General features: G+C 36.1%; 2 protein-coding genes and 1 long non-coding RNA gene across 5 annotated transcripts; 1 reads left to right on the top strand and 2 right to left on the bottom strand.

Moving 5' to 3' along the window:
- Positions 1-13,786: 13,786 nt before the first annotated feature.
- Positions 13,787-20,139, top strand: LOC122304240. Its single transcript, XR_006240970.1, has 2 exons — positions 13,787-14,268; positions 19,402-20,139. It is a non-coding gene; the product is annotated as an uncharacterized LOC122304240 (long non-coding RNA).
- Positions 15,050-22,328, bottom strand: LOC122304239 (respiratory burst oxidase homolog protein E). 2 transcript variants are annotated; one of them, XM_043116390.1, is made up of 14 exons: positions 21,466-22,328; positions 21,134-21,296; positions 20,304-20,352; positions 19,974-20,087; positions 19,434-19,856; positions 18,404-18,787; positions 18,214-18,309; positions 17,923-18,038; positions 17,649-17,819; positions 17,409-17,565; positions 17,132-17,320; positions 16,829-16,957; positions 16,602-16,676; positions 15,050-15,619 (listed from the first exon to the last, which is right to left on the bottom strand). In XM_043116390.1, the coding sequence occupies exons 1-14, from the start codon at positions 22,058-22,060 to the stop codon at positions 15,578-15,580; spliced, it is 2,703 nt and encodes a 900-aa protein (XP_042972324.1). In that variant the 5' UTR covers positions 22,061-22,328; the 3' UTR covers positions 15,050-15,577. The 2 variants fall into 2 exon arrangements, with proteins under 2 accessions (XP_042972324.1, XP_042972323.1); XM_043116389.1 differs by having other exon boundaries at positions 16,598-16,676; positions 21,466-22,327.
- A 7,109-nt stretch (positions 22,329-29,437) lies between these two features.
- LOC122304238 (adrenodoxin-like protein 2, mitochondrial) lies at positions 29,438-39,644 on the bottom strand. 2 transcript variants are annotated; one of them, XM_043116386.1, is made up of 9 exons: positions 39,351-39,644; positions 39,088-39,165; positions 38,836-38,925; positions 38,627-38,691; positions 37,341-37,444; positions 30,428-30,534; positions 30,116-30,165; positions 29,918-30,000; positions 29,438-29,782 (listed from the first exon to the last, which is right to left on the bottom strand). In XM_043116386.1, exons 3-9 carry the CDS (start codon positions 38,894-38,896, stop codon positions 29,668-29,670), a joined length of 585 nt encoding a protein of 194 aa, XP_042972320.1. In that variant the 5' UTR covers positions 38,897-38,925; positions 39,088-39,165; positions 39,351-39,644; the 3' UTR covers positions 29,438-29,667. The 2 variants fall into 2 exon arrangements, with proteins under 2 accessions (XP_042972320.1, XP_042972321.1); XM_043116387.1 differs by lacking the exons at positions 39,088-39,165; positions 39,351-39,644 and having other exon boundaries at positions 38,774-38,917.
- Positions 39,645-63,274: the final 23,630 nt, after the last annotated feature.

Genomic DNA, 63,274 nt, shown 5'->3' with positions numbered 1-63,274 from the left:
CCACAGAGGAGATGCGAGCTGATCGTTTTCAGGAGGGACTACGCCCTGATATACGTTGTATAGTGGTTAGCCATCGGATATCCACTTTTCAGGAATTAGTGAATGTGGCCACCCTTGTGGAGCGAGAAAATAATCTGAGTATGGGCTCCCCTCCAGGGCATAAGAGGCGAAGTTTTTCTGGTGAAGGAAGCAGCTCGGGTTCGCCTTAGAAATTTGTTCAGCGGACTGGAACTCGACCTCAAACGTCCTCAGGTATTCGTATGGGAGGACGGGTGCCAATTTGTGGAGCATGTAATAGAGCCCATGAGGGCGAGTGTCGGCTGAGTAGTGGACCCCAGTGTTACCGGTGCGGCCAAGTGGGACATATTGCTCGGGAATGCCCCGTCAGAGTTCAAGGAAGCCGTGGAGGTAGACGCGGTGGAAGAACCAATCTGAGACAAGCAGTGCAAGCCCGGGTTTATGCTGTCACACCCGGAGAGGTGGATGATGAGGCGCCAGTGACCCATGATGCTGGAGTAATTACAGGTATGGATTAATTTAATTTTAAGTTGGATTTAATTTTTGGTGTATTTGGTTTCTCCTTTGTTTTTCTTTGGATTTCATGGGTTAATGTGTTTGGTTCAGGAAGAGTCCGTTCATATGGGTTTTATGCTTGCACTTTGTTTGATTTCGGTGCGTCACAGTCGTTTGTATCTTCCACGTTTGCGCGGGTGTGTAATTTGGTCACGGAACCGTTGCCGAAGTCTATGGTAGTGGCTCTACCCGATGGTGAAATGGTGTGGTGTTCCAAGGTTGCTTTGGGATGCCCGTTAAATTTTGAGGGAAGGTTCTTGGATACTGATTTGGTGGTGTTTAAGCTGTTGGGTTTTGATATCATCCTCGGGATGGATTGGCTATACCGATATTCTGTGAGTATTAATTACAGAAGTCAGATAATTAGCTTTCAGCTTCCAGATGGTGATTGTCTGGAATTTGCGAGGAGTAAATTGAAAGAAAAGCCGATAATTATATCGGCAATTCAAGCAAGAAGAGAGATTGCATGGGGAGCGGATGCATTCTTGGTTCAGATGGTGTCCACGCTGTCTGAGAAGAAGTCTTTGGTAGACATTCCAGTTGTAGAAGAATTTCCCGATGTGTTTGTGGATGACTTGCCCGGACTACCCCCTGTGCGGGAAATGGAATTTGTTATAGACTTAGAACCTGGAGCGGCTCCTGTGCATAAAGCTCCTTATCGCATGGCACCGGCTAAATTAAAAGAGTTGAAGACTCAATTGCAAGAGCTGGTAGAGAAGGGATTTATTCAGCCTAGTACTTCACCGTGGGGTGCACCAGTTTTGTTTGTTAAAAAGAAAGATGGAACCCTCCGTATGTGCATTGATTATCGGGAATTGAATAAGGTGACCATCAAAAATAAATATCCTCTCCCGTGGATAGATGATTTATTTGATCAGCTTCAAGGAGCAGCTGTGTTCGCTAAAATTGATCTGAGGTCGGGATACTACCAGCTGAGGATCAGAGACAAGGATGTGTCTAAAACTGCTTTCAGGTCAAGGTATGGGCATTATGAATTTAAGGTGATGTTGTTTGGGTTAGCTAATGCCCATGCTGCTTTCATGGATTTAATGAATCGAGTATTTCGACCTTATCTGGATTCCTTTGTGGTAGTATTCATCGATGATATTCTGATTTATTCCCGAGATGTTGAAGAGCATGTGTATCATCTTCATCTGGTACTTGGGAAATTGAGAGAACACCAGTTGTATGCCAAGCTCAGCAAGTGTGAATTCTGGTTGGAAGAAGTTAGATTTCTTGGGCACGTGATTTCCCGAGACGGGGTGGCTGTTGATTCTAGTAAGGTAGAAGCCATTTTGTTGTGACAACGTCCGACTATAGTGCGCGAGATCCGGAGTTTCTTGGGGCTTGCCGGATATTACCGAAGATTTGTGGAGGGATTTGCTCGCCTATTTGGACCTCTCACAGCTTTGACTCGGAAGAATACAGAATTTGTTTGGTCAGATAAGTGTGAGAGAAGCTTCCAAGAATTAAAGAACAGGTTGACGACGGCACCAGTGTTAGCGCTCCCAGAACCGCATAAGCCATTCGTAGTCTTCAGTGATGCGTCTAAGTTTGGTTTGGGTTGTGTCCTTATGCAGGAAGGACGGGTTGTTGCCTATGCATCTCGTCAGCTAAAGGACCATGAGAAGAATTATCCGACGCATGATTTAGAATTGGCTGCGATTGTTTTTGCTCTCAAAATCTAGCGGCACTTCTTGTATGGGGAAGCTTGCAAGGTATTTACTGATCACAAGAGCTTGAAGCATTTTTTTTCCCAGAAAAATCTGAACATGAGGCAGAGGCGATGGCTAGAGCTAATCAGTGACTATCAGTGTGAGATCAAGTATCATCCGGGGAAGGCTAATATAGTTGCTGATGCTTTGAGCCGAAAGTCGCACTTGGAAGATGAAGCTAAGCCGTCAGAATTGGATTCTTTGCTTTGTGGGATGAGAAGGCTCCTTATTGAGAGTTCGCAGCAAGAAGAGATTTTATCTTCAATTCTTGATATTCGGGTAACTGATTTTGAAGAACTGAAGACTCTTCAAAGGAAGGATCCGAAGCTGCTGAATATCAGAAAAAGAGTTAGAAAATCTCGAGGGCCGTTGCATTATAGCATGGATAAAGATGGGATACTTCGGTTCCGAGATCGCAGAGTGATCCCTAAAGATTCAGCATTCAAGGAGCGGATCATGGCAGAAGCTCATGTGGCCCCTTATTCAGTTCATCCCGGCAGTACAAAGATGTACCGGGACTTAAAGAAAAATTACTGGTGAGATGGAATGAAGAAGGATATTGCCTTATATGTTGAGAAATGCCACATATGCCGTCAAGTGAAGGCCGAGCATCAAAGACCTGCAGGTATGCTCCAACCCCTCCCTATTCCTGAGTGGAAATGGGATGACATCACGATGGACTTTGTAGTGGGTTTGCCGAGAACGCCTAGTGGGAAAAATTCTGTTTGGGTGATTGTTGACCGGTTAACAAAAAGTGCTCATTTCCTGCCTGTTAATAACACCGACTCCTTGGGTAAGTTGACACGCTTGTACGTGAAAGAAATAGTGCGGCTGCACGGCATACCAAAGAGTATAGTGTCGGATCGAGACCCAAGGTTCACGTTGCGGTTTTGGAAAAGTTTGCAGGCAGCTTTGGGTACTAAGTTGAAGTTCAGTACTGCTTACCACCCTCAGACAGACGGCCAATCGGAGCGCACCATTCAGACCCTTGAAGACATGTTGCGAGCGTGTGTCATGGAATTTCAGGGGAGTTGGGAAAACCATTTGCCACTCATAGAGTTTTCATATAATAACAGCTTCCATACGACCATTCAGATGGCTCCCTATGAAGCTCTTTATGGGTGAAAGTGCAGGTCGCCCTTGTGTTGGGATGAAGTCGGGGAGAGTAGGATAATTGGACCCGAAATAATTCAAGAGATGCAAAGCCAAGTCCGGATCATCAGAGATAAAATGGCGGCAGTTCAGAGTCGCCAGAAAAGTTACGCTGATACCAGGAGGAGAGAGTTATCTTTTGAAGTTGGTGATTGGGTTTATCTCAAAGTCTCTCCCATGAGAGGTGTTAAGCTTTTTGGTAAGAAGAGGAAACTGGATCCGAGGTATGTCAGACCTTTTCAGATTCTGGAGAAGGTAGGGTCTGTCGCCTATAGAGTTGCTTTGCCAAAGTATTTTGGGGATATTCACGATGTCTTCCACGTATCATCCCTGAAGAAGAGCTTTGGACAGCAAGAGCCACGCTTCGTCGACCCAGAGGGTATTCAGTTGCAACCGGATCTCACTTATGAGGTTGTTCCGTCGCAGATCATGGATTGGAAGGAGCAACAGTTGAGGTCCAAGACGATACCTCTGTTTAAGGTGGCTTGGGGAGATCCGTTAGCTCAAGACTTCTCTTGGGAGCGAGTAGCGGACATGAGGGAGCAGTACCCGTACTTGTTTGAATAATGAAGGTATGTATCTTAATCTTGGTCACAGCTGGTTTATGTGTTTTTATGTGGCTTGTTTTAAGTTGGTGGTTGATCTTACAAATTTCGAGGACGAAATTTGTTTTTAAGGGGGGGAGGATGTGATGACCCGCTTCTGCGTGTATTTTCACTGAAGGGTTGTTTTTATTTTAATTAATATATTAGTTTATTTATTTTAAATGATTGCGTTTTAAATTTAGTTTTTTTTATTTGATGGATGTTGTGTTTTATTTATTTATTTGTTTTACGGTTTTTTTAATCTCTTTCTCGGCGGTTTTGTTTTGTTTTCCCGGAGTGAGGATTGGACCTCATTTCTTTCCTACATCTCTTTTTCCCTTTTTTTCCTTTTTCCCTTTTTCTCTTTTCTTTTTCTTCTTTCTTTTTCTTTTTCTTTTTTTCTTTCTTTTTCTTTTTCTTTTTCTTTTCTTCTTCCTTGTCTTTTTTCTTCTTCCCGCGTTCCGTCCGTCTCTCTCTCTCTCCTATCCCACGCCGTAACCCAGCTCAGCCCCTCGACCCACCGATGTCCGGCCGCCGTGCGGCACACCACCCCCACCGGTCGAAGCCTCTCCCTCCGGCGCACCACCCCTCCGAATCTCAGCCCCATCCGGCCAGCCGTTTGGCCGGAAAACGCCCTTGAAGCCCCACAGATTTTGCCCCGATCCGCCGCCGTCGCTCCACCTTCGGCCACCACCTCTTTACCACTTCATCACCGGTCCCTTGCCGTCCTAACCCACCCATTTTCGGTCCCTAATAGCCATCGGAACAGCTCCCACGAGCTAGCTTTTCATTTTGGGAAATCCGGCCTCCCTCCACTGTTTTCGCCGCCACCCACGGCCAACCACCACTTTCAATAGCTTCATAATCATCCTTTGACCATTCCCTATCAATCCCAAGCCCTGGTTTGTCCCCGTTCAAAAGTGGGTATTTTACAACCCACGGCCACAATGAATTTTCACTGTTACGTTGCTTTTTCTCCACCGTTTGCAACGTCGCAAGCTTTCTAAAAATACCATATAGCGCTGTATGTATTTTTCAAACCCTATTTTTAGATTTAAATATATATTGCTCTTTCAATAATTTATCTGCTGGTTGGTTGATTCCGGACTGAGTCCGAGGAGTTCGGGGGTCGGATGGATGGAGGACGGAGTTGCTTGTTTTATTGATTTATGTTGGTTGGTTATTTTTGTGCATTGATATGGCATTTACATGGTGCATGCACGTACGTTTTTATTTAATTGAGAAAAACCTGTTTTATTGGCGTAAGTGGACTTACGGGTGCGTGTGTATCACGACCCCAAGCCTGGATGGGGTATTATCTCAGTGGAGCTCCTCTAGTCACTCGGGAGCGGAATAAACTGAATGATGTCCCCTGGGTTGTCGCTGGGCGACGACGGGAGAGGGGGCTAGGGGATGCTTGGCTACGAACGCGCCGGGCGCGGAACCGGGCATCGCTCTATGCACTGACTCCGTGGCCCTTCGCTGGCGAGGGCTAGAGGATGCTTGGCTATGAACGCGCGGGGCGCGGAACTGGGCATCGCTCGTTAGGTGTCACATGCGTGGTGGTACTCTGCGGTGTGGCACTAGAGCCAGGGTGTGCGAATGACCCCTAGGGGAGGTCATGGTGCATACTGATAAACTGGATAATGGTTTGAGATGGATATGGGCCAAATGTGACTTTTGGCGTGATATTTGGAAAAGATATGTTTTTGGGCCAAATGGGATTTTGGGTGTGCGTGAAAAATATGTTTTTATGGGTTTGCGCTTTGGCATCACTTCATGCATATTGTTTGAGTTCTATATGCTTTTATCTGGTGGTGTTTGGATTTTACTTACCTGCGGTACCATTTTTGGTTCCGTAGATTTTGGTGCAGGATTCGAGGAGGAGGAGGAGGCTGAGCCCGAGGATGCGGCTCCGCCGGAGTTTTGAGTCGAAGTTATGCTTTATAGTTTGGTTTAAAACTATATTTGTGTTTTTTGTAATACTTAATTATGTATGTTTTAAACAGTTTGTATTATATTAAGAAAATTCTGGTACTTAGTTGTGACTTTCGTTATTCGCTGCGTGTTTCTTCGTGCACATATGTTGCTTTTGCACACACTTGGCACTCGACGATAGGGTGGTGACCCGGATTGTCACCATCTGGACGTCTCGATTTCCCCGTGTCCGTGCGTGGGGATTTGGGGGCGTCACACCTTTATTCTAGATTTGTGGGGCCTATCTATGGCATCAAAGGCCTACTAGGTTGGGTCCTAAACTTTGGGTCTTTCTTCAATTAGGCTGAAGTCTTGAATCTTACAAAATTAGGCTTAATGGCCTTATGCTTACTAAGTTGGGCCTAATATTTTGGGTCTAATAAGTTAGGCCCATAGCTTTGTGTCCAATAAGTGAAGCCTAAAATCTTATGTCTTTCAAGTTGGGCCTAAGGCCTTCACTCCTTACTAAGTTAGGCCCAATGGCTTTATGTTTTTTACAATGAGTCTATTTTCTAGTGTCCTCCAAGAAAGGCTTAAAACTGTATATCTAACAAGTTGGGCTTAAGGCTTTTTAATATCTTATTTTTAGCCCTTCACATCCTTAGTGCATTAGGGTTGTAAAGTCTTATATCCATTAAGTTGGGCCTAAGGCCTTAGTGTCTCTTCTAAGCCTTTATATCAAAAAAAAAAAAAAAACTTGTGCCCTTAATAAACCAATCTCTTGGGCCTTCCTAAATCCATAAAAAATTTTATCGAAATTATTTAGCCCAACAAGGTGGAAAAATCTCCAATATGCTACTTTTCATTCTAACATTGGCCTTTTGGCACATTTTCACAAAATTCATTATGTACTAAAAATTCTCAAAAATAATACTACTAAACCAATCAAGATCCAAAAATCTCATTTTCATCAAAATCAATATTGCACTAGAATCTTAATAATTTTAACTAAACCCAAAGTATATGGTGCATATCCTTTAGAGTGGAAAAAAATTTGATGCCGACCACGATTCCAACCTCCAACTCCTACTCCGATTTGTTGAAGCAAATTTAAAGCGAAGTCGAATTTGGGGTTTTTTTCAGCCCATTTGAAATCTCAATTTGATAATTTTGGACTTTCACTAATCGGATTGGGTTTCTAGATTTTAATTTTTTTTAAAAAATAATTTTTCAAATTTCAATTGTATTAAAACTTAACCAAAATTTAAAACATAAATCATTGTATAAATTAATATTATTATACATTAGAATTATTTGTTATTATATATTAATGTTTAGACATTAGGATTACATGCTATTATAAATCTATACATTTGTGTTTATACATAATACATTAGTATTAAATGTTATTATACATTAGTTATTATATAATTAGTATTACATGTTATTATATATTAGTATTTATATATTAGTTGTTCTTATACATTAGTGTTACATGGTAGTAATAGTTGATAGTATAGTGTTCATATATACTAAACTATTATAAGTCAATTTATATTATAGTATAAGTATATTATTTTATAATAATTTGCTCATACTAATATATTATTGAATTTAACTAACTACATAAATTATAGTTATATAATATATATGATTAATATATAAAAATTACATATATTTTTATAAATTATGTACAATATCAAAGTCATAGTTGGAGTTGGAGTTGGAGTTTGTACATCGCTACCTCCAACTCTGATTTTTTTGTAAAAAAACTCCAACTCTGACTCTGACTTATCGGAGTCGGAGTGGAGTAGGTGTGGAGTCGGAGTTGAATTTTCTGATTTTTGCGCAACCCTATATGTGACATCATAAGATGGTACTATATTAAGAGGGTCATCTGGGCGGTAAGTTTCAGATGACCAAGTAATATTATTCTAATTAAATAAGTTATATGAGTTGTCTCAACCATTATTTGTATAGATGTTGCTAGGGTTTTAAGGTTTGATTTGTTTAATTAAACATATGGTGTTTGTATTAACTTATATAACCTAATATTTATAACTTGACACTTTATAAACACAACTTACAAATATGAATTGTCACCTTTAGCATAGGAGCATTGGGCTGAAAAAGTGAAAGGTGAGGGGGCATATGTCCCACTAGACCCGTCCTTCTACCTTTGTGTGCATCTCACTTATTTTTCCTTTTTTTTTTTTTTTGGTTTATTTTAACAATATTATTTTAATTAGAGGTAAATGAAAATTAGGAAAATTTTATTTATAATCCAAGGTAGATAACACATCTAACAAAAATGCTTATGATCTGAAAGAAAAATATTAAAACTAATGTTATTGAGCTGAAGGACTAACTAACAATTTTTACTGTTTAGTAGACTTGTATGACCACCTTTAGCCATCAAACTGACTTAAACTATATATAAACCGCATTTGTTCTTCTATATATATGGGTATCGTTCACTTATATAGTATTATGTTTTCAATATTGAATAACAACGCTTTCTCTAACAATATCATTTTTCTTTTAGTTTTATAACACGTTATCAGGACAAAAGTTCTGTCGATTTTGAAGCTAGTAGTTTTCTACTTCAACTAAGTTTTTCAATATATTATTTGTAGTTCCCAAAATAAATATAGAAGGTTATATTACTTATTATTACTTGATAAAATTCTATGTTTATTCTCATGATTTTGTGACTATATTTCTTATTTACAATATAAACATATGTATTTTCTTGATTTATATATGTAGAAAATGTCAAATCTTACAAACTTGAAATTTTTAGAAAAAAATATTTATCTTGGATTTTTGATACTGAGATCCATTTGGATGCGATGAACCTGAGAGATACAATTAAAGAAGAAAATCACACGTCGTAGCAGGACCGCTCTAAGGCAATGATTTTCCTTCGCCACCATCTTTATGAAGAATTAAAAACTGAGTATCTCATGGTGAAATAGCTCCTTATTTTGTGAAATGATTTAAGGGAGAGATATATGAGCACCAGAAAACTGTAATCCTCTCAAAAGCTCATCATGATTGGTTGCACCTATGGTTGCAAGATTTTAAGAGTGTTAGTGAGTATAATTCTGCACTCTTTAAAATCAACTCAGTAATAAAATTATGCAGTAAAAAAGTTATTGATGATGACATGCTAGAGAAAACATATACTACTTTTCATAACTCGAATGTGCTCCTGCAATAGTAGTATCGAGAGTGAAAGTTCAAAAAATATTCTGAATTTATATCTTGTCTTCTAGTGCCTGAGCAAAATAATGAGTTTTTGTTAAGAAATCATCAATCACATCCTACTGGTTCTGTATCATTCCTTGAAATGAACGGTACTAGATTTACACAATTCGAAAAAGTGAATGGTACATCTTTTCAAAAAAACCGAGGGCGTGGACGTGGTAGGAAAAATTATAGAAGTGGGGGTACCAAAAGTGACCACGCTAAAAGGAATAATAATAGATATACACTGTATCACTAGAAATGGTTCAACTCAGAGAAGGGTAAAGACCCTCAAAACAAATTTTAAAAAAAGACGAAAATAGATGCCATATATGTGATATGACTGGACATTGGTCTCGTACTTGTCGTACATCTAAGCACTTAGTTGATTTATATCAAGGTTTTATAAAGAGAAAGCAAGTAAGTTTGAAATAAATTTTGCTGAACCAACAGATGCTTTAGTTTCTATAGATGGAGGAGATATTACCCACCTTGATGTTTCTGATTTCTTTAAGGATCCTAGTTGTAGAGTTGATCATTTGATTGGTGATAAAAATGTATCTTTTAATTAATGTATTTTCTTTATCTTATAGTAAAACTTTTTAATATTTTGCAATGTTTTGTAGTAATGAAGTTTTATATATTTTGTAAAATCATGAGTCTTACTGATGAACTTTTTATCTCTGAGATGAATGATGTAGATGTATGTAGTGCTACAACTCATACAATTCTTAAAGATAAAAAATATTTTCAAAATCTAACATTGAATAAAGTTTACGTTCATACCATATCTGATTCATTGAATCTAATTGAAGGCTCTAAAATAGCTTATATTGTGTTGCCTAATGGCACCAAATTGTGTATTGATGGTTTTATATTTTTTTCACTATCTAGAAGAAATCTATTGAGTTTTAAAAATATACGTCGTAATAGTTGTTATATTGAAACCACCAATGAAGGCAGTAAAGAGTATCTTCTCATTACTAAAATGATTTAGAGCCAGAAGTTCGTATTAGAAAAATTGACTACTCTCTCATCTGGATTGTATTATATAGAAATGAGAACAATTGAATCATATGTGATAATGTAGCAGAAGTGCATTGACCTCAAAGTATTTATAACTTGGCATGATCGCCTTGGACATCTAAGATCAATAATGATAAGACGAATAATTTTTTTTTTTTTTTGGCATCCCTAAATAATCATAAGATTATCTTATCCAATGAATATCCATGCTCTGTATGTTCTCAAGGTAAATTGATTATCAAACCATCTCTTTCAAAGGTTATTTTTTAATCTCCTTCATTTTTACAAAGGATTCGTGGGGATATATGTGAGCCTATTCAACCATCAAGTGAACTGTTTAGATATTTTATGGTTTTAATTGATGCATTAAGTCGATAGTCACATGTTTGTCTACTTTCCATTAGAAATGTTACATTTGCTGAACTTCTTGCCCAAATAATTAAATTACGAGCACAATTCTTTGACTATCCAATTAAAACTATTCGATTGGATAATGTAAGTGAATTTAAATCTCAAGTTTTTTATAGCTAGTACATGTCAATAGGAATAGATGTTGAATATCTAGTTGCCCACATAGACATACTCAAAATAGTTTAGCTGAATCATTAATCAAAAGGCTTCAGCTAATCGCTAAACCTTTATTTATGAAATCAAAACTTCCTATTTCTACCTGGGGACATGCTATACTTGATGCAGAATCGTTGATTCGGGTTAGACTATCAGCATATCACAACTATTCTCTATTATAGCTTAAATTTGGTCAACAACCAAATATTTCTCATCTTTGTATTTTTGGATGTATTGTATATGTTCTAATTGCACCTCCACAACGTGAAAAGATGGGTCCTCAACGTAAACTTGGGATATATGTTGGGTTTAATTTTCCATCTATTATTAGATACCTTGAGCCTCTTACAGGGGATATGTTTAAGGCACGTTTTGAAGATTGTTATTTTGACGAATTTATTTTTTCAACATTGGGTAATGAGAAGTCAGTGCCTGAAACATGACATGAAATTACTTGAAAAAATAAAGCCATTTTCCAATTTGATTCTCGCACAAATGAATGTAAACTAGAAGTTCAAAAGATTATTTATTTGTAAAGTGTTACAAATCAATTATCAGATGTATTTATTAACGCTAAAAATGTTGTAAAATTATATATTCTTGTTGTTAATGTTCCAGCAAGGATTGCAATCCCTGAAAGATAAGTTGTCAAAACAGCAATAGGTGAGTCTAAGACACGCCTGAAGCGTGGACGGCCTATTGGTGCAAAAGACAATTTTTCGAAAGAGAAAAATACAAAATGAATTTGGTACTCCTGAAGAGCCCATACCCACAACATAGGCCACAAGAGCAATTGATGCTCTTGAAGAGACTAAATCTCCTGAAAAAGAACCTCCTAAAGAGTTATTTCATGAAATGTCCTCCCTTGAAGAGGGATATGTACTTGAAAATAACGAGATCTCGATACATTTCATGGGTACTAGAGAAATTTTGGATAGAAATAAAACTGTTGTCGATAACATATTTTCATATAAGAAGACCTTTGACATTAATAGAAGTAATGAAGAAAGTGAGTCAAGAACTATTGAAAAATGTCGATATAAAAATGATTAACCAAAATGGAAATCAATTATTGAAGCTGAATTAAACTTGCTAGCAAAATGAGAGGTCTTTGAATCTATTGTACAAATACCAAAGAGTGTAATGCCTATTGGATATAATTGTGTATTTATATGTAAGCGTAATGAGAGCAATGAAATTGTGCGATACAAAGCACGACATGTTGCATAAGGTTTCCTGTAAAAACCAGGAATTGATTACGAGGAAACATATTCTCCTATTATGGATGCAATTACATTCAGTTTTTTTTATTAGCTTGGCAGTTACAAAAAGATTAAATATGCAGTTAATGAATGTGATCACTGCATATTTATAGGTATCATTAGATCATGACATATATATGAAAATCCCTTAAGTATATAAAATGCTTGAATTTTTTAATCTGAGAACATCCAGAAATATGTAGAACTTGAAAGATCTTTATATAAGTTAAAGCAATCTGGACGCATGTGGTATAAACACCTTAACAAATATCTATTGAAAGAAAGATTTGAGAATAATCAAATATACCCATGCGTTTTTATTAAGAAATCAGAATTCAGATTTATTATTATTGCGATTTGTGTTGATGATCTAAATCTTATTAGAACTCCTAAAGAGATCACAAGAATCGTTACATGTTTAAAGAATGAATTTGAAATGAAAAACCTTGGCAAAACGAAATTTTGTCTCAGTCTGCAGTTCGAGCATTTGTAAAATAGAATTATCATTCATCAATCAACTTATACAGAGAAAGTCTTGAAACACTTTTATATGGACAAAACTCATCCCCTGAGTATTCCAATGATTGTTCGATTACTTGATATGCAGAAAAATTCATTTCATTCTTGTGAAGACGATGAAGAAACTCTTGGTCTTGAAATACCTTATCTCAGTGCAATTGGAAATCCTGATGTATCTTACAAATTACACTCGGCTTGATATTGCATTTTCAATTAATTTACTTGCAAGATATAGTTTCGCACCAACTCGAAGACATTATAATGGTATTAAACATGTCATTCGTTACCTTCGAGGTACAGTTGATATGTGATTATTTTATCAATATCGATCAAGTCTACAAATAGTTGGATATGCGGATGCAGATTATCTTTCAGATCCACACAGAAGTAGATCTCAAACTAGATATGTATTTACTTATGAAAATTCTGCTATATCATGGAGATTTATCAAGCAAACACTATTTGCTATCTCTTAAAATCACTTAGAGATTATTGAAATTCATGAGGCAAGTCGAGAATATATTTGGTTAAGATCAGTGATTCAACATATTCAAGAAAAGTGTGGTCTTTCTGTGATTAATGATAGCTCAACAATTTTATACGAAAATAATACTGCTTGTATTACTCAAATTAGAGGAGCATAAATCAAATATGACAGAACTAAACATATTTCACATAAATTCTTTTATACCCATGAACTTAAAGAAAAATATGAAATTGATGTCAAACAAATACGGTCAAGTGATAATTTGACAGATTTATTCATTAAGGCATTACCAATTGCAACATTTAAGAAGATTGTGCAGAACATTATAATGCGAAGACTTCAAAACCTATCATAATGCACTTTTCAGGGAGAGTGAATGTTTTGAAAACTAATACTGATTGTACTCTTTTTCATTCGCTAAAGTTTTTTCCCGTTGGGTTTTCTTTTGCAGGATTTTAATGAGGCAATCCTAAAAATACTTGACAGTACACATAAATACTGTACTCTTTTTCCTTCACCATTGGCTTTTTTCCTACTGGATTTTTTTGCGGCAAAGTTTTAATGAGACATATTCTTTATATATAGTCCTCCAAAAGAGGAGTGTTATAAACCGATTTGTATGACTGCCTTATCCATCAAACCGACTTAAGCTATATATAAACCACTTTTGTATTTCTATATATATGAGTATCGTTCAATTATATAGTATTATATTTTCAATATTGAATAATAATATTTTCTCTTGCAATATCATTTTTTTTTTTAGTTTTATAACAATTTTCCATTTTATTATTATTGTCTAATTTGTTTTCCAGGTCGATATGCGTGTGAGGAAAAATTTGGAGAAAGTAGAAACGTTCTATTTGGACAACTAATTGAAGGCTTCCATTAATTATACTAGTCGATACCCATCATGTAAACCATCCTAAAAGCCTTCAATAGTTTGGCAGCGAGAATCGATTATTGGGTTTGCCAAATTGTTGGTGGGAATCGGTCTTCTTGAGTCGTTTGTGTTGGTTTTGTTGTGATTGAAAGCTTGAACGATCCAACGTTTACAGAAATTGATTCCTAAAATCTTAAAAGAGACAAACAAGGTAAGGGTCTTCAGGTTCTTCTCCTTTATCTGAGACTCCCTGTTTGAGTGGTGATGGTGGTGGAGGAGGAGGAGGAACTGCTGCTTTATCTTCTCCTGCTATATTGGCCACCAAAACTCCCAGGTATTCTTTCTTCAATGTACTTTGTCAATTTGTTATCTCTAATTATTTATTCCTCTTTTCACGAGGAAACTTTGTTATAACTGAAATTAGTCGTATATACTTCTTATTAATTTGCTAAGCTCGATCACTCTGTCAATATGTTGAAAAACTATTGATTTTTTTGGGTAATATATGCAAGTAATATGTTGGAAAACTATAGTTTGGAGGAACTGTTAATGCTCAAAAATAAAAAGCATTAATACTATTTGTTACCAGTTAATAATTTGTGGGAAGGTTGAAGGTTGTTAATATATCGTTAACTAAGCAGTTATCCTAGTAAATTTTATGCAGAGTGATGTAATAACCATTAAGGCATCTTTCATTTTACAATTGTTTTGTTTTATCGTAATCCATGAAGGTCTACTGTGAGGTTGTTTTGATGTCTGTTATAGCCATTTAATGCAATTTATTTAGCCAGAAACAAATATGGCTTGGATTCGGCCATCAAGTTTTAGCTATTATGTCTTCCCAACTATGGAAATTGGAAAAGTTTAGGTCAGTTGAACCAATTGTCTAAACTATATACTAGAAATTTGTTTAGTGGCTTTGTTCTTCTCGTTTGGACCTAGAATGTAACTGTCAAATGTTTCTTTTTTTTTTTTATTTTTCTGTTCTCTCTTCAAAAATGGCATTATTGTATGTCTCGTTGTAGAGTCGTATCACTATGGAGTGCCATAGCGTTGTGCTATTTCCTTTACCGTTGGGATTGTATTCATTTTCACACTGATATTCAACATTGGGCTTCCAAAACCTTCAAGAGATTGAAAGATAATTGATTCCTTTTCATCTTAAGCCATGTTCGGTGTTATGATTTACATGTAAACTATTCTACTGAATTTAGTTGTTTACCTCAGAAGGATAAGAATTTTCAGCTCCTAGACAGACCATCAATCTCTCTTCAAAAATACATTAGTGATAGTACGGAGTCTTTTTTTTTTTTCTCTTCTCTGGGATGGTGGTAAGAAGAGAAGGTGGAGAGCAATTTTCCATTGATGCTGCTAGAAATCTACTATTTTCCTTTTCCTCTCTTGTTTATGGAGTCCTCTGTTGTGTTGGACAGAACTAGTAATTTGGTAATACATAGAGAGATTCCATTTACATCTTGTAAGCAACTATAACATATACCCTATATCTTTTCCTATATTGTCATTTTGATAATTCGAAAACAATAATCTGGTATGGTGGTAGTGATTCCTTAAATCTCAAAAATACTCCTTGTGAAACTCAAAACGTGTCGAGGTCTTGTGACTCAGCTCACGAGATAGTTTCTTCAGCTCCTTGGCCAAAACTGGCATCCCACAGTAGAAAACCCCTGCAAATTAAAAATTCTCTACCTTAAGATCCTGAAGAGAATTCATGTTTATGTACCCTAGAGTCTAAACCATTCTGGTCTATGTGAGTCATTTGATCATAATTCGAGGGTTGCCAATCTGGGGAAACACTGGCCAACTCAGTTGATAGTTTTGTTTTTTATAGGTAACATTAATTGATGACTAGATGAATAACATAATCTAAGAAGACATACGACTTTATAGAGCGCATAAATTTTGTCACTTTTCAAATTATTTAACATAACCCTTTTATTGCCCAATTTAAATCTTTGATTTACTTAAGACCCTTGAATGGTGGTGTATGGTGCAAAACATGTTGAATAAGGATACAAACACAACCAAAACCATTTCACAAGCCATTTTATAAAAATGTCCTCTATTTTCTTTTATTAGCACTAGGTGTCCGAGAACAAAGTCCTAACTAATTCCGAGAGCACATAGGCACTCGGCAAAGAGTTTCCCTCCAATGCACCTTGGGTAATTCAAGGGAAAATTCCTCCAGTCTAATGGACCCTGGAAATTGTTTATACCAAAGATGACTCAGACCTTAGACCTGGGGGGAGCATACCGCCAAGACCAAGTCTCTTACCACTTGAGGCAACCCCTTGGGTTTTGTCCTCCATTTTCAAACAAGCTTGTAAAAAGGGTTATGTCTATATCATTTTCCAAACATATCACGCAATCCTAACCCAAAAGTCAACTTAGTGGTTTTCTTAATGGCGCATTTGGATGGATGGATATGGGGAGGAGTATTCGGATGTAGGTCTTTAAAATCCAAACCCCTTATTTGGATCATATATTAAGATTTGGATTTGAATTTGCGTAAATGGCAATAAGGTAAGTTATTTTGTTAATCTGTGGCCCTGGTTCCACAATCAAGTGTAAACTGCTTGGTTCTCACAAACAATACCATATCAGTATGTAATTAACAATTCTTTGTTTTGGTAGAGTATCTTTACCTACTGTTGCATATGGATGCTTTGAAGCTATTTTAGTGAACACTTCTTTCCAATTAGGCCTTGCAAAGTGCGTCCTTACCTGCAACAAATCAATATGAACTTTTAGACGCATGATTTATAGTAGCTTCAGTTTTGGCAGTCCATTATCTGTTGGTTTGCAAGTGACAGGATGGTAGAGTTGTTAGCTTAATGGAAAAACTATGTTCAATGCAAGGGTAATAAAAATCTTACTCGGGTTCCGGATAGGATGTCGACCCCATGTTTGGCATGGTTGAGAGCCTGAACCATTGTGATCAGTGTTGACCTCGCGTCGTACTCTTCATAAACACTGGTAAGATAGTTGTGCAGCTCAATTTGGCCCTGTCTCAGTAAATGTAAGAAGGGAGACAGCAATTAGTTCCCTCCTCATTTGAAATAATTCAAAACACAACTAATTCTGGTGCTAAGTGATTAAAACTTCCATGCTGAATATTACTGGAAGTTGTGGGAAGTGATTTTATTTCTAATTATTTACATGTATGTAATATGCATTACTTTGTAATCTATTTCGGCTACTTCGTCCATTACTCCTTTAAACCATTCAAAGGACCCTGGCTCCCTAGTAACCCAGTAGAAATGAGCATTTTTACACCTCTGCCACTTCCTCTTTCCACCTGGTGTCAAATTTGAAGAAGTAAAGCTATTCAGGCTGTCATCCGATCTGCTGGTTTCCGTGTTTGAATCCTTGGCCAACAGCACGTGAAAAGTCAAATTCTTGAAGAAAAAACAAAATAAAGAAAAGAGAAGTGATGTGCTTGAAGTAGAATTCTACTGGTTGTTCTTCTAATCTTGTATTGTGAAGAAGGTCTCTAAGGATGCTTATGAAAGGAGTAGCTCCAATCCCAAGTCCAACTAGGAGCAAGACGTCATAATTTTTGTAGTCCTGTGCTGGAGCCCCATATGGGCCATCAACAAGCAACCTGGGTTGGCTGCATCAATATACTCGGTGGAGTTGACATTTTTCTAAGTATTTTGTATTCCAATCTAGGAAAGTATAGTTTGAATACAGTACCCTCTTTGATCCATTTGCCCAAGCAGACTAAATCTGGCTCGACTACTGATAGATGTTAAATAATCGCTCTCAGTGAAAACTCGCTTCAATTCTTGTGTCCAGTCTCCAACCGTTCGGATGTGAACACTTAGGTGGTCATCTCCTGGTGCTGAAGTGATGGAAAATGGATGCCTGGAATGACAAAGGATTATTCAATGCTTAAAAGTGCAATAATGTTTTGCTGGAATGTAAGGTCTGAGGAGGAAGGTTAAAGTGAGTCAGAGCCAATCCTAACCATTCAAATGGGGAGATTAATGGGCATTGTAGAAATATGTACTGCCCACTTTTGTACTTAAATCCCTGAGGCTTCGACATGATTAAACTAAAAACATTTCCTGGCAGCACCGAAACCTGCAATGATCAAGAAAGTCTCAAAATTTCAGGGTTTCTGCAAAAGTTGTTGACAGACTTTCTACAGTATCATATTCTGCAGAAGCCTAATATCAGTTGTTAGTGAGGAAGAAAAGAAAATTCTTTCCCCTCAGCCCATGTAATAAGGTGAGTTTTAAAGTAACTGATCAATTACCTTCAATACTTTAACTGAGTAATGCTCTGATCTACAAGTTCGCACGGTCCTCTCTGCTATGTAGAGCAGCAATGGAACAGAGATGTACATCCAAGTCTGAAATGTTAGCAAAACACTCAGTTCCAACACTACTGGTTAGAAATCTTCTTCCATCTCGTACATTAAAAGATCCTCATTCCAAGGTTCGTACCGTTTTTTGGTTCCACTGGTGTGCCAAGTACAGGCAGGTTCCATGAACAAGTAGCAAAACATAAACAAGGCCGAGAAGGTGATGAGAGTACCAAAATGCATTGAAGCCTGTCAATCTGTTGAATGGTGCAGGCAGCCTCACAACATTTCTTCGAAAGTGACTTGTTGCTAGAATGTAGGAGATGGCCATTAAAACCACCATAGAAACCCCAGTCACGCCTTCAACACCACTCAATAGGTCTTTGTACGTGGGCTTTTTGTTTTTGAAATCTGTAGATATCAATGCAAAATCTTCTGGAGATGAGTTTACAAGGCGAGGAAAATCACATGCCAGATGGTTTCCTGCATGAAGGAACACTCCAATGGCTATAGCACATGCAATCATCTGTCAAGTTAAAAATGAAGAGGGAAGTCAAAAATTACGTGCAACTGTTATGTGATTCAGTGTTTGCCCGCTAGTTATGAGGAACACTACTCCTTATCTTGGATCTTATTATCTTTAGTCACACCAACTGATTTGACACATTTTAAGTGGCTTCGTAAATTAACCACTCAAATGAAAATTCATTTCACTAACTTTGTGTAACTTGGGGTGACAAAATTCGAGATCTTTTGGTTTGTCTAGCTGCTAAGGTTGCAGGCTACTGCTGCTGGTTGAATTGCCCTAAATACAGGAACAGACTGGATCAAATTTCATTAACTTGCAATCTCTTGGTAGAGTAATGCTAGATATAGACATGGGTTGTGCAAGCGTCGTGTGCTCCTTTTAAAAGAGAGTGAGATCTACACATTAAAAAATTATTATTTTTCATGTGGGTTTCATATTTATTCACTTTTTTTTTTTAAAAAAAAAAAAAAGAGTGCATGGTGCTTGCGAATTCTATGACGGTAAATGTCATTTCTCCTCACTAAAATGTGATACATTAACTTTGTATGCTGATGCTATAATATTTTCAAATTCCATTTAAAAACTTTAACCCATTTTTATCCATTTTGCAGCACGCTACTCAGTGGTGATTCCAATTACATACCTTGTGGAAATTGATGTTGTCGTCAAAGGGGACAAAGGACCTGGCTCTTGTGGACCGAAGCCATGTCAGGGTATTTCGACAAACAGGTAAGAGGATGAGAGCCATGTTGAGTTTGAGAGTCTCTGCAGCCCCTTTGGCTGTCGCCAAGCAATATCCCATGACCTGAAATGCAGCCCTATTCCTGTATTGGTTGAATTTCCAGGCGAAGAGGCCTGCCATGGTTAACAGCCACAACAACAAAATCCAACCCCTCTGCCAATTCTCTATTATGAGACACTGGAGTGTCTCGGTTGCTCTTCGCATCACATTCTTTGGCCTCAAGGAACCCATGTTCTGACTCCAGCCTACACTTGCTGTGCTGAGTGGTCTGCTGTAATTCATGTAAGTGTCTCTTTGAAGAAGCAGTGTTTCCAACTGCCATAACTGAGTAAAAAGATCGAACAGCAAAAAGAGTCAAATAAGCATGTTTTAATGCTTTAACTTATCAAAAAAAAAAAAAAAAAAGCATGTTTTAATGCTTTAGGAAAAGGATGAATTTACCTCAATGTATCCGAGGTTTTCTGGATCAAGCTCTTCCATAATCAATGAAGCGTATTCTTCGGCCTGTTCCTTCAACTTGGATAGTTTGTTTGCAGAAGCACTGAGCATTATAAGCTGTAATTACATGACATTAAGACATTAATTGAAGCTTAGTAAGTACTACACATCATGCTACGACACTGTCGTTCTAAATTTTAATTGCAAATTATGCATTATCTATTGTTTTTATTATACGAGTATTTTGAAAGCATTGTATCTGCGATGCCACCACACCATTGACGCATAGTGTATGTAATTCCTTTTTTCCTTTTAATTAAAATAAATACTCACCTCCTGTACTTCCTCCCTTGTAATTCTACCATCCTCGTTGCTATCTGCCCTGCAAAAACGCATTAAAATGAATCGTTGTACACGTAAAACTAGAGACACAACTTAAGGAAACACATGAAATGGGTCCAACACATTTGTATCAGTACATTTTAATTTTATTGAACTTAATGCTTTTTTTAAAAAAAAATAATAAATTCTGTAAAATTTATTTCACGTCTTTAGCTTGGTGTCTCTAATTACATGGGGGTCTTCCTTAAATGCTAATTAATCAGGATTAAAGTTTCATTCAAAATAATTCTTTTAATTGCAGGCTTTTTTCATTATGAAATTAAATGAGTAAAAAATAAAAACTAACTTTCAGTCATTTAATGTCATATTAAAAATCCAAGACGATAATTTAAAAATAATTAATTATACGTAAAACATCAATAGCACTTCTGCACCCAAAAAAAAAAAAAAAAAAAAGAGTATAAAAAGGAAAAAACCATCTCCATGACTGATAAATTTCCAACGTGCCATAATTGGAGCTCAGTAAAGGCAGGGGGTTCCCGCTGTTTGAACCCAAGTTCTTTCCACTTCCCCACCCAAGATAATAAAAAAACAAGAAAATAAAAAAAATGTAAATATGAAAGGAAAATGCTAAACCAGAGTAATGCTAATACGGCCCCCCGAATGCAGGGGAAGTGGTGGAACTGTGCAAGGAAACCCCTCGACTGGACTTTGTGGATTCCATCGATCAGCGGCCAATTAAGTGTGTGTTTGTGTTTGTGTATGCATGAAAGAGAGAATTAAGGTGAGAGATGAGAGAGGCGAAGAAGGCATTGATCTACATGTCAAAGAATATCTGAAGCCGAGCGTCGAAACTCTGGTCTGAAATCTGCAACCAGAAGTCGTAAAGCTCTTCTTTTGTAATATTGGCTATCTTCTGTCTCCGCCTCCGCGCCAATGCATCGAATATCCCCACCGCAAACTCCTTCGACTCCCTGCCCATCCCTACCAAACGACCATTTTATTATTTAGTTCAGCTTTCATTTCATTTCTATTTGTATCTGTACGTTGTTAGAATATGATCAACTTCTTACAGGCAATATATATAAGCATATGATGTATATAGAAATATAATACAAGTTCTTTTCGTGTTCGTGTTACGCTAGCTATATACCTATGCATTCTCCGAATTCTTCTCTACCAAGCAAGCCTTCCTTGGCTAGTGACTCGAACCTCGCCTCAACTTTCCTCCATAACTCTTCTTCGCAAGCTCCGCTAATGGTACTGTTGCTAATAAATCTTAGTCCTTTGAGAGCCTGCTGTGCGCTCGATCTCGTCCGTTGAAGTCTCGCTTTCATCCTGCGAGCGTCGCGAGCTGTTATTTTGTTATGCTCCTCCGTTTCCGACGTCATCGACGCCCGCGAAAAGGACGGGGATCTCAGCCAAGGGAATTTCCGGCGGATTCTGGACGTCACCGAGGGGCTCCTCCCAAAAACTCCTTCTGACGTCCCTGCCGTAGGCTCATCTGTGGCCGTCGTCGGCGTAACGCTGCAGACGACAATGGAGTCGTCGTCGAGCTCTAGTGTGACTTCCACCGTGTCTTGGTCACTGTTTCGTCTCAGGTCGTTGAGAAATATCGGCAGCATTGCTCCACCAACGACTCCGCCTCCGGAGCGGTCTTCATGGTCGACGTCCAGCAACTCGAATGCCCGGCTACAACTGGACCGTTTTGAGCTGCTTCTTCCAAAAGACGACGACGACAACTTCATCCTTAATTTTCTCTCTGACGTACGTTTACACAGAGAGAGCGAGTTGGGGTGGAAACTAGCTAGATAGCTAGGCCTGATTGACACGTTTGTGAGCAGAAATGGTATTAAGCAGCGAAAAAGTTGAAATAGAAAAACAAGACAGACGCCTCTCAACCAATCTTCAGCACGATTTCAACGCCTTGCTGCCTCTGTCTTGCTTTCAAGAGTAGTTGAGATTCTTGCTCCTATTGCATTTTTACCCTAGCAACTTCCTCTCTTCCATGGATATCTCATATATTTGATGTTATATAACAATAACATTATGCGTACAAGTTTAAACTTGTACTTACATATATAATACTAAAACAATATGTACTACCCGCTTTCATCTTATTTTCATTTTATTATAATTTTTCTTTATAAAAAAAAAAGCAACGGCAAGTATTATGCTACCTAAAGGGAGGTCTAGACTCTAAAGAAAGAATGCCTAATTTGTTAAGAGTAGTGCTAGTTAGGAACAAGTCCTAAATATACAAATCTTGTTCCAGTATTTTATATATAAAAGAGAACTTCTACAAATATAAAAGATTACACAAAAAATTTATAAATAAAATTGATGTGATTTCATGAAATTCGTTAGATCTACTTTATAATAATTGAAGGTGAAAGCTATTATACACACTAGTAGCAAACTCGGCCGATGCAGGAATATTTAAATTTTTAAAGATGATCAGATTCATCTAAAGATGGTTTATTATTGAATATATAAAAAGTTTTGGGCGTAGTATTCTTATTTTCCTCAATAATTGGATCAGGTAAAAGGCTGAAAGCTATATATTATTAGGAGATGATCAGATTCGAGAGTCCTCGCATAATGCATGATTAATACTTATGAATTTGTGTTGTGTTTTCACCATAATAGCTGCATTCTTTTGTAAATTTTAAACCAATGGAGTATAGATTGCATGTTAAATATAGTTCACGTCCGTGGACGCTAGCTGGCCCGTTATTAAAATGTTGATTAACTTCTGAAAAGAAAGTAATGTATTTATTTCATTATTGGTCATGACGTGACATTAATAACGTGACGATCAGTAAGTATCACGATTCATGTCAAAATTTTTATTAAAGAAGTATATAATTTGGATAGAAAGACCCTTTTAATATGTATGTATATATGTATATTGGTATTAATTCATGGACCGTTTTGAAACATTTTCTACATGAAGGGACCAATTAATCCAAACCAAACCCCTAACCAGTACTATAATAATGTTATAACTTCCCGACCTTTTCATTAGTAGCATAATTGGCTTAAATATTATTGAAAATTGAATATAAAATTAGTTTTGCTTTTGAGCAGACCGGACTTATAAGCATTATTAATGTTCATTTCCTTAGTATGATCATTAGGTTTTAATGATTAATATTACTGTTTGAGCGTAACAATCCGCTCCGATAATTAATCTAAGGTCAAAATATTAATAATCTTTATTAGACCTAAATTGCAAAGCGAGATGTTACATTGAGTGATGCCCCTCGATCATTTTTTTTTAGTGAAGAAGATGCTTCAGCTATTAGATATATATTATTATATATATATGGAATAGATTACAAATTTACAAGCATGCATGCAGCTGATCATATAATTATTGAAATGGATCGGCTGCATTTTTTATGTCATATTTTAAGCAAGCCAATTAATAAAACTTGACTGATGCAATCATAGATGTTGTTATAATCATTAATATATATTTTTTATGGGTTATAAAAAGGTTATAAAACATTGAGAGAATTGACTTTTTCCCTGCATGCACCTACAAATTAATTATGCATGGTACGTATTTGGTCCATCATTATTTATAATTGACTACCAAATTCATGACTTTAGAAGGGAAACAAGGGGACGTCTATATGTATTACGATAAAACTTATGAGAGCTTAATGCAAGTTATAAATTAATAATGAGAAATGTTAGGTACGGTCTCTACATAAATACTATATAATAAAATTTACATATTGACGTGGTTTAATAGTAATATATTAAATATATTTTATAATAATTTTTTTTTACAAAAATCTAATAGATCACATTAAACTTACGTCAGTATATGTGTAAATTTCTTTACCTATCAGTATTCGTGTGTGTAAGTAGACAAAACATTTCCCATAAATTATTGAATATGTACACATATAGTATTATTAGAAGATTTTGAAATTAGGGTAAATGAACTCACGTGAATAATATTCCGCAAGCTTAGGTTGTTCATCGTAAAATCATTCAAATGCCATTAATGCTTAATTGGATTTGGGTTCCATGCAGCATGCCCCCGACCCTATATATATATTGAAAACAACTCAAGATCATATTGGTTCCAAGTCGACTTCCAACTGCCAGCTTTTTTCTACCATATCTAACATATATGCATCTTTGGCCTTATATGAAAGTCATGTTGGTTCGAAAATTGTCCTTTTTTGTCTTTTTGGGTCTTTGGAGCTAGCTAGAAGCCTAGAACACTTGATGAGGTTGATCTTCGGGATTCTCCGTTCTATCGTTTTGGGTTTTGGAAAACGTACACTTTATTTAGTTTGGTGGCCTTTCAATACGCGGGGTGAAATCAATATAAAACGACACGCAAGTGCCAAAAAAAGTACTATGTGATCATTGGCCAATTAGTAAAACACAGATAATTACAAAATGGTCAGTAACTTTTCGAATGTAGTTCTTTTTCGTTGTAGCTCTCATAAGGATAAAACAAGATTAATAAAAAAATAAAAATAAAAATAAAATAAAAAGATCAAACACATCGGCATATAAAATCTCGTTTAATATTTGTATATACGTACAGTTATGAATTCTTTACTTTAAAAATAAAAAATAAAAAAATAAAACAGCTCGAGAGTATATTGTTTATCTGCACATAATATAAAAAGGACAAATTGAAGAAGTTTCCACCAATTTTATTAGAAGAAAAGTCTGTCAACCCTTAAAATTAATATACAGTGCAGGTTGGTTTAACAATTTGACTTGGTAGAAGGAAGAAAACTTAAGCATATATATGTTAATATAGCTTATAGCTAGCTTCATTGCAAGATATATAGCTTTTGTATTTCTTGCCTCCCATTAATTGATCTGCCAGCCATGCATATTGCATTATTAGAGGTTGGTACGTAGTATTATTATAAGAAAAATAGATTTTTATGATTGATTTATAGTAACGAAAAGACTATTAACAACTAATTTTAATTGTTAATAATCTTTTCGTTGCTATAAATCGATCGTAAAAGTCTATTTTTTTTTATAATGTATTAATCTCATGGCTCCTTAATTTATTCGTACATATACGACACGTACGTACTGTAAGAATGTAGTACGTCCTTAATAATTACATGCAGGCTTGAAGTAGCTAATACTATATATATATATATATCTATATATATATACTGAGCCATTTGTTCTGAAAAGGATAGATAAACTCGATAGATCGGTGGTTAGTACGTACTACAACAACATCAATTGGCTTAGATGGAGTTAGCTTGGCTTGGCACGCACATATATTTGGTCTGCTCGTACGTACGTAATTCGGAACCCTTGCCGCCTGCAGGCCTGCCTTCTAGAACATCATGCATGTTTAATTACCATGACCATTTTGTGTTTTATTCATGCACTCTTTATATATAGCAGTACTATATATATATATATATATATATATTACGTGGGGTTAGGTACTTCCATATATATATGTCTGCAAAACTTTGTTTCCTTACCAACTTTTTGCTTTTTGTAATAATATAATTATTCAATATATATAGAGTAAGAAATAATCATTTTGATGATGACAAATAACTCATTATAAATATTCTTTTTTCTTAATTACAATAATATATATTGAAAATCAAACAACTCAATATTGAATGATATATAGTAAATTAAGAGAAATGTCGATTTTCATGATCATTATCCTCAATCATATCAGTTGATGTATTACATTTTAAGTACTGGTTTTTCATTGTGTTAATGTGTGTATATATATAGAAATATGAAACCACTTAATTAGACATAATAGATCATTACTTCTTGTGTAATTAAAAAAGATAAAATATAAGACGAGAAGATGATCATCATCATGATGAGTAGTAATTTAATAGATGTACTAATCATGCATGCATGCCTGCCGACGCCAATTAATAATAACAAATGAATGTAAATTAAAAATTGAGAGATTAATTAAGAGTACTGTTGGCTGGAATTTGTGGTTTTAGAGAGACAGATCGACGCATGCATGCATCATCATGTTCACCATGTAGCAGTTTAGTCGACGCAAGTCACTGTCTACCTTGCTACCTACCTGCCATGATTGAAATTTATGATCCCGCCTGCTAATTGCCGAGCTTCTCTAATTCATCAAACATTTAATATAAAACAATATGACTCTGAATCATCATCACCTTCCTAGTTAATTAATTATTAAGATGGATGCTTAATTTCTCTAACCTAGCTGCATAAATAATAATTTTATCAGGCAAGTGCTAAATCAGAATCCATTAATTGGGGCTAAAACTATAAAAAATAAAAAAAATGAAAGTTTGGGGGTGAAAACTTTAATATTTTAGTAAATTAATTACCCTATCTACATATCTATATATACATGATATGTAGACTAAATTCCAACTAGTGACGATTTTTTCTAGTATCGTTCATCTCCTTTTTTCAACTTTTAGGGGTAGCAATGGGGTGGTTTCGATTGGTTTTGAATCAAGTTTATTTAATTTAGGTGTTGAAACTTGTTTCTAAGTCAGACAATAAAACAATGATTTCTTATTCAGATGACAAAATATATAACATATGCTATTTATTAAACTAATCAAAATTAAGAAAAAGGATTAAAAAAAACATGAATTAGTTGAGTTACTTACGGATCGTGTACGAGGGGTCGAAGAAGTCGTCATAGATATCCAAACCTGCTCAGTTCACGAGGTTTATCCACGACAGTACTACTCATGTAGTTTCATGACCTAGCTAGTTAGTTACAATCCAAAAACAGCTACAATTTTATAGAGATAAATAAATATTAATGGAAATTAACTTCTCGATCTTATGCATACATATCATACATATATCATAAATGATAAACATATGGAATATATGAACAGTAAAATCCCTGTTTATATGTCACATTTCACTCTTGTTAATTAAATACTCAACCATGGCATATCTTTTATTTATTTGCTGATATCACTTGGTATGACTATCATTTTCGACGTGGTACAGTGTTAGAATCGCCCCCCCCCCCCCCCCAACAAAAAAAAAAACCCCAAAAAAAAAATCTATCCCATATAATATTTAATATTTTTTAAATATTAAATAATTTTTTAAAGAACCATCTTATTTAATATTTTTTAAAAATTTAGAAAATATTTATTTCCTCAAGAATTTTGAGAAAAATCCTCATCTATCCCATATAATAATAATAATATTATTATTATTTTAAAAAGAAACTTAAAAATATATAGAATCTGATTTAATAGAACTCAAAATGTAGCCCCAAATTTGATAAAAATTTGAGATTTTCTTAAGAATTTAAAATTTTTTCTTTGGAAATTTTAAAAATGCAAAAGCTATATATTAAAAAAACTCATAGGATATAATTTTTTTCTATATATTCTTCTTTGAGTCTCCTTCAAACTTATCATATTTTTTATACTCTTTGTTATGTTCTTTCTAAAACTTTTCCTTCTAGCTAGTTAATGAGAAATATATTAATTTTTTTTTTTTTCATTAAAGAAGGAGAACTCTTATCTATCTATGCAGACTTTAATAACTATTAATATATATAATATGTCATATATCTCTAATTCATATATTTTAATAATAATTCAGTACTCTTCAAAGATAAATTTCTAGATCGATCTACCTCTCATGACTAGAATCGAGGGACGTCGATTGGTTTAATTTGCATGAGTCTAACTTAACTGGCTAGGTGTGCATGCAATTGGGTAAAGGTATGAGGTTAGGTGTTACTTTTCTAGAAAAACTGGAATCATTTGGTATGGTTTGTTATGGAACGTACCAAATTGAAGACTTGTGTTCTCTGAAAGCCACACCTGACGAGACACTACGTCTGTCTTTGTATAAAGAAATGTTAACAATTGAATTAATACTTGTAAAGAAGATAAGGTTTTGAGAGGAGAAACTCAACTAACTCACTTTTGACTTTAGAAACACCAAATAAACAAACTTCAAATAATACTAATTATTTTGTTTTCTTTTTCCCTCTTTATATATATATGAGGCTACTAATTAACAACTTTGAAATTAAGTTATATTTTAATAATTATAAAGCAATTTTGGATAACAGATATATGGTATTCTTATCTTTTTATCTCTCTTTTCTCCCTTTTTAAATAAAACCTTAAAATCCAAACAAAACCAAAAGTTAAATATGTTCTAAATATTTAAGTGTTTCCATCTTTTTCTTGTTCTATTACACTTTGTCACATTATCAAATGTCATAACTTTTGAGGGATCTTCACAAGATCATGACCTAATTCAAATAAATTGACTCAATGATTGTTTATAGTCTTTCTTTATGCATGGGTGGCAAGGTGGGACTTGTGAAATGGTAAAAAAAAAAAAAAATGGGCGGCCTAGAATCTAGATTGTACTCACTCATTGTACTGAAGTTGTACTGGACCACTGGTTAATTGGCTGAAAGGAAAAAAAGGGCATGGTTTCTTAAGCGGCAATTCGGCATGAAGGTGGAACCTACAAATCAAACAAAAAGAGAGGAAGAAGGCAAAATGTCTGTTGAAGTGGATCAATTAGATAGTGATGAGGGATTTATAACTTTATATCCCAACCGAATCTATGAGACGAGCTTTACCGAGATTAGTCCCCATCTTGTAAAAATACCTTCTTTTGAAGCAAAGTGGCTTTTCATTCGTTATTTTGGATTTTCTGAGATCAATATTCTTCTATTTCACTGCTTTTATTTCATCCATTTGTTTACGTTCTGATTTCCAACAAATGAAGCAATCGAATTCACAGCTAATAATACTAAAGCTATTAGCAGCGAACGAAGTGAGTCGTCGTAATAAAGGTTAGCAGCAAAGTGAGTTTTAATAACATAGTATTTATGTACCTCAAATGAGTACACCGAACAACTGGCGAGCTGGAAATGATATGCCCAACAGCTCAAATTATGGACGCTCTTAGAGGCTGATGATTAAAATTATAGTTCATATTGTGCCACGTACACCAATTATATGCAATAATATTGGTGATTGGTGAAATGAAGACTTTCGAAAGAAATTAACTCAATTGTACGAAAAAGAGGTCCATTGAAATGGAGGCCTGCTCCAGGGAAGAACAATATCATAATGACTAAGAACAAAACCTTTGTTACAAAGGGTAGCCTTTTTCTTTGACGTGTGATGTGCAAAATTATTGTCAAACAGCTTAAAACTCAGCACCTTAAGCATGTCACCTATGGATTTATCGTCAACCAGGTTAACTCAGCATCATTATAAACAATAATGAATTGAAGAACCATGATCGCTGACCAATTGGTTCTAGTTTATCAAGTAGAATATAAGAGCTACAAAACTGGGATGATTGCATCCTTTATCTAGTGTGGTTTTGGAACAAAACCATCTACAGCAAAGTTTCGTGTGGCACGGGGAATCGCCAAACGAATTCCATCAAGTTCAGGTTTTGCAATCACTTGACAACCCAAACGAGACCTGAAAAAAAATCCAAAACATAGAAATAAATCTTAGTTCGTCCCCCAGAACAAAAAGACCAAAGGAAAAACAAAACAATGCAACATATAATCCCGATTGGACGAAATAAAAATGCTTTGTGCAAAAGGAACTAACGTTTCTGTAAGCCCAAAGGCAAGATCCAACATGTCATTTTCCTCATCTGTAGGGTCTTCTAACTTATTGTACTGCTCCATGTCCTAACATAAGATTCAATAGTTAGCCCCTCAAATTTCCGCTCAATAAAATGTCGACCTAAACACTGACGAAAGTCCAAAACTACACTTGCTTTGGTACATGTAGCCAAAACCATACCATAACAATCACGTGACACGTTGAACAGGCAAGTGAACCTTCACATGCTCCTGTTACGACATGGAAAACAGAACATTAGATTTTGTAAAGAGGATCAAAGAAACACAAATCTGTCGCCAAGAAAATAACTCATCCATCAGTTTTTGTCCAGCTGAAATAAGTGATGTTGGGGATGGGTGGTAGAAGAGGGAGGGAGCCCCATTATACAGTTGCAAGGGCAGTACTCAAAAAGTATATTTATCAGAATGCCCATCTAGAGTTCAGTAATGTGTCCAAAATGCCAAGTTCTTTTATAAGCATCAGAATCCTTGCCTTCAAGTTCTATATCGTTTTCATGAGCAGCTTCTAGCATAGACATTCCAATAGGGACCTTTATGTGCTTTTCCTCTCCATCCTTGTCAACAAATGTGACAGATATCCTACAAAATAAAGCAACTTGTAATGAGGAAATACAAATCGGGAATGCAGTAAAGGTAGAGCAATAACATCTCCTAGGATGGTGAATGAAATCTATTCATAGATAGTATACACTAACAATTAGAATGTGCATCTTCATAATGATTGACAGCATAATATGAACAATGTATGCATAAGAACCTATTGTTAGCCACTAGAGACAACAATACAAATCCATAAATATAGAGATTGTGCACTCATATTGGCTACTTGTACAGTTGCATATTTGGGCTCCATTGTGGCCAATGGAGGCAACGCACCCAATGGAATTTGAAAAAAATATAGTTTGTTCAAACTATAGAAAATCTTTTATGACATCTGGTATTGCGCCAGATCAATTACAGATCTATTTAAAAATTCAAATGTCATATGATTTGAAAATTTAAAAGATTGTGTTGAAGATGTTGATATTAATAAGGTCAATATAGACAGAAAAGAGATCTCACCTTTATTGGAAGAAAAAGGAGTGGTCTTTTCTGCATGTTTAAAAAGTTTTGTTTTAATTAACATTAAGTGACAGATGACCTGAATGACCACACCAGTGGATGAAACCAAGAGAAGTTTAGGAGAGCCTGAGAGGGTCTCTATCCCTCCTCCCTTGTGAGAGTTCCCCTATATTTGGAAACTGGGGTCTCTTTAATTTGGAAAGTAATTTTGTGATATGGATGACATAAGGTATGCTTTTTAGGGCTGTACACTGATGTATCAGCATTGGTTTCGGCGCAAAACTGAGACCCCACCGACGTGGGAGAAAGCTGTTTAGAACTGGCTGAAACTGGTCGACTGTGGGAGGGAAACCGATCCCATCGGTCTCGACGTGTGTTGGCGCAGTCTTCGGTTTGTTGTTGGCATCTCTGTGACAGAGGGATGCTGCAAAGAAGAAGAACGGCGTCTCTGTGAAGGGTTGCAGACGATTCAGACGTGGCGCGAGGAAGAAGACGATGCAAGGAAGGAGGGGGGGGGGGGGGGTTATTAAACCTATGGCGCTGTGCTCTGTGTTTTTTTAAACCTCCGAGCCCCAAAACGATGCCGTTTCACTCATTTAAGTGAAACAACGCTATTTTATATACATATATTTGAAAAAAAAAATTAAATAGGATCGGCCGGTTTAGCGGTTTCCTTGGGGTTTGAACTGGTGTTGAACCGTTGATATCAGTTTTATCAATTATTCTCTCGCCTACCAACCGGATTCGTGCTCCAGCAGCTGATTTGATTGGTTGTTGCCTGATTCTGGCAGTTCTTGTACAGCCCCAATGCTTTTTCTTAATTTTTTTTATAAGTCGGTTTTTTTTTTTTTTTCTTTATTTTTGATTTTCATCCTTTCATTTTCAATTTGTCACTTTTAGTGAGCCACTGATATCTTCAAACCTGATCATTTTAAATTTCTTCTCAAATAACTACTAGGGGTTGGCTCAAGTGGTTAATGCCTTGGACTTGGAGGTATGTGGTCTAAGGTTCAAATCCCCTTGGGTGCAAACAATCTTTAGGGTCCAATGGACTAGAGGGTTCTCCCCTTGAATTACTTGAGGCAAACTTGCAGGAAACTCCTTTCCGAGTGCCTGTGTACCCCCGAGATGAGTCGGGACGTTGTTCCTAGACACCCGGTGCCAATTAAAAAAAAAAAAAAAAATCTTCTCAAATCTTGGATCATTTTCTTCATTTTTTTCTCTGTTGATTGATATATATATATATATTTTTATGTTGGAGAACCTCTCCAAGGTAGGGCCATTCAGACTCATCCCTACAGAGTAAACCCTGGTCCCATGCACCGCACCCTCGGAAGTTTCTCTACATGAAATTGGTTAATCGTTGGCTTTTCCCCGGGGGGTGTGACCCCAAATGATTGTTTGCACCCATGAGGTATTGAATCTTGGACCTTGAAGGGAGTGATACCCCAAGACCAAGGTCTTCACCACTTGGGCCAACCCCTTGGGGTTTTCTCTGTTGATTGATATTGTGATAGGAAAATGATAAGACATACAATTATGTATGAGCATTGTAATATCCTTGAGCTCCAATATCGTGAGGCTCATTTTTTTCATGAACCTCTCTATTGTTGTTTAGGAATTTATTTGTGTACAACCTGCTTTAGAAAAATGCTCAAATGGATAGGCTATTGCATACTCTATATGCTAAGCAAGTCAATAACATGCATGATAGTGTGATCATCCATGAAGAGAATTGTTTCTCCACCGAAAACACAAGTGCTAAGCAATGATCCAGATTTGACCCAAGCATAAAAGCATGTATAGAAATTACAAACATTGGAAATATGTATGCAATGAATAGTAGTGATGAACATGGATATGTTTATTCGAGTTGTCAAGGAAGTAAAGTAAGAGATCATGTATTTTTTTTCCAAAGTAAGATGTACATTTTCAAAAATAAATTTCCAAGTTATATGCTATGATACCTTTCATGAAAGCCTCTTTTTATGCATCTATCATATGATATTTTATGAAAGTGAACTTTGCAAAATGATTTAATGTGATGCACGTGCTATAACAGTGTATCGACTAATCCCGAGGGTGCACAGGCCCTCGGCAAAGAGTCCGCAAGTGCACCTTAGGCAATAAGGGAAAAATTCCACAGCCTGATGGTCTCTAAAAATTGTTTCCACCCAGTAGGATTTGAACCTTGGACCTTGGAGGGAGCATACCACCACGACAAAGGCCATTACCACTTGAACCAACCCCTAGGGGTTGAAAAGGTTCATGTTATAAAAGTTATGAAATGAAATAAAGAAAGTATGGTCAAGAAAGGTTTTAATATATGGCCATAGAGGATGCGACTGCATCAGATCTAGAGGGTGGATATGTAAGCAACTGAGATTTTGTAGTCCACCAAGATGTTTTACATCTAACATGAGAGGCAGTTCTCCTGGTGGTCAAAAAGAATATTTTTTTTCGCAACAATGTGCATGTAATGTTAAATGTACCAAAGTATATTCTTTTCAAGGAAAATATACTTAATAACACTTTTACTGTATGATATGTTATTTACAAGTATTCGACTATTTATTTTTTATTTTTTATTTTGTATTTTTATTTTTTGCATATTTTAAATGTCCAAGGAAATGATGAGGACAAGTCTACTGGCCAGAATCAATATACAAAGAGATGACCTAATGGATGATTTAGAAGGTGTTTATCATTGAGCTTTAAGTTTGTATAGGCACATCATTTTGTTGTCAGTGTATAGACACATCATATAACAGTATGGTTTTTCTTAAGTTTGGCTGTGTAGGATTGGTTACACTAATTAGTAATTAGTGTGAGGTTTAAAAATTATTTAAATCTTTGGATTTTGAATTCCCAGTCCATCGCCTACAATCCACCAACACTACACACACACAACCCACCACCAGTTTTCCACCAGTTGATTCTAGCATCATGCTCCTTTTCCTTGATGCAAACTCCTCGAGCACCGCCTTACCCTACTGCAAATATTGGACTCTAGTTATTTCCTGCCCCTTCCATCTTCTCATCTATGACTCCATTGAAAGTGCCATATCTTTTGCCTGCAAAAAACACCAAATCCAATTTCCTAGTACCACAAAATAACACCTTTGTTGGAGATTCTGGAGACTACCTCCAATGGCATCACTTAATCAATGATAGTGGCACAAAAACCACCTCTCCAGATGGCTCACTTCTAAGTGTATGGACCCAAAAACCGTTTGACCAAACAGAGTTATATATATAGATAGATATATATATATATATGCCCAAGTTTACCCACACCCATCGTTTGTAATTATTTCATTTCATTTGTAATATTATAATATCTTCCCTAAAAAATGACTGAACCGGGGGGCTTTTTTTATTTTTTATTTCTTATGTTGGGGAACCACCCCTGCAAAGATGATCTGTTTGCTGCAACTCTTTGACAAATGATGGCTCCATCCAATTCCACCCTTCCCCCAGTATGTGTGGAGCTACCTTATTCCTTTGCCATCAGTACGAATTTCTATCATATCATCATACTCTTAACAATAATCAAACAGATCAGATGAGTTGCACAAGTACGTTGTGTAGTTGGCCAAAAGAATAACCTTGACACATTTGGAGATGTCTAATACATGCCAAATCATGTCAGAGATTCCAGCACATTACCCATGCTACCAATTGATTGTAAAATACATAGGTTGGCCACAAGTAAAAAACTTTAATATAATAAACTTTAATATATTAATCTTGGCACATTACAGATAGCATCAGACAAATGCAAGTCTTGCCAAAGGAGTGATGCATCCAACATTGGTACCCTTTGGAGTGGACCCTACTTATCAAAATGGGTTTGTACACTAAATCATCTATATACCCAATTGTTCCACAGTTATATGGCACTAGCGGTGAGGAGAAGGGTTAAAGATAAGGCACCGGGTCCTTGCGGCTTTTCTATGGGCTTCTTTCAAACATGATGAGACGTGTTAAAGGATGATCTTATGAGGGTGTTTCAAGAACTATTCTCGGCTGGAAATTTTGAGGAAAGCCTTAATGCCACTTTCCTTGCATTGATACCGAAGAAGGGAGGTATGCAAGATAATTTCCAAGGTACTTGCGAATCATCTAGGTGAGGTATTGGGGAAGATAATTACAAAACCCCAAAATGCATTTGTAAAGGGTAGCCAGATTTTAGACGCATTTCTTATTGGCAATGAATGTCTTGACAGTAGACTGAAAGCTAGTACTGCAGGGATTGTTTGCAAGCTGACCATGGAGAAGGTGTATGGCCACGTTAACTAGGATTTTCTACTTTATCTTCTTGGGAGGTGTGGTTTTGGGGAGAGGTGGCGATCGTGGATCCACTAGTGCATATCAACGGTGAAATTCTCAGTTTTGATAAATGGAAACCCAGCTGGTCTTTTTAATAATACACAAGATTTAAGACAAGGATACTTCTTGTCCCCACCGCTTTTGGTTATTGTGATGGAGGCATTAAGCAAAATGACCTCGGCACTGGTTAATAATGCTTTCGTGGTTGGGTTCTCCATTGGAGCCTTGGATAGGGGAATTATTAATATTTCTCATTTATTGTTTGCAGATGACACACTTATCTTTTGTGAGGTAGATTATAACCAGGTTAGAGCACTGAAGGCCCTTCTCCTTTGTTTTGAAGTAGCATTTGATTTGAAAGTGAACTTTGACAAATTAGAAATGGTGCCAATTGGAGGTGTTCAAAATATAAGACAGATGGCTACCACTTTGGGGTGTAAGATTGCCTCTCTTCCTATGACTTACCTTGTACTCCTGTTGGGGGCTGCCTCAAGAACTTCTTCATTATGGGACACGGTGATTGAGAAAGTAGACTGGAGACTGGCAGGATGGAAGAGAATGTACCTATCGAAAGATGGTAGAATTACCTTGATCAAGAGTACATTATCTAATTTACCAACATACTTTCTGTCTCTATTCCCTATCCCAATAAGTGTGGCGGTCCAAATTGAAAAACTTCAACGTGATTTCTTGTGGAGTGGGTGAAGAGTTCAAATTCCATCTAGTCAATTAGGAGAAGGTATGTTGCCCTATCTCCAATGGTGGTTTGAGTATTAGAAATATAAAAAATTTTAATCAGGCGTTACTTGGAAAATAGTTGTGAAGATACAATAAGGAATCTGAAGCCCTATGGAAGTTGGTGATTGAGAGCAAATATGGAGGCTTATGGAGGGCTGGTGTACTAAAGAAGTGAGGGGCTTATGTAGCGGGATTGTGGAAACACATAAGAAGAGGATGGGGGGTCTTTACTCGACACACAAGATTTCTTTTGGGTGAGAGTTCCAGGATTAAATTTTGAAGTGATATTTGGTGTGGTAATAGTGCTTTAAAGGATTTATTTCCTTCACTTTTCCAGGTTGCAAGTGCCAAAGAAGTTTCAGTGGCTGAAGTCATGGTGACATTGGGAGAGCAAATCTAGTGGAATATCAATTCTAGTAGAGTGGCACAAAATTGGGAAATGTGCAGCTTTGAAGACTTTTTCATCCTTTTGTACTCCATAAAACTGAGTAACCAGCAAGAAGATATGTTGTGGTGGATACCTGCAAGAAGTAAAGGTTCATTCTTGGTTTGCTCTTTCTACAAGTCTCTAACACGAGTCGAATATTTAGTTTCCATGGAGAAGGCTTTGGAGACATAAGGCGCTTCCCAAAGCAGCAATCTTCATGCGGACAACTTCCTTGGATAAGATCCTCACAACCAATAATTTGTGAAAATGTAGGGTGATCATCGTAGATTGGTGCTACATGTTTAGGAATGGGGGCAAGTCTGTGTACCGTCTCCTACTACATAATGAGACAGGTAGAGTGTTATGGAATGAGGCAGCAGACTAGACTTGGCTTGGGTTATGCCTACAATAGTGGTGGCAATACTGGCTAGCTAGACAAATCTAAGTAGATTAAAGCTGTGTGGAAGGTGGTCCCTATATATATCATGTGGTTTTTGTGGCAGAAGCGCAATGATCGGACATTCTAAGACAATGAGAGATCAATGGAGGAACTAAAAGCTTTTCTTTAATATAACTCTATGTAATTGAGCCATTGTTGTTGACTTTAATGGCCTAGATTTATATGATTTTTGTCTCTATTGCACCTATATAGTTAGGGCATACCTTTGTACTTGGCTATGCCTATTCATTGATTAATAAAATTGTTTACCTATAAAAAAAAAAAAAGTTATATGGCACTAAATTACTCACGACTAGTGCATGATATAAATTTGCAACAACTATAAATATGACATTCTTGCAATGCATTTTAACAAACAGAACTTACTTTTCTTTCCCTTCACTCCCTTCCTTAGATGCATTGTCAGTAGTAGTGGTAGAAAAATGATAATGCTTCTGAAATATCGCTCCCCGGAATATGTTAGTTCCTGTCTGTCATTCAAAAGATTCAAAAAGAACAAGGAAATAATAGATCAAAACTCAGAGTGAAATACTCCTATAAATTGATGAGTAATTTTCTCAAAAATATGTATTCCCAAAACTATGGTAATAGGGATGGATGATTCAAATTATGGGAATGTACAAACATATCTCGTATCTCGAGTTCAAAGGATCCCCAAATTTAAGTTTCAACATTCTTTGATAGAAGGTGGAAATTTTACTCATTTACCTAAATTTGCAATCATCCATACCCTCCCACATAAAAATCCTCTTGACTGAACCTTGGAATTAAATATATGTGAAGTCAACCAACTAAACCCAACTATCATTCTCAAATATTAATTACCCATCTCAACTCAACTAAGCTTGATTCTCATTAATTGAGTACAATTTTCAATTGACTCAAAACATTTGAAAGAGTTTCAGGTACTTTCTTAATGAAAATCAAAACAGTAAGCACTTTTCAGACCCAACTATTCACTCTTGAGTCTCTTCCGAACTATATTCCAAATGCTTCACATATCCTATCAATGTACCTTAGTAGTCTTGTTACTCCTTTACCAAAGCAATTCAAATATTCTAAAGAATTGTCTTGGCCAAATCTTGATTTTGAAAATATGATAGACAATAAAGCTGTTTCATTGTAGTATATAAAAAAATTTCAGGAGAGCCAATTCTTTGCACGCAAGCAGGAAAGAGAGTACTGCGTACAAATGATGACTATAATGTAGAACTGCATAAGTAAAATTTCAGTAAACACTGTTATATAAACACAAGAATATATACATAAATCCTCTTCTGGACAAAAACCATGGTGTTGCAGTGTAGATCTACAAGCAGATTGCATTGTTTGCAGGCATTTCTTTAAATGATGCTCATCAAATTTAGCTACTCAATACTACAGGTAAGTCTTATTCAATTAAATAACACCTCATGCAGCATAAGCATCCAAGATCAAACATCCCTGACTGCAAGAACGGGGTTAACACATAGCAAACCCCATTCAGTTAAAATCAAATCAGCTGCACTTACTAAGTTTATTCTTCAAACACTATGGTTAATATTCTAAATCCTCTCAATGGTCAGTAAAGGGAGTAAAAAGCAAAGCAATAAACGCTGCCTTACAAACCAAGAGAAGAAGCACACAAATTAGAAATTTAAAAAGATACTGACCAGTGGTTGCAAATATTGGCTGTAAGGCCTTTGTACATATCCCGCTCTCATGGGGGTAGATTTGGCTGCCAAAAATTATTCACAACTCAGAATCAACAACAATATCACGTAATTACTCGAACAGATAAAATTCTCATAATTACTCACGTTCTTTCTGTACTTTCCGATATTTTACATTGTTGATTTCGCTTTAGAAACATTTAATATACCTCTCGAGAGCTCTCTGAGAATACAAACTCCAAGTCTTCTTGAAAGCTTAGGAATGAACATAGCGTTGCGGCACACCTAACACTGGCCGACTGTAAAGTAACACCACCATAAACATGTATACATGAAACCATTGAGCCTCGTAATACAGAATAAAAGGGGAAATCAATCAACGGAGCGACTCTCAATTTTTCAATTATATTAAGATTTCATTCCTACCCGAAACCGACACAGGTGGTAGGGAGAGAGATTACCGTGGACGACGGCTAGAATGGAGGAATTGAGTGCAAGATTGCTGAGTGGGTGGCAACGTAGCGCACGTTGGATCAGAACTGATGGGCGAGAACAGCAGTGAGTTCACAAATCAATTTCACTTAAAATGATCTCAGTTCAATCTAAATACAAGAGTTTACAAATGGGCAAATAAATTCCCTCAAAACTCAAGGTATATGGAAATCAAGTGGTTCAAATACTACTCAACAGGTATGAAAATAAAATTCAAAAGGGAGATTTGTACCCAGATTACTCCAGCCTGAAGAAGTCGCCGTCGAGTGACCTAGCCCTGGAGTGATGGGTTTTTTTGGTTTGAAGAACGAAACCGTCGAATGAGGAAGTCGCAGTCGAGTGATGTTTTGCGGCAAGCTGAAGGAGTCGCCTTCTGATCTGGCCTCCCAGTGAAGTAAGAGATGAGAGGGTTAGCAGCAGCAGGGGAGGCGTGAGGAAGATGTTCGTGTGAGATGGGGATGTTATGTGGGAACTCAAAACGCAACGCACCGGAGGAACGCACCGTTTGACGACCAGAGGAAGTGATCCGTTAAGCTAGAAATAGGGGTGATAGTCGGCCGGTCCGGACCGGAAAATCCGACTGGACCGGACCGGGACTAGTTCTAGTCGGTCTCAGTCTAAATTGGAGTAGTCATTCGGTCCCCTCCACGGTCCAGGGGTTTTTCACCCCGGACTGGACCGAATGAATTTTATATATATATATATGTATTGATTATATAATATATGTAAATAATTAATTATATAATTATCATCTAACTTAATTGTATCACTAACTTGTCATTAAGTAATTATTAATTAATACTATTATTTAGAATTTTATACTAATATTAATATTTATACTAAATTACTAATATTAATAGAGTAATAGTCTAGACTCTAGACTTTAATATGGTATAAAAATAAAATAAATACTAATAGTCTAATATAGAGTATAATTATATAACTTAAAATTATACTTATACTAATATAGACTATAGTTATAACTTATACAAAAAACTAAGTGGGTAGTCTATAAATAATATTACTAATAGTCTAATATATATAAGTTTATTACTATACTATATTACTAATAGTCTAACCTATAACTATGCTATAACTATAATTATCATCTAACCTAATTATATCACTAAGACACTAACTCGCCATTAAGTAATTACTATAGTTAAACTAGTATAACTATACTAATTATAATAACTAAATAAACTAATCACTTAACTTTACTATATTATAAGGGAGCCCTTCTAGTGAGAGAAGCTCTCCCTTCTCTTTAGGTTAAAAGAACAGGAAACGTCCGAGGGAGGTGGAGCTTCGGCTCCTCCCTCCCTCCCCCTATCTTTTTCCAGCTTTTGTTTTCATTTTGGTTATTAATGAGCCCATTTATCTTCTGTTTTGGTTAGAGATAATAAGAACCGTTTTGGCTGCGATTTGGTGGTTGAAAGGCCACCACCAGAGGCAGCGTCCCGAGGCCTTTACTTTTTTATTTCACCCAACTGGGCGGATATTCATTTCTTGTAGGGGTGGAGGTTCTCGGTTTCGTTTTGGCCGATGTTCCCGACTATTTAGGTATAGTCTCTTGTGGGGACAGTTCGAAGGGTTACGATGTGAGTGTGGGTAGGGTATCTTGCTCCGGAGATGATGGTTTGGGGTGCTTCCCGCGAGGTAAAGGAGCTTTGTTTTATCTATGAAAAACAGAGGGTTTGTTTCGGCTGGTATGCTGAGCTGCATGCAGGGGTTGAAGCGGTTTCTGGGAAGGAGCTTGGTCGCAACTCACGGTGGACATTCCCATGGTTGGTGGCCGGAAATCAGGAGTTGCAGTGGTTAGACGGTTGCTTAGTTTTTCTTTTCGTATGGTTGTTAGATCTGTCAGTCCTGTTTATTTGGCTTTGGGTGTCTGTAATAAACCTCTCGTTGGCCCTGTTTTGCTAGTTGAAAAATAGAGGTTGGTTTTGTCTCTGGTTTAGCCTTTGTCAACCCATAGTGGAGGTTATCGGATATGGTTTTAGCCTTGGAAATGTTGTTCACAGCTTATTGGTGCTGGGAGAGGTTGACAGCGATGAAGCTGGTTATGCCGACTGGAAAGAGATGGGATGATGGTGGAGTGGTCCTTTCATGGGGCAGGGGCTGCGGGGTGGAGTGGTCCGTAGAGTACCAGAGTAGATGGGGTGGGCATTCGGCGTGGGCATACGGCGTGGAGAGCATAGTATTTGTTTGTTTGCTTTTCAGTTAGGATTGTTTGGTGTATGAATTTTTGTTTTTTCTGTTAAGTTAATGAGGAACTTTGAAATAGATAATTCCCTTTTCTTCTTTTGGAGGAGGAGGCTAGTGAGTCCCTATCCTTCCTTGGAGGATGAGGGTGGAAAATCCTTTCCTCCTTTGGAGGGTGGGGTGAAATGTGAAATGTGTTTGTTTTCTCTGACAAGTCAAGATAGACATCTTTATTTACAGAGTCTCGCATCTAAAAAAGGACTGTGTCGTTAGAGAGTTTTCTTGAAATTTTTTAGACAATGTTCGGCACGATGAACGTTGTGTCTGGGGGAGCTTATAACCGATGAGTAGTTGGCTTGTAATAAGAATTTGTACCCGAACTTATTGGTCACAGTTGTAACTTCCTTCATTCATTCATGAATTGAAGTCTATTTAAAAAGAAAAAAAAAACTTTACTATATTATATATAGTTATTATATAACTATACTATATTACTAATAGTATAATACTAATTAATTATATTACTAATACTATTATATAGTTATACTAAATTACTAATTATAATAAGTAGTCACTATAAGAATTATTTATAGACTAATATTTATTATAAGAATTACTAATATTTGTAGACGTAGTTGGTATCAGAGCTAACGGTTATTATATAATAGATATTATTATTTTTTATAGCTATTTTATTTCATTGTTGTTTTATTCTGTTTATGTTTAATTTCATGATGAATTATTACGCACATAATATTGGTTTTCGTGATTGCTATGAATTAAATTGTTTAGAATATAATTTGAGACTTTAATTAAATAATTTACAAGAAAGGATAAAACATCTTAAGGAAAAACAATTATTAATGAAACTAGATTATTGTTCAATGATGGAAAGATATCATGTATATAGAAGTAGACAAGCTGCAATAGAAGAATTAGAAGATCATTGTAACTTCTTAAGCTATGAAATTAAAAGTTTAAGAAATCACCTAAGCATTCTTGCTTTATATATATATATATAAAAAAAAAAAAATCATTGGTATAGAATTTTATCAACGGTAACCTATATAAAAGAAAACAGAGTATATTGAGAATCTTGTGATAGTAAGCCATGACAATCCGTTGGTTAGCACGTTCTTGCCGAGAAGGCTTTAAAGATGGTCCCGGTGGTGTTCCCTCAAGATCTTAATCTACTTATTTCTTTTTTATATAGGAAATCTTTGCATAAAATTCTGTTTCAATGAATTCTTTATTCAAACCTGAAACATCTACTGTTAACCCATCTTTAGAAACTGAAAATGTAAATTAATAAGATTACAGCATAATAGACATGGAGAGAAATTTATAAGATTGGACAATTCCTAATATACCTAAAAATCAAATATATAAACATTCAACTTTTTCCTCAAAATTATCATTCCTTACAAATTATAGAAAAAACTATTAGCCTAAATAATGATTATGAATCATGACAATTATTGACAAAAGAAGCCATTAAACACCATAAGGAGCAGAAATATTCATTTATACATATTGGATTGGTACAACTGGCTGTAAAACCACTTACCAGAAATGGACTAAATGCTTCTGTATTACTCTATTTAAGAGATGAAAGACATTATAATTTCCATGATTCATTATTTGGCATGGTTGAATCTAGTTTATTTCAAGGTCCAGTATATTTTAACTATTATCCTAATTATTCACTTTCATTATTTGATTCTAATATTCTACATGCTTTAATATTAAATATTAAAACAAATGGCTATCATATGATGAAAGGATCACATCCCTTAACTGTAGTATATAGGATCCATTATAAATTAATGAAAACAACATTAGAGCCACAGGCTCTCATTACTAGTCCAAAATGCTACACATTATTATTACAATCTAGTACACCAAATTCTAGCATACAAATTTCTAAACAAATTCATTGGAATCAAATTACTCTTCCTAATGAATGGCAATTAGAAAATATTATTCCATTACCGAATGTAAAAAATAATTCTAAAGATGATTTAGATTATATAGATTAAAATCAGGACGGAATAGTCCAAATTGCCTTTCAACCTTTTAGGAGATCATTTTCTCATTATTCTTCACCCTCCAGCTACCATACACCATGATCTACAATCAGTAGGAATAGATCACAAAATTTTGATAATAGATCTACAATTACTTCAGTCTCTAGAAATAAATCACAAAATTTTGATACCAGATCTCAAAATCTAGATACTCAAATCCGGAGAGTTATTCCTGAAAATATTATTGATACACCTGTATATTCAGTCAATCACCCTGATTTAGCATCCTCTTCTAATCTCCATCAGAATAAAGAACCTTCTTCTCCAACCTATTCACAAGTAGTTGGAGATGACGCTCAAATCTTTACCCTAAGTAAAAAAGAATTTAAAATTAATAAAAAATATCTTAAACAAGATTATATGAAAGAAGAAAATAAACAAAAAAGACTTTCATTTTTCTCTACTTTCTCAAAATTAGAAAGAGATTATATTCAAATAAAATATTGTGAATATTTAGAAAGTATACAGATTAATATACCTTTCTTTACATGGTTTAAAATATATAAATCAAATCAGTTGTCGACTATAAATAGGACTACTAATCAATGGGTTAAAGTAGAAAATAATCAAATTATTTATGAAGAATACCCTCCATTTGAAGCTATTAAGTATAATCAAAGAAATACACAAATATTGGCATCACCAATAAAGAGATTAATTTCTCCAGAAACTAAAAATACTGATAATATAATTTAACAAAATAATTATACTAATCTAAAAACCATGAGTAAACAAATAGAAAGAATTGAAAATTTAATATCTCCAATTAAAACTCCTGTTAAAGAAGTTAAAGAAATTCCTTTGTTTATTCAACATGAAATACCTGCTCACTTAAAATCTAGTTTTTCTAAGACTAAAGAAGATCTACTAGAACAAATCTAACTAGAAAAATTAAATATTGATAATAATGCATCCACTTCAAGACAATCTCATATTAATATATTAAGTAAGACAGATTCACCTGATCTATCTAATTCTAAAATTAATAATATTGAAAATCAATTCAAAGAATTACAAATAAACAAAATTAAAGGAAATCATTGTAGGGAATTTTATCCTAGGAATCTGTGTGACGCCCCCAAATCCCCACGCATGGACACGGGAAAATCGATACGTCTGGATAGTGACATCACGGGTCACCACCCTATCGACGAGTGCCAAGTGTGTGTATAAGCAACAAATGTGCACAAAGAATGTGATGACCCGTTTTTACGTGTATTTTCACTGAAGGCGCTTTTTAATTTAATTAATATAGTAGTCGTTTTATTTTAAATTATTGTATTTTAATTGGTTATTTTTTTTTTGATGTGGTGTTTAATTTATTTTAATCGTTTTATGTTTTTAAAATCGTTTTCAACGGATCAGTTTTTGGTTTTCGAAGTGAGGACTGGACCTCAGTTCTTTTCCTTCATCTTTTCTTTTTCTCTTTTCTTTTTCTTCTTCTTTCTTTCTTCTTCCTCTCTCTCCCCGCATGCTGCTTCTTTCCTTTCTTCCCGTCGCTGCCCGTTGACCAGCCCTGATCCACCGCCGTCCCGCAGCCGTGCAGTGCACCACCCCCACCATTCGGACCCCCTCCCATCGGTGAACATCCCCACCAAGTTTCACCTCCATCCGAGGCACAGTTAGCCGCCACGAGCTCCTCCAAGCCACACGGTTTTTGAGCTTTTCAAACTCTACTTTTAGATTAAAATATATTTTACTCTTACAATATATTATCTGTTGGTTGGTTGATTCCGAACTGAGTCCGAAGAGTTCGGGAGTCAGATGGATTGAGAACAGAGTTGCTTGGATTGTTGATTTGTGATTGGTTGGTTGTTTTGTTCATTAAGGTTGCATTTACATGGTGCATGAACGTGCATTTTATTTAAATTGGAAAAATTATGTTTTGTTGGTGTAATTGAATTTTCGAGTGCGTGTGTATCATGACCCCAAGCCGGGATGAGGCATTATCTTGGTGGAGCTCCTCTGGTCATTTGGGAGTGGATAATACTGAGTGACATCCCATGGGTTGTTGCAGGGCGATGACCGGATTGCACGATACGGTAACGCTGTTGTGTCGACTCTGTGGTCCCTAGAGTGGCGGGGACTAGAGGATGGCCTGACCAGGGACGCGCTGGGCGCGAGTACTGGGCATCACTCGTTTAGGTGTCACACATGTAGACGTTACCTGCGGTGTGGCACAGAGCCAGAGTGTGCAGATGATCTCTATGGGAGATCATGGTGCATGCATAATTGGATCGGTTTTATGGTTTTGGTTACGAGCCATTTTCTGGGAAAATGGCGAGGTTTGTTTTGAGGCTATGTGATCCATTTTTTGGGAAAATGGTGGTTTATTGATTTGGGTCATTATCTGGAATAATGGCGAGGACTGGTTTTAAAGGTTATGTTTTTGGGCCAAATGGGTTTTTAGCGTGCGTGGAAAAAATATGGTTTTACGGGACATGTGCATTGGCTTTTCTTTCATGCATATTGTTTGAGTTTTATATGTTTTTATCTAGTGGTGTTTGGATCTTACTTACTTGTGGCATCATTTTTAGTTCCGTAGATTTTGGTGCAGAGTTCGAGGAAGAGGAGGAGGCTGAGCTCGAGGATGTGGCTCCGCTAGAGTTCTAAGTTGGAGTTATGCTTTGTATTTGGCTTTGAAACGATATTTGTAGTTTTAATATTTTATTATGTATGTTTGAACAGCTTTGTATTAAACTAAGAAAAATTCTGGTACTTAGTTTATGACTTTGCTATTCGCTGCGTGTTTCTTCGTGCACATTTGTTGCTTATACACATACTTCGTCGATAGAGTGGTGACCCATGATGTCATCATCCGGACGTCTCGATTTTCCCGTGTCCGTGCTTGGGGATTTGGGGCCGTCACAGGTGGTATCAGAGCGGTTTGGCTCTGGGCAAAACCACAGGTTCCGTAGGTGTAGTACTAGAAAGCTTTTAAAGTTGTGTTTTAAAATTTATTTTAAGTAAAGTTGATATTTGACATGTTTTATTTGTTTTATTTATTTGAACTTGTTTGCTTGTTTTTATTTATTTAGTTATGTTATTGTGTGCTGGTTTCTTTTGTTTCTTGCTATGTGGTTTTGGTTTTTGGTTTTATGTTGTTGGTTTTTTGTTTTTCTTAAAGAGGTTCAAAGGTTGTGTTGTGGTAGGAGAATGGTGAGACCAAGAAAATCTACTCAAGGGCCTCGGGACGATACACCGAGAGATGATTCCATAGCCCAATCGATAAGGCAGATGACTGAGTTCATGCAACAAAATTTTAGGCCACAACAAGGAGGTCCTTGGCCACAACAAGGAGGGCTTTGGCAACAAGGAGGGCCTAGTGGAGGGGTGCAAGCTGGATACACCTATGAGTGCTTTCTGGCGCATAGAACTCCACCCTTCACTGGAGAAGAGGATCCACTTCAAGCTGGAAAGTGGGTCAGAGACTTAAAAAGAACTTTTGAAGTATGTGGTTGCACTGAGGTGCAACAATTACTCTATGCCAGCTATCTGTTGCAAGGCACCGCTTCTGAGTGGTGGGATACCAAGAGAGTAATGCTGGAGTCAGAATTGAGGTCTTTTGCCGCTGTGACCTGGCAGCGCTTCAAGAAAGAATTTAATGATCAGTTCTTTCCCGCTTCTGTGAGGCGGCAAAAAGCAAGAGAGTTCTCAAGCTTGGTCCAAGGGAGCATGACCGTGGAACAGTACGCCCGAAGATTTATAGAGCTTGGGCGATTTGCTCCCCACCTCATCGCCTCGAAGGAAATGCAAGCCAAGCATTTCCAGGAGGGTCTACGTCCTGATATACGCCGAATGGTGGTCAGCCACCGGATATCCACTTTTTAGGATTTAGTGGATGTAGTCACTCTTGTAGAGCGAGAGATAATTTGAGTATCGGCTCCTCTCCAGGACATAAGAGGCGGAGTTTTTCTGGTGAAGGAAGTAGCTCGGGTTCGCCTCAGAAATTTATTCAGCGGACCGGAACTCGACCGCAAGCGGCCTCGGGTATTTGTATGGGAGGACGAGTGCCAGTTTGCCACAACAAGGAGGTTCTTGGCCACAACAAGGAGGGCCTTGGCTACTAGCAGGAGGGCCTAGTGGAGGGGTGCAAGCTGAATGCACCTATGAGCACTTTCTAGCGCATAGAACTCCACCCTTCATGGGAGAAGAGGATCCACTTCGGGCTGGAAAGTGGGTCAGAGACTCAGAAAGAACTTTTGAAGTATGTGGTTGCACTGAGGTGCAATAAGTGTTTTATGCTAGCTATCTGTTGCAAGGCACTGCCTCTGAATGGTGGGATACAAAAAGAGTAATGCTGGAGTCAGAATTGGGATCTTTTGCCGCTTTGACCTGGCAGTGCTTTAAGAAAGAGTTTAATGATCGGTTCTTTCCTGCTTCTGTTAGGCGGTAAAAAGCAAGAGAGTTCTCAAGCTTGGTCCAAGGGAGTATGACCCTGGAACAGTACACCCGAAGATTTTTAGAACTTGAGCGATTTGCTCCCCACCTCATCGCCACAGAGGAAATGCAAGCCGAGCGTTTCCAAGAGGGTCTACATCCTGATATACGCAGAATGGTGGTCTGCCACCGGATCTCCACTTTTCAGGATTTAGTGGACTTGGCCACTCTTGCAGAGCGAGAGAATAATCTGAGTATGGGCTCCCCTCCAGGACAAAAGAGGTGGAGTTTTATTGGTGAAGGAAGTAGTTCGGGTTCGCCTCAGAAGTTTGTTCAGCGGACCAGGACTCGACCCCTAGCAGCATCGGGAGTGCGTATGGGAGGACGAGTGCCAGTTTGTGGAAGATGTAATAGAGCTCATGGAGGCGAGTGTCGTCTGGGTAGTAACCAATGTTTTGGAATGCGGTCAAACGGGGCATCTTGCTCGTGAGTGCCTTAGTCGAGTTCAAGAAAGCCGTGGAGCTCATCACAGTGGTAGAACTAATCAGAGGCAATTAGCTCGGGCTCAAATGTATGCAGTGACTCCTGGTACCGTTGGAGGTGAGGTTATGGTGACTCAGAATTCTTGAGTCCTGGCAGGTATGAGTCTAATCTAATCCTTCGTGATGAACGCCTTGTGTGGTTTGTTTTTTGTTTTTTTATATTATCGAGGCTTGGAGAGAATGGCATGATCTGGGTGATCTTTTAGGGAAGTAGAATAATCGAGTTCTTTGGTTCCGTGGAGTTTATGAAATGGTCTGTAATGTAGTAGGTTGTAAGTTCAACAAATTTCAAGAATAGATTTTATGAAGTTTCAGCAAAGTTTTAAAGTTTGGGACCTTATAGATTTTAGGAAAATAAGTTTATGGTAATTAAGGTTTTAGGTTCGATAAGCTTTGAGGGGAAATAATTAAATTTCGAGTTTTAGATTTCGTGATTCGGATGAGTAATTTGGTGGTAATTGGGGCTTTAGATTTTACAAGCTTTTAAGGTGAATGTTTTGGATTAAAACCACCAATCTTGAGAATTTCAGAAAATGATTTATTATCTATTAATGTTTTAGAATTTGAAAGATTTGGGAGTTGATTTTTCTATTATGGGATGTAATTTCTTTGATCTTAGAAGTTCCGGAAGATGATTCTTATTTGATTTAAGGTTTTAGAATTGCAGAGTTGAAGGACTGATTTATAATACGAATTGCGTTCTTAGTTTTACAGACTTAGTGCTGTAGATTGATCTATTCTAGTGAGTGATTAGTTTGTAACCATTAAAATAGGGTTGATTAGAGTTGAGTTATTGATATGAAAATTTTTCTAAAGTAGATTTCTTTGAGGATTGGAGGTAATGATCTAGTTCGTGTATTTCTTTGAGGATTGAAGATATCGAGCTAATTTAGAAAATAATTATTGTTAACTCAAGGTTGTAGTAGCAGATTTTAGGAAATGATTTTTATCGATTCGAAAGATATAGGTCCATCAGGGTGTTGGAAATAGTCGATTTTGTGTTAGTATTGAATACGATTGAATTTGAGGCTATGTGATTCGTAGACTTTTGGGAATGGATTCTTAGCAGGTTTAAGGTCATTCTCGGTACCAAACTTTAAACAATGGCTAGTTGCTGATTTAAGGATATAAGTTGAGTAGATTCGGGAATGAATCTTGTTGAGTTGAGGATATAAGTCCAGATGATGGAAATGTAGTAATGGATCACTTGTATGTCTGAATGATTTATGGTGTTGGCTAAGAGTACATGAGATCGATGAGTAGTAATGGTAAGTGTGTATGGATTTCGGGGAGTGCTGGTCCTAGTTTCATCTATTTTTGGCTTGGTAGGAGTTGAAGAGGAATTTGTGTGATAATATTAAAATTCAAGAGATTTTGGCTTTGAATTGTTTGGTAAGTTGAACGAAATATGCAGTCGAAGCGAGTTACCCATTGGGATGACGGTTTGTAACAACTGTTGTGTTTATCTTGAGAATTAATTGCGACTTGAAGTGTGGGATATCAGGTAGAAGTTATAGGCGCTCTCATTGGTTGGCCGGGAAGGACCTGGGCCTTTTGGATATGTTCCTTATCTTTAGAAGAGACAGGTGTATTTTGGGATGATGTTATGTATTTTCAATTTGGGGCCTGGAGGTTGATTAGTATTGATATCTGTCATCAATCAATGGGTGTATTTTTGCGAAATGTTGATTTTTTGATTAGGGCAGCGATGACCAACTGAGGAATGAGTGAAGATTTGTGGTTTTGGAGGTATATTATTTTCTATAGAAATGTGGTAAAGGTTTTCTTGTGATTAGGTGTGGATTGAGCTTGTACTTCATGACGTAATTTTTGAGGATATAGCCTTTATGGATTTTGGTGAGTTATCAGAGTGCATGCGAAAGCATGATTTTTGTAGATACTTAGATATTCAAATTTTGTATTGATTTTGAGGAATTAGTAATGATCCGGAGTTTTAATGGGAGATTAATCTTTTGGTCGTGCAAATTTTGTTTATTGATGGTTAATTTTGGAAGTGGCTATTAGGTCACCAAAGTTGGAATAGGATGAAAGTTCGGAAAGTAAAGCAGAGACGTCGTTGATATTAGCAATTTATGGTATGAAGTTAATAACTATTGGAATTGTTGGGAGTTGTTGATGTTATGTATCTCTCAAATATGTTCGGAGTTGTATCTTGTATATTTTTGGCGTTAATGTTTGACCTCACAAATTTCGAGGACGAAATTTGTTTTAAGGGGGGAGGATGTGATGACCTGTTTTTACGTGTATTTTCACTGAAGGAGTGTTTTTAATTTAATTAATATATTAATTCTTTTATTTTAAATTATTTTATTTTAATTTGTTTTATTTTATTTGATGTGGTGTTTAATTTAATTTAGTCGTTTTATGTTTTTAAAATCGTTTTCGGCAGATCAATTTTTGATTTCCAGAACTGAGGATTGGACCTCATTTCTTTTCTTTTCTCTTTTTTCTTTTTCTTTTTTCCTTTTTCCTTTTCTTCTTTTCTTTTTCTTTCTTTTTCTTCTTCTTTCTTCTTCCTTCTCTTCCCGCGTGCCCGACCCCTCTCCCCTTCCCTTCCCGTTGCCATTCGTTGACCCGTACAGAACCACCGCCGCCAGCCGGTGTGGTCGACACCACCCCCACCAAAAGATTCCCCTCCGGCCGGTGATCACTCCCACCAAAAATCACCACCATCCAAGCCGCCGATCACCACCTAGAGTACATATAAGCCGCACGGCTTTTTGCCGTTTCCGGCGCTGTCGCTCCACCTCCGGCCACCACCTCTTCACAACTTCTTCCCCTACCTCTTACCGTCCTAACCCACCCAATTCCTGCCCCGATCCATTGCCGGAGCAGCTCCCACGAGCTCAACTCTGTTCAGCCCCTTTAAGCTCTTCTACCGTCGTTTCTACCACCACCCACGGCCAAAACTCACTTCTTTTAGCTTCATAAACATCTCAAGATTATTCCCTATCAATTTTGTGTATTGGTTTGTCCCCGTTCGAAAGTGGGTAATTTACTACCCATGGCCACAGTGTAAAATACATTGTTACGTTGCTTTTTCTCCGTCGTTTGCAACGCTGCGAGCTTTCAAAAAATACCGTATAGCGCTGTAAGTATTTTCCAAACTCTACTTTTAGATTTAAATATATTTTGCTCTTACAATAAATGATTGGATTGGTTGGTTGATTCCGGACTGAGTCCGAGGAGTTCGGGGGTCGGATGGATTGAGGACGGAGTTGTTTGGTTGATGTTGATATTTGTTTGAGATATTTGTGCCTTGATGTTTGCTTTGTATAGTGCACACATGTTCATGTTTAAAAAGGGAAAACTGGATTTTCGTGTAGTTGCATGCATGTACATGTGTTTGTAAAATGGAAACTGGGCATGTAAGCGAGAAATTATTTATGGTATATGTGAACGGTTGGACTGACTGGTTCGAGTTAGAGGCACGTGTAGCGATGGTGGTAAGCAGGGACGGTGGTAGAATCCCGCATGTGATTCCCGCCTACGGTGCATGTGTAGGGATGGTGGTAAACAGGGACGGTGGTAGAATCCCGCCTGTGATTCCTACCTACGGTACACGTGTAGGGACGGTGGTGAGCAGGGATGGTGGTAGAGTCCCGCCTGTGATTCCCGCCTACAATGCTCTGACGGTCTGGTTTTTGGGCCATTATTGGGGATAATGGCGAGGTTATATTTAAAGGATATGTTTTGGGCCAAAATGGAATTTTGGCGTGCGTGGAAAAATGTGGTTTTATGGGATATGCGCATTTGCATTCTTTCATGCATATTGTTTGAGTTTTAATGTGCTTTTATGTTGTGGCGTTTGGATCTTTACTTACCTGCGGCACCATTTTTTGATACCGTAGATTTTGGTGCAGAGATCAAGGAGGAGGAGGAGGCTGAGCCCGAGGAAGCGGCTCCACTGGAGTTTTGATTTGGAAGTTATACTTTGTAGTTTGGTTTCAAACAATATTTGTATCTCGTAATATTTTATTATGTATGTTTTGAACGGTTTTGTATTAAATAATAAAAATTTTGGTACTTAGTTTATGACTTTGCTATCCGTTGTGTATTTCTTCGTGCACATTTGTTGGTTATACACACACTTGGCACTTGGCGATAGGGTGGTGACCCGTGATGTCACCATCCGGACGTCTCGATTTCCCCGTGTCCGTACGTGGGGATTTGGAGGCATCACAAATGTTATGCCTTTCGGATTAAAAAATGCTCCTAGTGAATTTCAAAACATTATGAATGAAATATTTACGCCTTTTACTCATTTTTCTATAGTTTATATAGATGATGTATTAATATTTTCTTCATCAATTAAACAACATTGGAAACATTTAAATACTTTTGTTCAAATCATTAAACAAAATGGATTAGTAGTTTCATCATCTAAAGTTAAATTATTCTAAAACAAGATTAGATTCCTTGGACATGATATTTATCAAGGAACTATTACCCCAATAAGTAGGACTATAGAATTTGCTAATAAATTTCTTGATGAAATAAAGGATAAACAACAATTACAAAGATTTCTAGGAAGTCTAAATTATGTTGCTGATTTTTATCAAGCACTTAGACCTTTATGTAAACCATTATTCAAAAGATTAAACAAGAATCCACCCCCATGAACAGAGGAACATACAGATATTATAAAACAAATAAACGCTCATTTTAAGAAATTACCATGCTTAGGACTCCTATCTCCTGATGCCTTTAAGATTGTTGAAACAGATGCCTCCGATCTTGGTTATGGAGGAATTTTGAAACAAAAATTATCAGATGAAAAGGAACAGATTATTTGATTCCATTCAGGATGCTGGAATCCTGCCCAAAAGAATTATAGTACTATTAAAAAAGAAATTTTAGCTATTGTATTATGTATTTCTAAATTTCAAGATGATCTTTTGAATCAAAAGTTTTTACTTAGAATCAATCGTAAGTCAGCCAAGGAAATTTTAGTAAAAGATGTTAAAAACCTGGCTGCTAAACAAATTTTTGCAAGATGACAAGCTATTTTAAGTATTTTTGATTTTGATATTGAGCATATTAAAGGAGATTCTAATTCTCTTTCTGATTTTCTATCCCGAGAATTCTTACAGAAAAAATCATGTCTTCCTCAAAGTCCAGAGTGAAATCCAAATCCTCCTATGCCAAATCACCTTCTCCTCCTTATCCTTTACCCTGTCCTTCCATCACTCCAAAACCCTATACAGTACTAAGGACATTACCACAAAACATTAGGCCATCCTATAATCCATTTTCACCATTATCCTCTCCAAAATTACCCATATACTCAAAAGTTATTTCTTCTTCTGGTTCTTCTCCTTCTCAAATTATTAATCCTCCACCATTATCTTAGCCCTTTGTAACTCATATTATCTTCAAATCCCATTGGCATCCAGTCTTTCCTATTGAATCAAAATTACAGCATTTATCTGAACCCCAAAAATTACTTAACGCATTTCTATTACCAGATTGGCATTATGTTCCCCAAAACATTACCAAGACACAGAACTTTTATGAATTTATTTTAGTAGACATTGATTCTATTATTATTTCTGAAATCCCCTACTCTTTACAATCTCAACCTTCTCCACCTGCAACTCCGATTATTGCATTCCACAAAGTTACTATTAAACAAGTTCTTACCTTAGAACAATGGGGAAAAAACCCATATTTGACGAGAAGATTTTCTCAGCCATATGATCATCCTTATTTCGATTACTACGATTATCAGCAAGTATGGAACAAAACATTCTTACGACAAAACAAGAATTTGTGCCATTCCTGGTTTCTCCATTTTGATAAATTACAGAAAATTAAAACTCTACCACAATGGTTCCTATTATGGTGGGATCAATTCGGACCAGAATCTCACATTCTTCCTCCACATCTTCAGGAGAGTCTTCAGGCTTTCACATTACAGAACGATTGTCCACCTTCATTATCACACTGTTCACCACTTCTCATTTTCTTTCTTAAAACCAAATTAAATTGGATCATGAAGTGGGAATATGTCATTAAACCTCATCCTTCTCTCAAAAATATTATGTTCTTGGCTCGCCAAGTCTTTGTAAAATGTGGGTAAAGTATAATTATGATCATGTTGTAAAAATATTTTCAAAGATTACTATGGCCCCTGAGGTTCTTATTCAGAGAAGCAGATTCCAAGTTCAATTAGCAACAATTACCAATAAAAAAGATTTGAAAAAATTAGCAGAAGCAATGTTACAAGTATCAGACAGTGATGAGGAAGAAGACCATCAAGTCAGATTATCTCCAGCACAGCAGACAACATCATCGCCACTGCAGTAGGCCTCTCCTTCTCAACAGGCCTTTCATTCTCATGACAACTCACCATATTATTCATCGCAGATGATGGATTCTCAAGATCTATATGAACTAGAACTGGCAAATTATGACCCTCAGATTATGTAATTCCAAAAGATTATCATCCTTTTGTCCATTATCAGAACACTGTTTAAGATGCTCGACAGTTAAGAATCATCCAGCTGTCTAGTTACTGTTTAGCCACCCATGTTTAATAAATGTAGCCGCCTATTTACTGTGTATGAGTTATTGGAATTACTGTACATGTCAGTAATATTATTGTAAGGTAATGTTTTGGAGTCTATAAATAGGCAGTTTGTAAGTGAGGAAGGGCATTCATAAATTCTCATTTGAAGCCATACCTAGTCCTTCTCTTTCGTCACTCTCAAAACCTCTCTCTTGTAAACTCTTTTCCATGTCTCCTGCCTTTCAATCCTTTGAGAATCAATCTCCTTGTAAGTATTATGTTTTCAATAAAGTTGATTTTATCTTATATTGTTCTTTACTTTTATTCATGCCCTTATTTTATGCACTTCATGCATTTGTTTATTAATATTTATTCTATTATCTGTTAATATATCTATTATATTATCTATTACATATATCCTGGTTTACGTAGTTGGTATCAGAGCCAACGGTTATTATATAATAGATATTATTATTTTTTATAGCTATTTTATTTCATTGTTGTTTTATTCTGTTTATGTTTAATTTCATGATGAATTATTACGCACATAATATTGGTTTTCGTGATCGCTATGAACTAAATTGTTTAGAATATAATTTGTAAGTAATAAGTCTATATATATTTAGTATTAAAGTATTGTTATATTCTTTAATGTATTAACTACTAATACTATTAAGTCTTAAGAGTTATGGTATAAATTACAATATATATAATTTTATACTAATAGTCTAATACTAATATTTATACTAAATTACTAATACTAATAATCTAGACTCTAACATGGTATAAAAATAAAATAAATATAGTCTATAGTTTAATATAGACTATAGACTATAGTTATACAACTTATACTAATAATTAATATAGTTATAACTTATACTAAATCTATTAAGAGTTAGGGTATAAATTATAATATATATAATTTTATAATATATATTATAATTATATAATGTATTTGTATCAATGTATAATATATAATAACACTATTATTATAAGAGTTAATATATTATAGCATAATATAATTAATATTATATATATGTATAATACTATCCGTTTATAATTTTTTTTTCACTGTAAACCCCCTAAAATGGCGCCATTTGGGTCCATTAAAGAACCAAACGACGCTGTTTATTACTCAGATTTAAGACCCCCCCAAACATGGCGCCATTTTGCCTATCTGTTTTTCACTCTAAAGCCCCTAAAACGGCGCCGTTTGGGTCTATTAAAGAACCAAACGGTGCCGTTTTATCAGTGGTTTAAGAACCCCCCCTCCCCGCGGTCACTCACTTAGTCACTTTCCCTTTTCAGATTTCACTCTTCACCCCTCCCCTCCCGAGTCTCGATTTACAAACCCTAGTCGTCACCCCCTCGGGGCCCCTTGCCGGCATTGCCCCTCTGGCGCCGTTTTTTGTTCGGTACTCTCTCTCTCTCTCTCGTATAATTTTGTTTGGTATTTCTTGCATTTATGCCCATTAAGTGTAATGGCTATTATGGATAGTGTTTGGATAGGTAGAAAATATGAGAGAAAATATAAAGATGTGTTTAGATTCTTGCAATATGTATGATTGTATTCTTTCTTCTTCTTTCTTTGTGCATGCCATTGACCGAATCTTTTCTTTTTCCTTTGTAATTTTTATGAGCAAATGTGATATTTAATCTAATAGGAAATAAGATCTCCAAGGCAATTGGCCAATTTCACATTATCTTGAACAGCTAGGAGGCACAAAAGATTAGAACTATGTTACTTGCAAGTTTGATGTATCAACATATATACTACTTATTATAAAATCTTGTCATAAAAAAACATTTCTTATGTCAGGTTGACTGCTACTTGTGTGTTGCAAAGCGTTGACTGCCTTGAATGCTAGCTGCATTTCTTACCAAAAATGGGTTTCTCAACTAAGCTTTAGATAGTTTCATTCAAGGCCCTTGAACTCTTCGCCCGTGATCATTTTTTTTAATTTTTCTAGGAGCTTGAGATGTCTTCAGCATATTTGATAAAATTTAAATGATATCTATTCAATGCATAAGAGATTAGGGATTGAATCATTGATGTGGCAAACACGTTTGAGCAAAGCTCATTTGGACAAAAACGAATATTTTGAATATAACTTACAAATAAAGGAATTAAAGTAAACAAAGCATAATATTATGAGGAGCAAATGATATGGCAATTAACCCAAATCCTCTTAGTATAAGTGTTTCCCTCCACTTAAAAATGTTGAAATAAGACAAGTAGCAAAACCTGTTGGTTCCGAACGAACAGATTAGCATATGCTCAACAATAGTGGTGGAACAAGTGTTTCAAATTCACGAAGGGATTCCATATATCAGAATACGCATCAAAATTTTTAAATGTCAATATAAAAGAATCTATAAGTACATTTGTTTTTTTTTTTTTCTTTTTTTTTGGGTGGGAAGGGAGGTAAATTGAATAGGGAGAAGAAGGGAGGGGGGCAGTTACAAATTAAATAATAAAATAAAAAAGTCTTCAGAGTTGGAAATTGAGTAAAATCTAGTCATAAAATCTATTTCCTTCTAAATTGAGTAATGTTTTTTTTCACCTAATTGCTAATTATGTTCAATAGAAAGAAATTAAAGAATACAATATCTGTTTCTTTGTTTCTGTTTCTGTTATCTGTTTCTGTATTTTTTTTTTTCTGTTTCTCTGTTTCTGTTTTTGTTTCTCTGTTTATCTGTTTATCTGTTTCTGTTTCTGTATATTTTTTTTTTGTTTATCTGTTTCTGTTTCTGTTTCTCTGTTTCCATGTTTCTGTATATTTTTTTTCTGTTTCTCTGTTTCTGTTTCTCTGTTTTTTTTTTTTTTCTGTTTCTCTGTTTCTATGTTTCTGTTTATCTGTTTCTGTTTACAGTTTATCTGTTTATCTGTTTCTGTATTTTTTTTTCTGTTTCTCTGTTTCTGTATCTGTTTCTCTGTTTATCTGTTTCTGTTTCTGTCTCTGTATATTTTTTTCCGTTTCTCTGTTTCTGTTTCTTTGTTTTTTTTTTCTGTTTCTCTGTTTCTATGTTTCTGTTTATCTGTTTCTGTTTACAGTTTATCTGTATCTGTTTCTGTTTCTGTAATTTTTTTTTCTGTTTCTCTGTTTCTGTTTCTGTATATGTTTCTGTTTCTGTTTCTGTTTCTGTATTTTTTTTTTTAATCTCTACCTATTGGCTAATGGCTATTATCATTATGAGAAAACAATTCTGTTTCTTGTTTTTCCTGTGAATTTATATTGTCTTTTCATTTTTGTAGATGGAATCGTCTACAAATGATGTGCAAGAGTCAACACAAGGCATTCCTCCATTTTCACCTCCACCTTCACCTCCATAGCCATCTAATGTAAGTAATAGTTCGGTTAGTGGGTCACAACGTGGTAGACAGCGGTCAATGGTTTGGGATCACTTTACAAAAATACCAAAAGGCGATCCCACTAAACCTAGGGCTGCTTGCAATTATTGTGGTGTTTCGTATGCATGTGATACGAAGACTAACGGTACGAAATCCATGAAGTACCACATTGAGCACCAATGTAAAAAATGTCTGTTTAAGAAGACGGATAATTCCCAGACCACCCTAGGTTGGAAGGTGGAGGGAGGAAGTAGTAGTGGGGGACTTGTGCCCATTTCATTTTCTGTTGAGGCTTGCCCACAAGCCTTAGCGGAGATGATTATTCTTGATGAGTTGCCCTTTAGGCATGCTGAAGGGGAGGGTTTCAGAAAGTTCATGCTTGTAGTTTGCCCTAAGTGGGTAGGGATTCCATTCTGTATGAGGGTTGCCAAGGACTGCTTTAGTTTGTTTTTGAGGGAAAAACAAAAGTTGAAAAATGCTCTTAAAGGGCAGCGAATTTCCTTGACCACAGATATATGGACATCCGTTCAAAACCTAAACTATATGTGTTTGACAGCACATTTTATTGATGATGACTGGAAATTACACAAGAGGATTTTATCATTTTCTTTGGTTGAAAATCACAAGGGTGATACACTTGGTAGGGGTATAGAGATGTGTTTGCATGATTGGGGGCAACCAAAGATACTTGCAATCACTCTTGATAATGCAAGTTCTAATAATGGGGCGGTTTTTTTTTTTTTAAAAAAAAAAAAACCAAGTATAGGAGAGACACGATTTTGGAACATGATTTCTGACATGTGCGATGTTTAGCCCATATTTTAAATTTAATTGTTCGGGAATGGTTGAAAGAATATGTTGAGTTTATTGTGAAGGTGAGGGGTGTTGTGAAATATGTTAAATCTTCCCCTCAAAGATGGGCAATATTTAAGAGATGTGTGGGTTTGGAAGATATTCAATCCAAATCCCAAGTTTGCTTAGATGTACCAACTAGGTGAAACTCCACCCATCTTATATTGGAGAGGGCTGCAAAATTTAGAAAGGCTTTTGAGAGATTGGAGGAAGAAGATCCGTGTTTCCTTGGTAGTATTCAAGGTGATGACGACGACGATGTTGATGATGAAGATGTCATGAATAAAAGAAAGTCCAGGAAGTTAGGGACTCCCAATGCATCCGATTGGAAGAAGGTTTCTGTATTTGTGAGGTTTCTTCAATTATTTCACGATGCAACGTTATGTTTCTCGGGGGGTGAATATGTAACTTGCAATATTTTTTTCCTGGAGTTGGTTGGTATAAAAGATGCTATTAACATGGAGCATGAAGAACGAAACCCTGTGGTGGGATTAATGGCCACAAATATGTTGAAAAAGTTTGAAAAGTATTGGGACAATTTGGAAAATCAGAATATGCTGCTGTATGTTGGGGTTCTTCTTGATCCTAGGTTCAAGATGCGATATCTTGATTTTGGTTTGGGACAAATGCTTGCACATGATCCTACAAAAAAATTTGATTTCAGTTGGAGGGTTAGAAATGCATTTACCCGCATTTATGAGGCATACATGGAAAATGAAGAAGGTAGTTCTCCTCAGCGCACAAGTTCCCCACATGAAGATGTATGTCCTTCAGTTGACAAGAATGAGAGTAGAAAGGCACAATTGGTGGCACAATTTAAGCAACAGTTACAGTTAGAAGACAGTTTGGAAAGTAAGTTAGAGGTTGATATATATCTAGCTGAAAGATGTGAGGATCAAGATGATAATTTTGACATTCTAAATTGGTGGAAGGTGAATTCAGTTAGATATCATGTACTTTCAAAAGTTGCATGCGATGTACTTGCAATACCAGTATCTATTGTGGCCTCTGAATCTACTTTTAGCACTGCTGGTCGTGTGCTTGACCCTTTCAGAAGTAGTTTAAATCCGATGAGTGTTGAGGGTCTCATATGTGCACAAAATTGGCTTTATTCTTCTTCTACTCCAATAAAACTTAAGACTTTAATGGATGAAGTAGAGGAATCTGAGAAGCAATTGGATATGGGTATGTAATGCATTTATTTTGTATATTATTTTGTTTTATAATATATGTTGTGTAAGGCTATTTAACTTGTTTTGTTTTAAATTTTTAGGGCAGTTTCCTGATTCTGTGGAGGCATCAAATTCAATGCCTATCGGCTCAAGTTTCAATGCTAATTAAAGACTAAACAGATGAGAAGATTGTTTCTGTTTCTATTTTTTTTTACTCAGATTTAATAGGTGAGAAGATTGTAGTGAATTAATGGTTTATCTGTTTCTGTTTCTGTTATAATAGTTTCTGTTTCTATATTTTTTTCTGTTTCTCTGTTTCTATTTTTCTGTTATAATAGTTTCTGTTTCTATATTTTTTTCTGTTTCTCTGTTTCTATTTTTCTGTTATAATAGGTGAGAAGATTGTAGTGAATTAATGGTGCTAATGTTTCTATTTCTGTTATAATAGTTTATGTTTCTATATTTTTTTCTGTTTCTATTTTTTTCTATTATAATAGGTGAGAAGATTGTAGTGAATTAATGGTGCTAATGTTTCTGTTTCTGTTATAATAGTTTCTATTTCTGTATTTTTTTTCTTGTTTCTCTATTTTTGTTTTTTCTGTTATAATAGGTGAGAAGATTGTAGTGAATTAATGGTGCTAATGTTTCTATCTCTGTTATAATAGTTTCTGTTTCTGTATTTTTTTCCTGTTTCTCTGTTTCTATTTTTTCTGTTATAATAGGTGAGAAGATTGTAATGAATTAATGGTGCTAATGTTTCTGTTTCTGTTATAATAGTCTAGTTTTTTACACACCCACTACAACTTTCCACATTAACTATACTAAAAACTTATTGGTATTTTGATTTTTTAAAGCTATCTTGAACTATATTAATATAATCAACATTATCAAGTGCATGTGGAATATCTTAACATTACGGTGCAGAGCCTTATGGCTAAATGTGTTATGTGTATATAAAGAAACTTCTCATAATTACTTTATTTTTTGCTTGGTTTATTGAATTTGTTCTTTACTGATTTTGAATATGATTCAATCATTTTATGCCTTTTTCAATGCAAAATCAGTGCATGAGCATGTGCAAACTGCAGTGCATGAGCATCAGTAGCAAGATGATTGAAGTAGCAGCTTTGTGGTAGTAGCAGAGAATTAGCAGCAACATGGGAAGCCTAGAGGCAGCAACTTTGTGGCTATGGTTTATTATGTATTTTGTAACTTTTGTTATTTTGTAGCAATAGGCTGTAGTAAGGAAGGAACTTCATTTGGTTGCTAGTCTAGATGTGTTCATATATATATATTTGTGTTTTGTATTGATGTAAATCAGTAAATATGAGGGGGTAAGAGCCTAAGAAAGTGACAGCTGTGTATTATTTTGTAATTGTTACTTGTATTTTTTTTTTTTATCTTTTTCTATTCAGACTTTTTATTATAGGATCACTTGTTTGGAATGGATGGAATTAGGGAAACTGGGACTTCTCGTATTCTCTAGTGCTACAACTGCACTAACATGGAATGTTAGTGTTTTTTTTTTTTTTTCCCTTTTGGGCATGTCCATTTTCTGCTAGTGTAACTGTGTAACAGTGTTGATAATTTGAATATTTAGTGTTTTCTGGAGTGATGCACTAAAATAATTAGATTGATAATTTTGATAATTTTTATTTTTCCATCAAGATCTTTTTTGTTAGTATTTTTGGACTTAAAATTCGAAAAAATGTATAGTGGGCTGAAAAAATTGGACATAAAATGCAGGTGTTGGGCCAGAGGCCCAGTTCGGACCAGGACAGGCCGATCGGACCGAGAGCCTCAAATTAGACCGACGGACCGACCGGACCGGCCTGTCCTGAATGGGACCGGACCGAATCGGTCCTTACCCATTTTGGTCTGGTCCAGGGTTTTTCCAGGTCCGGTCCGGTCCATAATACCCCCTTCGGACCGACCGGACCGGATCGAATGAACCCCTAGCTAGAAATGCCCCATATACGGCTGGTGGAGTGCACTTTTTCAATTGAAGGCTGTTATTGGAACGTAGCGTTTTATCTCCTTTTAATAAATTGTTTCTAGAATCTATTAGTGTCTTTTTTTTTTTTCCTAATCATGCAGCTTCATTAATAATAGAAATAATACAAAGGTTCAAGGAGGGTTAAAAATAAAAGTAGAGAAAGAAATGAAATGAAATGAAATTATAAAAAAAAGATTGGTAGTTGTCCACTGCACAACAAAATACGCACATTGATTCTGGGATCAAAAAATCTTTGCTAGAATCCATTCATGATTGCTTTGGAAAAGCTTTTGTATTTCTTCAATGATTAGAGAAATTCACCATAGGGAAGAGAAATCTGGATCTTTAATGGCTTAGTTTACCTACAAATCATTCCTTTAAAAAATGACTTTTCTATGATAAAGTGTTGATGCCATTTGGGTAGCTAATAAGGCTGCCAAGGCTTTCGTCGCCAGAGGATTCAACGATGGGATTTGTTTTGTTCTAATGTCAACGATATCTCCATTATGGTTTCTGCATAATACGAAGATAATAGAAAAGACATTTCTAATTGCTGCATCAAAGTGAAACTTAGAAAAAGCGAGGTCAATGATCCTTTGTTTCCTTTCCCAAGTATCAATGTAGTTATGATAATGTTGCTGTGTCTGTTAGTGTCTTCTTACTTTATTGGAATCTGTTATTTCAAGTGCTACATATCTTAGAAAAACTTTTCCTCCTGCGGATCCCCTAACGTAAAGGCTCTCTCCCTGGCTTAATATAGGATGCTTCTTTACTTGGTTCCTTTGAGATCTCATCTACAGAGTATGAGTATTCTTGTGGATGGTGTGAATGGAGTTGAAGGCTCTCTACCAATGCCTCTCCCTTACAGAAAACGAGGCAGAGGAGATCACAGTAGATTCATCAAAATTGGAGAGTACAGTGGAAAGAGGCTAACATTGTTTGGTTTTTAAGTTATTGACAAGAAAACATTTCAACAAGTTAGCATTCAAGCAAATCATGTGTAGGATCTAGAGACCAGTGAAGCCGATGCAAGTAAGT

The sequence above is a fragment of the Carya illinoinensis genome, chromosome 3 (assembly GCF_018687715.1).
Source record: "Carya illinoinensis cultivar Pawnee chromosome 3, C.illinoinensisPawnee_v1, whole genome shotgun sequence".
Taxonomy (NCBI): Eukaryota; Viridiplantae; Streptophyta; class Magnoliopsida; order Fagales; family Juglandaceae; genus Carya; species Carya illinoinensis.
This window is presented reverse-complemented; position numbering and strand designations above follow the sequence as displayed.

What these genes read in the sequence shown, in the direction of transcription:
- LOC122304239 (XM_043116389.1), bottom strand. Translation starts at nt 22,060, where the DNA reads ATGAAGTTGTCGTCGTCGTCTTTTGGAAGAAGCAGCTCAAAACGGTCC. An exon ending in AGAATTCGGAGAATGCATAG is followed by an intron (nt 21,297 to 21,465) that starts GTATATAGCTAG and finishes GTCGTTTGGTAG; the next exon opens with GGATGGGCAGGGAGTCGAAG. An exon ending in ACCAGTGGAACCAAAAAACG is followed by an intron (nt 18,310 to 18,403) that starts GTACGAACCTTG and finishes CTAACATTTCAG; the next exon opens with ACTTGGATGTACATCTCTGT.
- LOC122304238 (XM_043116386.1), bottom strand. Translation starts at nt 38,896, where the DNA reads ATGTTCATTCCTAAGCTTTCAAGAAGACTTGGAGTTTGTATTCTCAGA. An exon ending in CGTGTCACGTGATTGTTATG is followed by an intron (nt 30,001 to 30,115) that starts GTATGGTTTTGG and finishes ATCTTATGTTAG; the next exon opens with GACATGGAGCAGTACAATAA. An exon ending in GCCTTTGGGCTTACAGAAAC is followed by an intron (nt 29,783 to 29,917) that starts GTTAGTTCCTTT and finishes ATTTTTTTTCAG; the next exon opens with GTCTCGTTTGGGTTGTCAAG.